Genomic DNA, 70,763 nt, shown 5'->3' with positions numbered 1-70,763 from the left:
TATGCCTCAACAGACGATACACTGTTCAGTGTGGCACTTTTGGCACTATGATGTAAGAAGAAGCACCTATTTCTCTCTTTTTTTTTTTTTTTTTTAAATGGTGAATATTTAGAAATAATCCTGTTGGGTTGTGGGTGACTCAGGTTGAGGTGGGAAAGGATACAACAGTGACAGGTCTTGGTGTGGTCTCGGAAGTATTGTCCCAATGGAATCAGACATAAATGTAATGAGCTGCTTTCCTGTGTGTAACTAGCAGGGAGAGGAGATAGAAGCATGCGAGGAGCTAGCTCTAGCTCTGACAAGAGGTCTGCAGCTGGACACCCAGAGAAGCAGCAGAGATTCCTTGCAGTGCTCCAGTGGCTACAGCACTCAGACTACCACACCATGCTGTTCGGAGGACACTATCCCGTCACAAGGTATACAGATCTAAGCTGCTGCATTTCTTGACCATTCCTGACGAAGGCCATCACAGCCCCTAACTTCTCGCTACTAATGGATTTGAAGTCAGGAAATGTTGCTCTCTTCTGGTTAGTGATAGGAGAAGAGCGAAGCGAACATTACCATGCTGATGGCTTGTTCAGGCTTAAGTGTGAGCAGTATATTAACAGATTTCATTTTGTAAGCTTCTGAGCCTGTTCTCCCTTAAACAGCAAATAAGGGCAAAATTCACTCTGGTGGAGTGGTGTCTGCACTAACTAAAGACTTATCGGAGGTTAGAGGAACTGTGTAGGGGAGAATTTCATCTTAAGCATCGTACCATTTTTATAGTAAAGCTGATCTTTTATGAGTTTTATTTAATAATGTTCTGCATGATTTGTCTCACTAACTATGTAGCCTTTTGGGTGGTCCTGTATTGTCCAATGGCAAATCCATGAACTTTGCTCAGTAGCTGTCTAGTTCCTGTTTCTTCGTTCTGTGAGCTTTTTTTGAACATAGGTGGGAATTGTAGTAACTTTAACTGAAAAATAGATTTGCTGAAAGTTTATTTGGGAATACCTGACAAATTGCATTCAGGATTTATTTTTAATTCAGCTTCAGAAGAGGCAACCCAGCTAAATGGGTGTGAGCCGGATTCTATTTTTTGTGCACCCCTAAAATTGTTTACTAATTTTGAATCCGTTACACCTGTGTAAGTCCATTAAAGGTAATAAGGGTTGGGAAGTTATAACCGAAGATCTAATTTGGCATAACCTCTGACTTCTAGTGTGTGAGGAGGCGGCTTAACACTCAGAGCTCAGGCTGAGTTTGAAGGGCTGGCCATTAGAAAATATTTTTACCTGTTAAGTTGAGCATATCTGATGCAGAAATCATTGAGACACAGCAGATGTGCACCTCTACAATGCAATTTTTAGAACTGCCTTTTAGACCAGGGCTGCACTTCCATCACTGATGAATTCAAAATATTGAGACATGGCTAACAGGACAGAGTAGTCAGTGGTTTTAAAAGTTGGGTTCTTTACTGTTGGCACCCAAATTTCTTAGACACCTGAGTAAGTGATCTGAGCACCCATAATTCTCATTAACTTCAATGAGAGATGTAAATGCTTATTACCTCTAAAATCAGGCTACTTAGGTGCTTAACTTTAGACACCTAGCTTTGAAAATTGTGGCCGTGGTCTCTTAGGCTTGTTCATCTTTTGGGTGCATGCACATGCTGTTAAAGTGTGTCTTTTGCAAATATTAATAGATACTGACTTCAAACTTAGTACTGTTATACACTTATTTTAGACTCACTAACCTGATACAGCTGTTTGCTCCAGCTTGTTTCTAACAGTATCCTTTGGCGTCAGTTTCAGATTGTGATTATTTCTCTGTGAGTGCTGATCAGGAGACAGAACAGCAAGAATTTGACAAATCCTCAACCATTCCAAGAAACAGTGACATCAGCCAGTCCTACCGCAGAATGTTTCAGGCCAAGCGTCCTGCTTCTACTGCAGGCCTGCCAACGACGCTTGGACCTGTAATAGTTACACCCGGTGTAGCAACCATCAGACGGACTCCTTCCACCAAACCTTCGGTCAGACGAGGTACCATAGGGGGGGGCCCTATTCCAATCAAAACTCCAGTAATTCCTGTCAAAACGCCAACTGTACCAGATGTACTAGGGGGACTGCCGGGCATCCTGGGTGGAGCAGAAGAATGTGCTGAGCAGAGTCCTGAGTCTGAATCAGCAGGCAATGGTGGGCAAGGAGTCACCAGTATGCCCTCTTCCTTGTGGAGTGGGCAAGCATCTGTCAACCCTCCACCACCAAGCCAGAAGCTGAATACCCCAGATGAGCAGAGACAAGCAGTCCCTGAAAGCGAGGGAGAAGAAAGCGAAAGCGATAGCTCAAGCAGCCTTGCCCCCCCAAAATGTGACCCAGGAGACCTGAGCCCTGGAGATGCCCCACAAGGCGAAGACATGCTGAACGCCATTCGCCGTGGTGTCAAACTGAAGAAAACTACCACAAATGATCGCTCGGCACCTCGTATTTTGTAGACAGGAGAGTGCTGCCAGAGTTCTAGTCACTGAGAATGAACAGTGAGGGAACTTTATTTGTCTCTATCCATTCCAATCTATAATCAAAAGCTTTTGTAGGAAACTCAGTAATAGACCATTTTGAAGGTACTATAAAGGGGAAAACAAGATAAAAGCGCATAGTAACAGACATTTTCACTAGTGTTTTAATTTGTAAATATCAATGATTTTTTTCTGCATATTTTTGATCTAAGACCCCGTTTTAATTTTTTCTGAAGGTGCCAAATCCCATTTAACTTTTGTATAACTCTTTGTAAAGTTTTAAGTACGCAAGAGGAAAAAAAAGTTAAGTAGTTAACTTTAGCAAGGAGATTTACTGCATTTGGCTTTTTTGCAGGTTTTTGTAGAGCACCTTGTAACAGTGAGGTTTAAAAGAAATGATAGTTCTGTGTATAAATGAATCAGTGAGGAATAGATACTCATTTAAGTATAATGATTTTGTTTGTTTGAAAAGCAGGAATAACAATTGATGATAAAAGCAATATAATGCAAGAAAGAAACCTGCAGTTGGTAGAGTATTGGGGGATAATTGGGGGAGGGAAATGCCATCAAAATAGCAGATGCTGTTGCACAAGAGTAGTCTAGTAGGATTAAGTGCTAGTAGCTTCACAGTAAGTGCATCCGAATAAGCCATATTGGATTGCGGTGTTTGTTTCTGTAGCGTGTTTAAAGACTTTAGTTTCCCCCCCTCCACATTTCTTCTAGACTGCACAGCAAGAACGTTCAGTCATATGCATGCCACTGGAACTGTGTAGGCTTCAGTGTCCTCCATTACTTTCCATTCCGCTCATCCTTTCATCGAATACAAACAAGTTCAAGAGGCTTAAGGCAATTACAAATGTGAAAACGTTTTAAAAATGATAGCAGGGAGTTCTTAGATATATCAAAATGCCTTTTAGTGACGGAGCCCAGCAGGCTGGGCACCCTGAAAAGCCCAAATATTTTGAGGAAACACTTAGTGATTTGACCGCAGTCACCAGCTTAAGATCTAGTAAATTGCAAATATATTTCATTTCCAGTTCAGGGGCTTGTTTTTCTTACCATCTTTTAAATGACAGTTGATTGGCTTTTACTAAATCCTGAAAAATAGGGGGATGGGTGAAAGATTTGTATTTAATGTCACTTCTCCGAGACTGACCACTCTGTTCCCATTTTTGTATTCTAGGTAATGTATTTTTGGAATGTTATTGATAGAATTATAGATGAGATGAAAATTTTTTCTTAAAGTAAAATTAAGTTATGACTGCAGTACCCATCTCCTGAAGCCAACAGAAATGTGCAGAACTTGGACTGCCGCAAGTGTTCTGTTCAAACAGTCCAAAAGGGCACAACTGCCTATCTTCATCAACCCCAAAAGTGAGATAGGTACCAGGCTTGTACATTTGTGACTGTTAAAATACACCAAAAAAATGTAAGGGAGTAGTTTCCACCAAACACTGCAGATTTCTGTTGGCTTTTGTCTTGCCTACATAACCTCTTATGCTTTAATACATAACTGCATTGGACGTGAGACTTCTTGTAACTGAATAGTCACTCTGTTCTATATAATATTTACACTGCTGTGGTTGCTTAACATTTTTATATTATGGCTTTAAAGCAAAAAGGCATGATTCTTAAACATATGAAACCTTCCTTTCTTTGAAAAACAAGCTCCTTATTATCGAATATAATAAACAGTAGTGCCTGTGGTGGAGCCCACCAATCTTGATAAAGTAGCTGATGCATTGTGCAAATGATGCTTTGAGATGGTTTTTGCTTAAACAAAAACTGCTAGGAAATAATCTCAGTAGTTAAAAGTGTTATTTAAACCTTTGAAATAAATGGATGTAACTGTACCGACGTACAGCTTTTCACTTGTTTAGTTTTTAAACGTAAGTATAATCTCGGTAAATGTAATATAAAATGTTGCCAAATTCAATGTAGAAAGAATGTGACAAAACACTTTGGCTAGTTCTATTGTTTGTGTTTTTGCATATTGTAAAAGCAGCGTCACAGCTAAAAAATAAAAAGTTTCTAATGGTAAATTATTGTGGTTTAGTTGCTAGTTTGTACTGAGAGTTGACCTCTCCTTGTGCAGTTTTTTGTTCTAAACTGGTATAAATAATTGCTGTAACTGTGGGTCTCCCTTCTACATTGTAATGATTGCTTCCGCTACATTATAAATAAAGAACTGATGGAAAATGCGTGTTTTTCCATTCTTAAAAAAGATTCCGTCCTTTCAGAGCTTTGAATGTAGATGTTTTCCTTTGTCTAATTCCTTTTAAAAATATATATAAAACACAGAACATGCAAATCATCCCTGAACTCCAAGCATCTGAATCATGCATGTAGGTAAACAGAAGCTTCGATAAGGATTTTATTTTTGTTCAGTTGTTTTTTCCTGGGGTGTTTGAAGAGGTGGCCTGAGGTTAGAGGAGAAAGATACATTGTACAGCACTCTAAAGATAAAATGTCCTTAATGCCAAACAATTATATTTCCCTGCCCTGGCCCGCACTATTACTTGTAGAGTTCTGTGTTTCCTGGCCGATACTGTGCTTTCAGTATATCTGTTTTCCTTGTGGACTGGTTATTCTTTTGCCTTAGGACGAAGGTTTCTGCTGTTATGCTGCTTGTGTTCTAATAAATATATTAGTCAGTATCAGGCATAACTAAGTATAAGCATATCTCTGACTGGTGTCTGCTCTCAGTTCTGCTGCCTGTCCTAAAGACAAAGGTAGGATGGGAAGGAATTGTTTTAGAACTACCATGCAGTGTCCTAATTTACTTGCTGCTGAAACAGATAAATGAAAACTTCATGAAAATTCATATCCTAAAGACATGAAAGGGAAACTCAAGGTGGTTGAGCTAAATATATGTTGTGCCTTTAAAAGCAGTATATGTGCATACCCATTGCACTGCCTACTGCCATCATCTATTTCATACATGCACAGTGCTCCTAGGCAAACCTATATAACCTCGAGGCACTTTCCTACTGGTTCTCCAGTGTGTCTGTCAGCTTTGACCCTGTGTGCAAACATTTGAAAGACGTATTCTCCTAGAGAACATCAGACATAGGGCCATCAGATCTGATGGCCACTGAAGTCAATGGAAAGATTCTCACTGGTTTCTTTAATGCTAGTTGTAAACATAGAGACTTCAGACAAGTGGAATAAAAAGGGTATTTTGATTTATTTGTCCCCAAAAGGTCACAATAAGGCAACAACTTGGATATGTTTAGTTTACACTGGAGGTAGGAGTTGAGTTGACAAACAGCACAAGAATCATGGAAGGTTTAAAAAAAAGCGGCTTGAGGCCATTTTAAAGAAAAAGAATCCCACAATTCTCTGTAGTTAGTTGCTAAAACAAAGCTGTTGGAACTTGTTTATGGAAAACATCTCAAATTATCCTGATTTTTGGGTGGCTTTTTTAGATTACAAGTTTAATTGATAAAGGCAATAGTGCTGATGTAATATATTTAAGACTTGTGAAAGACATTTGACTTGGTACCAGACGACACTGATTTAAGAAGTTGAAATAATGCAAAATCAACATGGTACAAATGGCTTAAAAACAGGTCTTAAAATGTAACTATAAATGGGGAATCATCGAGCAGGTATGATTCTAGTGGGGTTGTGCAGGTATTGGTTCCTGGACTTAAGCTATTCAACATTTTTATCAATGACCTGGAAAAGTCATCACTGATGAAGTATGTGGATGACACCTAGCTTACGGTGGTGGTAAATAATTAAGATGATGAAGTGATCTGGAATGTTTGATAAGCTGGGCACACGCAAACATATTTTTAATACCACCTAATGTAAATGTATAAGTCTAGGATCAAAGAATATAGGCCATTCTTATAGGATGGGGGGACTCTTGAAAGGACTTTGTGCTTCTGGTGGCTAATCAGGTGAACATTAGTTCCCAGTGCAAACCTAGTGGCCAAAAGGGCTAATGCCATCCTTGGATGTGTAAACCGGCATCTCAAGTAGCTTAAATAGGGAGATTACCTCTGTAGTTAGCACTAGTGGAACTGCTATTGCAGTACTGTACCCAGTTGTGGCATCCACAATTCAAAAGGGATGTTGATAAATTGGAATTCAGAGAAACCCATGAGAATGATCAAAGGATTGGAAAGCATACCATATGGTGATAGCTTCCCAGGAGTGCAATCTATGTAGTTTATCAGATTAAGGAGTGACTTAATTATTATGTAAATACTAACATGGGGAACAGAAATTTGATAATAGAAGGCTCTTCAGTTTATCAGAAAAAGGTGTAACATGATCCAATGGGTAGAAATTGAAGCTAAACATATTCAGACTAGTAACCAAGGACATTTTTTAATAAATCACTGAAAACTTACCAAGGGTCATGGTGGAGTCTCCATCACTGGCCATTTTTAAATAAGGATTGGATATTTTTTCTAAAAGATCTGTTCTAATTCGAACAGGAATAAATTTGTGCGAGTCCTATGGCCTATGTTATGCAGGAGTTGGATTAGATAATCACAATGGTCCCTTCTGACCCTAGAATGTATGATTTTGAACTGGCTAACTTCCAAAATTTTGCTGCAATTATTAGAGCTGCTGTGCTACAACAAAGCTAGCTCTGGCAGAGTGGTTTACAAATGTGAGTAAAGGAAGCTTAGATGGGAATCCTGTTATGAATAAGTCATCTCTACAACAGCCCTGTCAGTGAGAGCCACCTCCTCCCTCAGCCCAAGACACAGCAGAGAACTGCACCAGAGGCTAAAAGGGAAAGAGGAACATCTGCATCCATGCAGAACAGTTTTGTGCTAAAGATCATATGTAAGAGAGTTGTGGCTCACATTGGAGAGGAGTGCTGGAATGTGGCACAAACCACCTGCTGAAGGGAGAAGGCTTGTTCTGTCGAAGATCAGTAATCTTCAGGAGGGTGTGCCACAGAAAAGCTAAAATGTATATGAATTTCAAAGGCAGATAAGTCACTTAGTTAAGCAGTGCCACTGTATTCAAGTCTAAGGGAGGCATCATGGCCCAGTGGATAAAGCCTGGTGCTGTAGTCAGGAGACCCAGCCTCAGGAGAAAGGCATAACCCAGTCGACAGCTGGAAGTTAAAGTCATGTACATTCATATTATAAATGCCACTTTTTATCAATGAGGGTGATTAACCATTGGCACAAACTATTAAAGCAAGTGGTGGATCCTCCATCTCTTGAAATCTTCAAGCCTGGAAGCCTTTCTGGAAAATATGCTTTAGTCAAACAAGTATAGGACTCAGTAGTGGGATAACTGAAGGATATTCTGTGGCTTGTGATAGAGGAGGTTGGACAAGATGGTCCTGTCTGGCCTTAAAAATCTATGAATGTCTGACTCTGGAGATTAGAGAGACAAAGTGGGGTAATATCTTGAGGCATACAATGACTATGGAGATGACATGTCAGTTCATTGGTAAAGTACTAAATGAAGAGTTAAATTACTTGGACTATTTCCCCACGAGTTTGTTGCTCTTACACAAGCTTCATTTTTGTGAGCTTTGATAGAACTATGATGGGGTGACTAGCCTGCAATGTAAAAAAAGAATAAAGTAGCAGTTAGCTTTATTCTCCTCTCTCCAATCTTGTGCACCCTGGTTAGAACTCGCGCCCTTCACTTCTCCCCTGCAACACCAGCCTAGCTGAGAATAAGAGGGGCTATACTAGAAGCTACTGTTCTCTAAAGATGGCACTGTTGGATACTGACTTACTTCCATCTTCCTAGACCAGTTTGGTTAGACCTTCAGCACCTGATACAGAGCTGGACCAACCTTCTGTCCTTTACCACTGTTTGCTGCAATCATGGTAAAGGATGTAAGTAGTGATTCAACAATTTTGGTCTATGACCCACCCACATCCCACAATCTTTTACAGCCACAGAGCACTGGAATTATGTCCGAGGCTACTAGGGTGATGCCTTGTGTTCCTGGTGGATGTACGGACTGTGCCCTGGAAGGTGCAATGCTTTTAGAGCACACTAAAAACAGTATCTGTTTCTGCAAAAATGTCTACTTCAAACATGTCCAAATTCTCCAACCAGCTCCAGCTACAACCCACTTCCATGCAAAATACCAGTGGAGTTTTTTGATTCAATTGCATTCACTATCTAGAAGCTAAGACAACATGCACATGAAGATTTTAATTTCTCCCATTAAGTTGCCAGGAGCTAGTTTTATAGAGACACTTCTGCCTTCTGGGCACCTGATGCTCCATAATCTCTTGCAACTGGGTTTTCTTCAGAGTCCTAACACATTTTTTTAAACTCCTCTCTAGTTTCACAAATAGTGCCAGCAGGTGGAGCTATTCAGAAAATGTACAGTCTCCCTCTCTGCTTCAAGGAGCAGGATTAGGATCTGTTTCCAGGCAGGCATGTTTTCCATTGAGAGAAGTTCCATCTTCTGTGCCCTGCTGTAGAGAGAAGCTTTTTGATGACAGGAGTCTGTGTGAAACTGGTATTTAGGAGAAAGCACAGTAGCAAGTCCATGTAAAATCAAAAAGGCTTCTGCTCCCAGCTTAGCTGCACATTATGGCACCAAGACAGAGCTAAAACTGTTTGGGGAAGAAAGTCAGCTACAAGAACTGGCTTTGTAAAGTCTCCAACCCCAGTAGGCCTTGCATACTTGGTGCTCCCCACAAGGTGAAACATGGTAGCAAAGGCAGACACCAACAGCAGCAGCTTGGCAGGCAAGCCTTAAGCAGCTCAGAATGGAAATTCAGTAGTACCTGGCATTGTGCAATCAACAAGCTCAAGGGTGTGAAATATAGCATAGGTGCAGCTTCAAGATGCTGGAAAAAATCCACTGAGCAAGATTCCTTGTTTCTTTCAGACTGCTACATGAGCCAGTAATTGCTCCAGGAAGAGCTTTAGTGAGTGAGTTCTTGTTATGGTCAGTATCTTAAACCCCTCTCTCTTCCCCCTCTGCTGGGCAGTCCTGATGCCTACAGGCTCCAACACCAATGCCACATTAACTTGCTCAGCCCACACATAGTTCAGATGCCTCATATTTGATAGTAATGGGTGATAATACATAGTACTAGTAGTTACTATTCCATTAGGATAGCCTGAGAGTTCTGTCCAGTAAGCCTGTTCTCTCAATTCCTTCACCTCTGTGTTAACAGCACCTGCCTGCCATACTGCTAGCCTGCTGGTGGTGGTGAACCTTGTATTCCCCTCATACATGATGTAGGCCAGTGTCATTTTACCATACCTGTCCCTCACCCCATATTATTACTCCTTCGGGAATGCTGTACTACTGTGCACATGCAGAATTCATGTCTCCTACAGATTTTTCTTTCCTCCACTGCAGCATAGTGCATTCTAACCCATACATGGCCCAAGGGATCACTCACATTTCTGGAATACATGTAAGTGTGATAAAGCTTTTCTCTTTCATAAGTGCTAAAACAGACTTGCCTATCATTTCATCCAGCCCAGCAAAGGCTTTCATTCAAGCAACACTCCTAGCTGTTTAATTGCTCAAAGCCTCAGCATGCTGACTCTGACAATTTGAATGGCTGTGATTCTCCACAAACACAAGCACAAAATTACCTACCCAGCATTTTTCCTTCTTTGAAGTGGCCAACTGGTGTTCTGAGAACCCCACCCAGGACATCACCTAATTGGCATCAAATTCCTATTAGAGGGAACTCTTTCCTTTTTCCCTTACAAAGTATTCCTGCATAGATGAAAATTCTTAGAATTCTCACAAGGGACTCTTCCTTGCTATAAGTCTTTTCCATTTGTTATGTATGAAAGAGCAGCTAACAGCCTCCTCCATGCAGTATACTATGCTTAGAAACGAGTAATCAGAATTAATATAGTTTGTTTTCTCCACTTCAGCAGTTTTCTAGAGCTAGTAGGCAATCAATTTTCTAAACATGTCCACCTGCTGGTACTACATGGTAATGCTAGAGGGGATTAAGAGAAAAAAGGCTTTGTGTTTGGCAGACAAGGAATTGCTCAGTTGTACTACATCAAAGAGCACCATGGGCCAGCTTCAGAGAAGGAAAAGTGATACCTTGCATAAATAATGTTGGCACCGCTGCATAAACAAACTTGCATCTAGCATTTGCATTACCTTAGTTTCATTAAGGAACATTTATCTTAATGAATGCAAGAGCATCCAGATTTTGCTGCTGACTAATACATTTACAATTTAAGATAAACAAGATATTTATTCCCAGTGCTTGAAACTAGGACTTTTTCTTCCAGCAGAGGAGACTGCTGCATCAAGCCAAATACCATTAAAATGGTTTTTGCAGGTTGGTTGTTTTTAAAATCAAATCACGTTTAGTCCATTTAGCCAAATCAGTAGAAGGCTCACAAGCACTCTTAATGCGAAACAAAATAATGCAACTAGTTTACTAGAGATGCACCCATAGATGGTAGTACTACATAAAATTGCTGATATCCAAATGCATTTTTGGACAAGTGCTTACATTTTAGCTTATTCTGTCTTGCCATGTTGTAGTTGCTAAGTGCAGTGTCTTAAAGCAAAACAGCAAAGAGAAGGAAGAAGGACTTTTGACCTTTTCTTCTGCTTCACTGTATAGAGGCAGCCTGCCCATCTTTTTCTGCTTGTCTTTCACCTTTGAAATTTATATCCTGTCTAGGAGGAAAGACTAATGGAATAACTAGTGTGAGTGATAACACAAGGCATGAGTGAAAGTTCAGTTATTAAGAGGATTAGAGATTTCTCATCACTGTTGAGAACTTGGTACCTATTTAACTTCAATAAAAGCCTCATCCGGCCATCCTTATACCTCAGTCATCCTCCACTCAAACTAGGGAAGGCCAGAAATTAACATTTCAGAAGCAGAATTAACATTTTACAGGAAGAGGGATGCACAGCATTCAACTAAAATGTTGTGTACTTGGCTAAAAAAAAAAAAAAAAAGGCATCTGACCTACAGGCGCCAAATGATTTGTGAAGATACAGATACCAACACACTACAGTAGAACCTCACAGACACAAACACCAGACTTACAAACTGACTGTCAACCACACCTCATCTGGAACCAGAAGTACACGATCAGGCGAAACAGAGTGGGGGAAGCAAATAAAATATAGTACTGTTAAACTACTAAAAAATAAAGGAAAAGTAGCATATTTCTTCTGCATAGTAAAGTTTCAAAGTTGTATTAAGTCAATGTTCAGCTATAAACTTTTGAAAGAACCATAACATTTTGTTCAGAGTGAACATTTCAGCATTATGAACAACCTCCATTCCTGAGGTATTCATAACTCTGAGGTTTTACTGTACAATAGGTAGTTTTGATGCGAGAGTTAAGGTAGCACATCACCAATCCCATCTAAAGTATATTCATGTTTATTTTAGTTTTACTGTGCATTAAGTACAGTGGTGCATGTTAACTGGAATTCCTACTGGTTGTAGAGAACAAACCACTCAAGTGTAATTTGCTTGTTCATGCATGGATTCTTTTACATTGGCTGTTCTCGGGGTCTGGTTACATAATGCCACCACAGAGGTGGCAGATGCCCTTCTTTGCGAGCTGGCGGCAAGGCTTCATTCTCAGGACCACCAGGTGGAGTTTCTTCCTCTAGCTGCTTAACCTAAAACATACAAGAAAACAACTTCACCTAGTATAGTTAAGTCTTGAATCTTGATTTATTTCTTTTGGTATTTTGCTTTGGTCTCAAATATAGGCCCAGAACAGTTCCTTACGTCACAACTATAACCAAATGAAGAACCGACTTCATGAACAGGATAGAGCCAGTACAAATAAAATGCCCTCATTTAGGTTGACCGCACCATCAAGTGCTCATTTCATTACAGATCTTCTGCCCTTACAATAGTTTGTTAAAACTTATTAATGACAAAGCAATATTTTAAACAGAAGCTTGTGATTATTCTATTTGTTACAGTTAATGATTATCCTCCCTCTCCTTTGAAAGACTATCCTCCCTCTGCTTTGAAAAAACTATCAGATACTCTATTAAATATTAGCAAGCCAACACCACTGGTGTCAATAATTATCTTTTCATTGATTGTAATGGACTTCCTTTAATGTCCTTGCAAGATAAAACCTTTTTAAATATGAAATAACCTTTATATGGAGCCAAGAGCCTTAGCTCCCATTTGCTGTTATTTTGAGTTGATGGTTTTTAAGTTAAGAATGTGACAACTAGCTTCACCACCACTATGTAATTGCAGAGAGTCACAAGTCCTCTCCATTTACCTAAACATTAACATTTGGAAAAAGTTCAAGATTTCAACATAATTAGCAACTTTTTTTCTGCTGAGAACTAAATGGAAAATGGCCCACGATTGTTCTGAATTCTTTAATGCATGTTAACAAAGTGAGCTTTTCAAAAGCACATACCTATTTCTTCAGAAGATATATTACCATAATAATAATATTAAAGAGTTACTGTCCTATTTGTCCTAGTAACACTTATAACTTTTAGTGTACCTGGTGCAATACTTAACCACAACAGGATGAGACAAGGATATAATTGCAGTTTTAACTCTGAAATGATCTTTTAGGGTATGTCCAGACTACCTACCAGATCGGTGGGTAGCGATCGATCTATCGGGGATTGATCCATCGCGTCTTATCTAGACGCGATATACTGATCCCTGAAAGCGCTCCCGCCGACTCCAGAACTCCACTAGAGCGAGCAGCGGTAGCGGAGTCAAAGGGGCAGCCATGGCCATTGATCCTGCACCGTGAGGACAGGAGGTAAGTCAAAATAAGATGTGTCGACTTCAGCTACGCTATTCCCATATCTTACATCGACCCACCCCAACCCCACCGTAGACCAGGCCTTAGAGTCCTTATGAAGTTGTGTGTCTAAGATATCTGCGTACAGAAAGCTGTCAGTATTAGTGCTAACAACTCTACTGGAGTATTCTAATTAAAACTTCAGTAGGGAAATTTAAGTAACATGCCTAAATCAAGTAATCACTTTTACAGTGTTTCTTGTCACCCAGTTGGAGTCTGAGGCCAGGTCTACACTGCGACTTTAAATCGGTTTAATGGCCGATATACCGATTTAACGCTGTATCCGTTCACACGACGTCGTCATTAATATCGGTTAAACGGCTCCTTAAATGCGATTTTTGGAACTCCTCCCAAACGGAGAGGACGTTAGGCGCTTATTCGCTAGTGATAACTCGGTTAGGGTTGCAATGTGACGAATACGACGTATATGTCCTCCGCGGCATCCAGCCAGTGCAGCACTGACCCGCTCGGAACAGCAATCTGAACCGGATTCAGCGGCAGGTAATCGAGAAAACCCCTCAACTTTGAATACATTCCTGCTTGCCCAGGGTGGACTTTGATCAGCACGCGGCAATGCAGTTAATCGCGAAAAAGAGCTCCCAGCAATGACCGTACGGAGTACTAGTCGACGCGTATGGGGAGCCAATTTGTTGTATTGCAGCTCGTACAGACACCGAATGCCAAAGCTTGAATAAAAAACTCCAGAACACAGCCTGGTGTGACAAGCGTAACACGGAAGCCAGAGACTCAAATGGAACCGCTCATAGGGAGGTGGGGTACTGGGACCCAGCTATCCCACAGTCCACAGCAGTCTCTGAAATTATTTGCATTCTTGCTGATCTCCAGTGTCGTTAGTCAACACAGTGTCTGGCGTGGTTCAAGGGAACAGCTCCTCAGTTATTCCCCCACCACCACGTGAAAAAAAAGGAAAGATTGCTGTGCTTGGCGTTGCCAATGCACTCCGCGAAAAAGGCGCCAAAGGTTGCTGCTGCCTTCACAAAGGGAGGGTGAGGCTGTACCAGCACCACCCGGGGCAGTGTTTCTGCCCCATCAGGCCCTGTGCTCTCACACGGAAGTGGAACTATGGGATAGCTGAGAACAGCTACCCACAGTGCACCGCTTCCTGCATCGATGGTTCGCTTTGGACCATGGACGCAAACAATCGATTTCGGGATCCCACTGTGGACGCGCTAAACCGATTTTATTAGATCTGTTTTGTAATATCAGTTTAAGCTAATTCGAAATAATCGTGCAGTGTAGACGTACCCTGAAATACGTTAAGTTTACTTCTTTGAAAGCACAGAGTCATACACGAAAGCTTCACTCTGCATTGAAGTAGTACTGACCTCTTTTTCCCAACTTTCTAACTGCAGCCTTTTCCATTGCTCTCTTTTGGAGAAATAGTCAGGATACATTGCCTTCTCAGAAGGATGCCAGAAATCCAAGCACCACTCAGGAGCCTGTCAAAAATCCAGGCACCAGATATGAAAAACTACAGAATATACAGCAACACATCTTAGACAATCACATTAATACAACATAGGTAAGTGGCCCATAAAGCAAAGCACTACATAATACTACCTCTTTTATAGTACTTTTCAGTAGTAGATCTCAAAGTGTTTTAAAAAGAACGTCAGTATTTTTAAACTCCATTTAACAGAACAGGAAATGGAGGCACAGCGAGGTGAAGTGGCTTGCCTAAGGTCACTCTTAGGTGGCAGAAATGAAAACAGAACCTAGGCCTCCTGACTCCCAATCCAGTGTTCTGTTCACTAGGCCAATTACTTTCATTTTTGCCCGTGAAAGAATGAAAATTGCTTATATTATGAGTTAAGTTACCAAAGAGGTGTAATTTAAAAACTCATGCCCTCCTAATTTGGGGTTTAGTTGCCAGCATTTGTGGTGCAAACCAGATGAAGTGATGAAGGCAAAATATAATTATAACACCACAGTGGTCCAACTTTCACAGTTTACTTCTCCTCGTCTTCAAAGGTGTAGCTCAGCAATCACATATCCAGAAGATTATGGTACAATCTGAACTCTGAAGTGATGTCTAGTCAAGATAAGGTGGTATATCTGAATTAAAAGGTGGATGTGTCTTCTGGGCTCCAAGTAGGACGCACAGAATCTCCCCAGCAGAGAAGGTACTACACCTGTCCAAGACCTCATGAAAATTTTTATGTGGTACAAGTTCCTGTTGTAAATATTTCCCTTCTCTGTTGTAGGGCGAAAGACGCGTATCATTAAGAGGGGAAAAGGGACTACACAGAGGAAACAATGAAACTGACTAGTGCTGTCAAGTGCACAAAGTAAAAACGAAAAAGAGAAGAGAAACATCTCTAACCCCTTTTAGTTTGTCATCTTAGGTGTTACTTCCCCAAATAAGCTCTCAGACACAAGTGTCACTTCTAAATTGACGGTGTCCCCTTAAACAGCATTTTTGCTGCTATTTGTTTCAAATTAGTTACTATACAAAGTACTTTAATCTCAACAATGACAATTTAATCTTATCCCAGGAAATACACTTTAAGCAAATAGGATTTGAAACCACACAGCTACATTTACACTGTTCAACCATGGAGTCATTAGTGAACTTATTCTAGACTTAATAGTTTTTTTTGTACATGCAAGCAGACCAGGTCATCAAGTCCAGCCCCCTGCCTTCACTAGGCAGGACCAAGTACTGATTTTTGCCCTGGATCCTTAAGTGGCCCCCTCAAGGATTGAACTTACAACCCTGGGTTTAGCAGGCCAATGCTCAAACCACTGAGCTATCCCTCCCCCCTTGAAATGTTCAGCTTGAAGCCTTGCATGCTTCATCTTAAATCAAATCAGAATTTTGGGAAAAGTAGATAAGCTATTTAAATTGTGGTTCTTACAACCGAGAACACGGGAAGTGCACATTTTTGTTTAAGTCTCTAGGCACAAATAATTCAGACACTTTGTACACAGTTATCTTTAATTAAAACTAGAATATAGACCTAGCTTTACTTTGTTGGGGCCTTCAATTATTTATAAGTTCTGAATGAACAGGCACCACACGTGAACATTGTTAAAAAGTTCTCATGTTAATATTCCTACTCTGGGGTGTATCTTCCTTACAACACTGGTGCATAAACTTACATGGGATTTTCAGCTCTTGCCAAATCCCTCAACCCACAAACGCAGGACAGATCCCTGCGACAAAGCGATAGTACACCAAGGGAAGAACAATGAAAGAGATGAAGTGAGCCTGTTACTGACAATTTAAAAAACAAAAAAACCTGCACTTAATCAGAGGGTTATAAATTCCACAGCAAACTCCCACTCCCACCCAGTTCTGGCATTTTTATGAGAGAAAAAAACCAGTCCCTTCCCAGCCCAGGAACCCCCTGTGGCATCAATACTGATCTAGTAAACTCACGGCAGCAGTGCTCCACCCTGGAAACTCTGTCATCTCTTGGGAGGTGAAGACGACATAGGCATGTCTCCCCTTTCCTGGGCTCTTAGGGCAACTACTTTTTGAAGCAGCTGTATCCTTTACGGACAGTCAGTGCTGTCCATCTAGCCTCATCTCCAGCATTTATGGTTCTACTTGGGATTTACCAAACAGGAAGAGGAAGCAGAAGAGATATTTTAAAAAACAATTATGTTGAGATGAATCTTGTCCATTTTTCTTTCATCGTATACAATTCCCAATGATTTGATTCTATAACTGTTGACACCACTATCATCCTCCCTATCACTCAGACCCATGACCTAGGCATCACTGATTCCTTCTCCCTCATATCCAGGCCATGTACAAAACCTGTTGCTTCTCCCTCCATAACATTACCCAAACTGATTGTCTTCTGTGCATACTGTTAAGACTCATTCATCCCTCAACTTGATTACTGTAATCTCTCTAGCCTCCCACAACCCATGTCCCTCCCAAGTCTGTTCAAGCACAGCTAAGGTGATCTTCCTTGTCTTTTCCACTGATCACGTAAATCTAATCCCCTCTGAATCCTTCCATCACAGCAAATTCAAGCTTCTTCCTTGTTCTCGCTTTCAAGATCTTTCACAGCTCTTCCCTTTCTTATGTATTTGCTTGTTTATCAGGTTGCCATTCAATTCCCACTGCTATCAGTCTCACTTTCCATTTGTTTCTTTCTTGCTATCTTTTATGCATGGAACATCCTGCTGGATTTATCTGGAAGGTCATTAACCTCTCTGTCAAATCCTAGTTAGGGATGTAGGAAAAGCTGGATCTAATTGTACCTATGGTGACAAGACAGCAAGTGTGAAAAAAGGGGTGGGGGTTGGGAGGGTATAATAGGCTTCTATATAAGGAAAAGTCTCAAATATAAAAATCGAGACATCTGGTCACCCTAGTTGTACCATACAGAACTACAGTCTTAGTGTAATGCATATAAGAAATAGGAAGAGATCAGACTTAGAGTTCACATAAGAACTTTAACTAGGAGTTTTTCTATTTTTAATTTTTTTGTATTAACTTTACCATTCTAAGAACACTAAAGTAAGTCTCTTGGTTTTTCTTAGTGCCCATCATACTGTAGTATTCAAGTACCAAACATATAATTAAGATCCACAAAGCATCTTCTGAACATCTACAAGCCTAGTTGGTAATATTAGTGGAGTAAGGCAATGGGGGACTGAAGTAGCAGAGGTCTTTCAATAGACCAAACTGAAACTAGAGTCCTGACAGACCAGCAAAAGATCAAAACACTATAAACAGTGCTTGAAATTCCCATCTTCCACTCCCAACAGAACGAGACAAATTATTAAGAGAAGAGAGAACAACATAGGCCAAACTTTCCACTGATACTACCTACCTTGTAACATTCATATCTCTCATAAGATGTGCCTCCAGGAGAATCAGGGAAGATGTAAGGTTGAGGATGCTGGTTTGCCCAAAGTTCCTCCTCAGCAGCTCTCAGCAGTTTTGTTGCTTTCACCATATCTCTCTCATTTTTGTGTTCTTCGAACCGTTCTCTCAGCACACAAGCAAAGAATCGATACTTGTCCCTAGAGATACAAATAACGTGCAACATTTCTAGTGGTAAAAATATCAGGGCTGTGTTCTAGTATGGGAATATTAGATGTTTCCTCACCACAGACTAAAAGACTTGCCCTTGACCTTTTGAGAATTCACATCATTATCACCATTCTTCATGGAAATCAGGGATAGAAGAGCCTCTTTGGGTCATCTAGTCACTGGATGTCTACAGTAGGTTCTCCTTGTATATTGTCTAGTCTGAAATGAGTCAAACTCTTTCTCTAGTTATAAAGAAGTTAAGCCCTGCACTGGTTCCTTCTTCATTCTTGTATCAAACAGTACGTCTTGACTTTATCTTTAAGTCCTTCGCAATTTGCCCTGTTCTAGCACTTGAGACACTGCCCACAGGTAATCTTCTCCCTTAAATTTTCTGCACTCTCCCATGCTGCCCCTTATGCAGGTAACAAAACTGTGGCCATTTCAATTATTTTTAGGTTATATCCCCCTCCCAAATCCTTTGTCTGCTCCCGTATTTTTTAAGACTCATGCCTTCCTGGGCAGAGGCTGCCCCTTTATCCATGTTTGTAATGCAGATGGCACAATTGAGCCAGGATTTTGATAGGAGACTTTTGGCCTACAGGAATGCAAAAATTTGTTAGGTTGCTTATTACTACCAAAAAAAAAAAAAAAAAGTAGTAAACTCTTTTGGGCAGAGAACATCTAAGTATTTGTACATCAATCAGCACAGCAGGGCCCTGATGATCCTGACTGAGGCCACTGGACACTACTATAATACAAATAGATTAAGGCCAGAAGAGACCATTATATTAATCTAATCTGATCTTCTACATAAGAGACCATAGAGCAGTGGTGGCGAGCATGTTCCTGCATCTTGCACCGTTTCCCACAGCACCCATTGTCCGGGAACGGCAAACCGCGGCCCTGGGAGCTGTGGGCAGCTGTGACTGTGAAAGGTTAACACAAACACCGTCTCGCAGTCCACCAGCGGATTGTCCACCAATGCCATCGAGCCTCACCCAGTAATTGCTGTATCAAGCCTGTAACTTCTGTTTGAGCTATAGCGTATCTTTAAAAAGGAATATTGGGTCCTGATTTGAAGTCCACAAGTGATGGATATTCCACGATGTAGAGGACAGAGCACTGGAGTGGAATTCAGGAGGCCGAGGTTCTATTCCTGGCTCTGTTGCTATTCTGTTGGGTGACCTGGGGTAAATCCTGTCAAGTCTCTGGGTCTCAGGTTTCCCCATCAGTTAACTGGACATAATGATACTGATTGTCTTCACAAAGCTGTTTGAAGACTCTGGATGGAAACGGCTAGTTTAGAACTAGGTATTAATACAGTGGACTACTGTTTAACCGCAACAAAGAGTTCTGTGGCAACTTATAGACCAACAAATGTATCAGAGCATAAGCTTTCAAGGGTGAATACCCACTTTGTCAGACTCATCATGTGTCTGATGAAGTGGATATTCACCCATGAAAGCTTATGCTCCAATACATTTGTTGGTCTATAAGGTGCCACAGGACTCTCTGTTGCTTTTTACAGATCCATACTAACAGGGCTACCCCTCTGATACTGTGTAACTGAAAACTTTAAAGTCAAGGAAAAGTTCAAATGAGACTGAATAGAAGAGACTTTAGTACAGCACCAATGCCAGAGATCTTTCAGACAGTGGAGATGGGCTGAAGCCTAAACTGACCAGTCTCCTTTCAATGCCCTTTTCCTTCCCTTCAGGCCCCAGAGTGATCCCACCTCGCACCGACCCGCGTTCCGCCCGTTGATCACTGACGGTTACTGGCATCAGAAAATCACCGGTGGGCGCAGTCAGCGACCTCCGCGCTCACCTCCTGCCCGCCCGCCTCCGGGGAGGGGAAGGGGGCCCGAGGTTTCAGCGCTGAGGCCAAGGGGCCTGCGCTGCCCGGAGCTCGCGCTGCGGAGGAATGAGAGCCCGGGGGGTGGGTAATGGGGGATGAGAAAAGCAGCAGCCTCAGGCGCCAGTTCAAGCCCTGCCTGGCGCCCAGCCCTCCATGGCGACGGCTAAGGGGGCGCCCCACCCCGGCGCTAACAGCGCACTTCGGCGAGAGGACCGTGCGCGGCGCTGAGGGAGGGGGGGTAGCTCGTAGGGGGACCGATATCCCTCCGCGAGCCGCTCTCACCGGTGGATGCACCAGGACTCGAGTTGGCGCATCGCCCGCTTGTAGAGCCGCAGCACCTTCTCGCGGTGCGTGAGGTAACCCGCCATCTTGGGCTTCGGCCCACCCCTCACCTTCGCCAAGGGGGCGCGCGGGCCGACGGGAAGGGGGGAGGAGCCCACGAAGTCCCGGCTGGACGTTTCCTTCCTTCCGCCAGGCCGGAACTAGGAGACGGCGGAGCTGCTGCAGCCATGAGCCGCTTTAAATTCATCGGTGAGGGGGCGGGCGCGATGTCCCGGGGTCCGTCTGTGGGGAGTGCGGACCCCGGGCAAAGGGCTCCGGTGTGTGGGTCCTTCCCCTCTCCCCCGGGACTGGCCTTCGGTGTAAGCTCAGGAGCTTGTCTTGTTCACGGTCAGAAGCTGGTCCGCTGAAAGATGTTTCCTCCCCCGCCGTGTCTTTCTGCCGGTGGGTTGTCCCGGGGCACGTTGGGGGGGGAGGCCGGCCGGTTTGGAGAAGCGGCCTGCCACTCACCCAGCAGGTGCGGGAGATGCCGCATCTTCCCCTGTGTCGCTGCCCTGCCCGGGGCTGGCACTAGGGCCCACTGCTGGAGATGTGCCAATACACCGTTACATAGTGGGGTTATTCTTGAGGCGTTTGCTTTGCTGGAGGTGGAGCCGGGTTTTACACATTTTATAAGGTAGAATGAGTCTGATGCTTATTCCAGAACAGGCCAGAGTTGTCATTCTATCAAGTCTAAGAAGGATTAGTTAAACTTCAGGATTGCTGAAGAAAACACATACTTATGCTTTAAACTATCCATCTGTCTCTGTGGTATCTGGTGCCCCTCAGAACCATCATGTACACAAAGACGGATCCGTTTCTCCATGTCTTACTTTCAGCACCAACCCTGGTGATCTACATGTGAAAACGAAAGACTATAACAATTAATTCAGTCTGCATTGTTTTTCTTACTGCAGATATCGGTATTAACTTGACAGATCCTATGTTCAGAGGCATTTACAGAGGTACACGGAAACATCAAGGTAAATGTTTGTAACTTTTGACAGATTCAAAGAGTTTCTTATCTCATATTTCTTACCTGAACAGTAAATATGAAATATTCATCTTGTTTTCCTCAGCAGTTGCGTGTAGTATCTAAGCAACATTATCTATATTACGAGATTCCAGGGTTGTCATTCTGAAGCTTAGATTAAATCTCAGGAAAAACTTCCTAACTGTAAGAACAGTGAGACAATGGAACAGCTTGTCTCTGGAGGTTGTGGAAGCTCCTTCACTGGAGGTTTTCAAAAGGAGGCTGGATTGCCATCAGTCTTGGATGGCTTAGACACAATAAATCCTGCATCTTGACATAAGAACAGCCATACTGGATCAGACCAATGGTCCATCTTGCCCAGTATTGTGTATTCCGACAGTGGCCAATGCCAGGTGCTTCAGAGGGAAGCAACAGGGTTATTGGCATGGGATTAGACTGCTAGACCCTTCCAGTCCCTTCTAACCCTATGATTCTAAGCTTAGAATGTCTATTTTAAGGTCGTGTGAAATGATGGGAACAACTACAAGCATGGTTGAGAGCTCTTTTTGTTTAGTATATCACCAGGTTCAATCATCACTGGAATTTGTGGTCTATTAATGTCCAGTTTTCAAGTTCTCAGACATTTTCCACTTTTTTACACTTATTAACTTACACCCATACAACAGCAATAGGCTTTCATCTAGTTGTTGTTTATTTCTATAGTGCCCAAGGTGACGGTGCTTTAAAATAAATGCTTATACCTTCTAAGTAGTGTGTGTGTGTGTGTGTGTGTCTGTATATATATATATAATTTTGCAATGTAACTTCCATACAGATACTAATCTAAGTAGCTGAACATTTTGGTAAAGTCTTTCTGCAGTGGTTTTAAAAGATTATGCAGATAGATCTGAGTTTAGACCTCCAGCCTTTGTATTTTGTGGGCCAGATCATCAGCTGGTATACTTTGGTGTAACTCCATTGTAATCAGTGGAGCTACTCTGATTTGCACCAGCTGAGGGTCCTGTCCTATATGTTTAGACTATAGTGTGTGTCTGGTTTAGATTGTAAGTTTTATGTGACAAGGTCCATGACTTCTGTTGTGTACGTACAGAGCAGTACCCACTGTCTCTCAGTAATATTTATTAGTAATGACAGTCAAGATTTCTTTCTGTAAATCTTCAAGCTTCTTTTTCTCTTTAGTTTCCATGTGACTTATTTTGTGATACACTGTATTACAGGACATTAATTTCATATTTGTCAGAGAATTCTCTCCTACACGTTCTTTTCTTTTCCACTCTCTTCTTAGATGTGAGGTTTTATACAATGTACTGACATGAATTCAAGATTATTATTATTATTAGTTCCATGCTAACACTGAGCAAATTTTCTTCTATTTTTCTTTCCTGTGGGGTTTTCTTCCTAAACATTTTTGTTCACCTTTTTATTGGTCCGTCTTGCAGGGGAAGAGGAAGCCCCGTTCTCTCCTGCCTCCAGCCCAGCTGGGACTAGCAGTTGTTCCCGGCTTAGGGTAGGAGCCACTGGCTGGAGTGTCCCCAGCCCTGCAGTGATTTACCTCTCCACCAGCTACTCCAGGTGCCTTAAACAATGTACCTGCGCAGCGAGGGAACAGTGTGTGACTGTTTTTGCAGCTTCCCTTTGTTTCCCTGTCAGAAGGTCATTTTTCTGCAGGGAATCAAAGAAATCTGTGGGGGACATAAATTCTGCATGCACGCAGTGGTGCAGATTTTCCCCAGGCATAATTAAAGAAACCAGATGAAGTAAATTGTATTGTACAGTATAATTTTGATGTTTTTTCTTACATTCAGACAAAATAAATCTTTCAAATGGTCACTTCTTCTAAAAGGAAGACGCTTACAGCGTAGCATATTATTATCCTGCATATTAAAACTCCAGTGCCTTCCTACTATCTACTTTTTTTTTTTTTTTTTTTTTTTAAGTTTGTGGGAACTTCAGCCCTAATCCAGTCCATCTCTTCTGCTGAAGACAAGATAGCTGGCTTCACTTTGTCCTAGCTATCCAATTATTTATGTCCAAAGACTATTCATACCATATTAAGCATAATATATCAAAGTTAAACAGCAATGCATATGAAATACACACAGATTTTTAGCGTGCATTTCCTTATGCTACAGATTCACTGGAATCAACTTTGTCATATCAGCAGGAGTTGCATTTATGGCAGTATTTTAAATCTTTCATTGGCCTATTTTGTAAACCTGATAATTGTTCTTATAGTACATGGGCAAATGATAGGAGCATATTCAAAATACAAATAAGTATTAGTTTGTTTAGATTCCTGAAGATACTTTCCCTCAGTCTGTTGCTGTTTTATGAGGTGGAAGGATAAAGTAGCTAAGAAATATGGCTGTAAGAGATACACAAAGTTATAAAATAACATTGTAGTAAAAGATACAGAGTAGAGCCAGATAATTTTTTTTTATAAATGGCTTTTTGACTAAATGGAAATGTTTTTGAGAACATTTCCATTTTTCATTAAAAAATTGTAAATGAAAAAACATCTCTCTTTTTTTCAGTTTTGTTTGGTGGCGAAAATTCTACTTTCTTTCACTTTTTTTATTCTCTCCTCTCCATTTTCTAGTGGAAAACAGTGGGAGAAAGTTTAAAGAAAAAGTGAGTAGGTTTTTTCCCCCCACCAAAACAAAACTATTTTTTTAATTGAAAAATAACATTTAGTTTCTTTTGACAATGCTCATGAAAGATGCTGACCCTTTTTCCAACCAACTCGAAAGCAGAGTTCTTTAGAGAAGCTAAAGGGAAATTAGACAATTTCTCCACTTACCAAAAAACTTGTAATTCATTTTCATTCTTCTCAATTCCTTAAATAAACAGCATTTGGTTTAACTGCAGCCTTTCATTTGGATTTGATTTCAATATTGAAGAACAAGTATTGAGTGACCATGAAGGCAGCTCAGCTCTTGAGGGAGGAACAGAAAATCGTTGTAGGTTACAGTCACACCTACACATGTGAAGCAATACATTCTCTACCCATAGAGACAGCTCAGCAGATGGGGGTCCTTTTGGGCAGAGTGAGCTGTCAGACTGTTGGTGTGCTGGGACACGGTGACCCACTATAAACTACTACTTTCAGCAAACACATTTTTCAGACATAGAGCTCAAGACGGCGTTTATGTAACTAGGTCCTGATCCAAAGCCCATTGAAGTGTATGGAAAACATCCCGTTAACTTAAATAGGTTTTAGATCAGGTTCTTAGTCATTTGCATCCTCCTACTATTTGCCTTCCTAAAGATTAACTAATTGTGTGTCCAAAGATTATTCATACCATGTTAAGCATAATATTAACTATACATAAATGGCTTTATTGCAAAGTAATGTGCAAGTTAAATTATGTTTTAAGAACTGGACTTTAATTTACCAGATTTTTACTTTTGCAGATGACTTTTTGGATGTAATAGAGAGAGCAGTCAAAACTGGTGTTAAAAAGGTAACTTCTCTTATAAATCATGTATATCTGGTTTTGTTATGATGATGTTAATTTTTAAAAATGAATTTTAACAGCCAGAGTTTTTAGGAATACTTAAGCTGTAACAAAAATAATTTTTTACTGAAATTAGCAACAATAAAAATACCAGAAAGTTTCTTTAGCATGGCAGAAAATCAAAATTCTTTGTACCCAGTATTGTGCCTTCCTGTGCACAATGATTAGCTGGTCACAAAAATACGTGTAAGGGCATCCTTTTTTCAAAAATCTTGTGTATAGGACTCGTCATGACCTGTTTCACAATGTCAGGCTATGCAAGCAGGGAGGGAGGGGGAAGTTTTCTGGGTGTGTTGTATTGCAGGAGGCCAGTATTGACTTCTGTTGTCTATGTAACTCTCTCACTTTGTGATTACTTCTATCAACCAACACCAAATATTCATATGACCTTGATTCTGTAAACACTTTAGTTCAGGGGTTGGCAACCTTTCAGCAGCGGTGTGCTGAGTCTTCATGTATACACTCTAATTTAAGGCTTCAAGTGCCAGTAATACATTTGAACGTTTTTAGAAGGTCTCTCTATAAGTCTATAACCAAACTATTGTTATATGTAAAGTAAACAAAGTTTTCAAAATGTTTCAGAAGCTTTATTTAAAATTAAATTAAAATTCAGATCTTATTAGTTTAGTGTGATCCTTGCCCTTGCTTTTCCTTGCTGAGTTTTCCAATGTCTGGTGGCACCTATTTAGATACTTTTAGCTGCACACAGGCTTCTGAGTTATAAGTTGATAACCAGCTGGCAGAAGGTCAGCGGCTGGAACCCCTGATCTGCAGCTGAGGTGAGTGGAGCTGGCGGCTGATAGAGCTGAGCAGGGCCAGAAGCCTGGACCCTGTCTGGCAGGGGGCCTGCGCTGGAACTCCAACTGGAAGCAAGGTGAGTGGGGCTCAGCAGATCCTGGCTAGCAAAGGGCCAACAGCCAGAACCCCAGAGCAGCGGGGGGCTGACTCGGAGCTCTGGGGTTTCAACCACCAACTCCTTGCCAGCTGGGGTCTCAGCCTGCAGCCAGCCTGAGGTTCCACCCCCCAAGCCAGCAGCTGGGCTGAGTGGGACTGGCGACAGGACCCCGGCTGGCAGGAGCCAGCAGTGGAAACCCCAGAGCAGGGGCAAGCTGAGCAGCTCAGCCCACCGCCGCTCTGGGATTTCGACTGCTGGCTCCTTGCCAGCTGCGGTCTCGGCCCGCCGCCAGCCTATGGTTCCTTCCCCCAGGCCAGCAGCGGGTGCTCAGTGGGACCCCGACTGGCAAGGGGCCAGCAGCGGGAACCCCAAAGCGGCGGCGGGCTGAGCAGCTCAGCCTGCCCCGCATGCCGTGAAAAATCAGCTCGCATGCCACCAGTTGCCGACCCCTGCTTTAGTTCAATGGTTCTCAAACTGGGGTCTGCAAGTCATATCTGGGGCCACAGGCCCCACTGATCAACTCCTCCCCCTCCCAGTGCCTCCTGCATGCCTCAGAATAACTGTTCAGCAGCATGCAGGGGGTGCTGGGCGGGAGAGGGGGAGGAGCAGGGACGGGGAACGTTCATGGTGGGAGTCAGAAAGAGGCAGGAAAGAGGAGGGGTCAGGGTGGAGCTGGGGCAGGAAATGATGGGGACATGAGGATGGGGAGGAGTGGGGATAGGGTCGGGGTTGAGCACCCCCAAGAAAAATTAGAAGCCAGCTTTAGTTCAATCATCTTTATATGCTTTTCACTAGTATAAAGTTAAGGATGTCCATAGATGTTTGCAGGTTCAGGCCATTAGCTGACTCTCTGTTAGTAGATTTATTAACAGTAGATGTACTGTTAGTACTTATATGCATTTAAATTTACATAAGTATGTGCAAACTTGGAACTCTTTGACTAAAATAATTGTTTTCATAAATTGTCCAAAGGCTCCTTCCCAACTCCAGTGACCAGTGAATATTCAAGAAACAAATATCTAGTCCCACTCCTTTTTACTGGACCTCTGTAAAATTAAAGAAATTGCTATTACAAACAAAAATATGAATCAGCAGTTTCATGATATTATAAAGGTATTTTACTCTGTTAATAAAGCATACATCTTCGTTTGTTTTAAAAAGAAAACCCCCTATCTCTTTCACAGGAACGAGTATTTTAATTTGAAAGGAGTTAAAATTTGGAGAGCAAGGGAAAAGTTCTCAAAGTAACTAATGTAGAATCAGTAATACTTAGCCGTTATGTAAGTGCTGTACAAACATTATTGAAGCCTCACAACACTCCTGTGATGTAAACAATTAGTAATATTCCTATTTTGCACACAGAGAAACTGATAAGTGTAGATCAAGTAATTTGCCCAAGAACACATAGCAGAGCCCAGATTAGAATTCAGGAATTTCTTACTCTCAGCCATGTGCTCAGTTGTTTCCAGCTTGCATAGATGCAGAGGTCTCATCTGTCTCTGTTTCCAGTTGCCTCAGAGTCCGAGGCTTAGACACTTAAATTGTTCTTTTGAAAATATTTCTATTTGTATGAGTAGTTGTGCCTTATTGTGTGCTTAAGATATATGCTGTGAACATTTACCCCTGCATGGCTGCAGTGAGCTGGTTTTGGTTTAATTCACTCCTCTGATGCCCATTTAAGACTGACTATTGATTAGTTTTTTAAACTGTGATAGTAATGACACCACATAAATTCCCAAAGGACAGATAAGTATGTTACTTCTAGATATTTCCCCAAAACTGTTTCATCATTTATAGGAGTGAGATCTGTAGGTACATCTTAAATTGACATGCAGTGTCACAATCATTATGTTGCTGTTTCGTTGCTCTCCTGATTAGTCCTAGAGAAGCTTACATCTTTCACAGTAAGGGACTATTTCTCCTCAACAGAGCACAGTGACCAGTAACATTCATGGGAATTATGGACATATATCAAGTAGACAATAAACCCCAGTTACGTCCAGAATATGTGAGAATTGTTTTAATTGTTTAGCTATCATGAGCATTGTTGGCCCTGTTTCTGAAAAAAGTTAGGCACATACAATACGTGTGGTGTTATATACTCCTGGGGGAATTCTGTGCAAGTGCAGAATTAATGTCCCCCACTGATTTTATTCCGCCCCCCGCCCCATAGAAAAACTGATTCACACGTCCCTCCTGGGCAGCAATCAGGGTTGGAGAGGCACATCTGGTTTAGATGTCAGGAGAAGATGAGGGAGACGTAAATCGCCACCTTGGGGGGCAGGGCTGGGCGCGCTCTGTGCCTCTTGCTCCCTATTGTGGTGCACTAGTAGTTGGGGAGGGACAGGGCAGGGGATACCCCAACCGGTGGCTTTACCATGCACCATACTCCAGCTGCCAGTCTTGGCAGAGCTGGGGGGTGGGACTTCCTCTTGCCAAGGTAGGCTCCAGGGTAGGCTCCTGAGGCCAGTGTCAGGTCAGACCCACCCCCAGGAGCCTACCCTGGCTGCAGGAAGCTCCACCTCCTCCCCCCCCCCAACTTCCTGCCCTCATTGTTCCCTGGCTGCAGGGGGAGTGGTCACTGTATGAGGCACTACCCCCGAGTCTGATCAACCCTCACCCACCCAGAACCTCCCCAACCCAGCCCAGCCCCTCTGTATCTGGAACTCCATCCCTCCACCCAGAATCCCCTAACAAGCCCTTCTGCATCCAGATCCCCCCTGCACCCACACTCGCCACCAAGCCACCTGCACCCAGATTGCCCCATGCAGAACACTGACCTGGATCTCCCCACACTAAGCCACTCCATACTTGGATCCTGAGTCTGCTTGCCCCACACTTGGGTCAGGGGGACAGGGCTGGGAGTGCGGGTGTGCAAGACTCTGTCCTCCGTGCTCACTGTGGAGCCATATAGATGTACTAATATGCCTATTATATAATCTATTTGTCAAAAAACATTTTCTGAATCTTTTTTGTAGTCTATATTGTTACAGACATACTTGCTGACCGGTATTTTGAAATAAATTACCAAAATAATTGAAAATTGTGTGATTATGTTGTGTTATTTTGACAAATAAACTTTGCAGAATTTTAAAATAGTGTGTGCAGATTTTTTAAATTTTTTGGTGCACAATTTCCTCAGGAGTAATAATTGCACACCTTAACTTGTATGTGCAATTGATGTGATTGCATATCCCAATGAAGTAATTATGTAGTCAAATGGCCAAATCTTGCCGTTTGCACATACATTAACCTATTTGCACATGCTGTCACAGCTATTAACTGTTCATTTTGCAAAGTAATTTAAAATCCAGTCCTATGTTTCCAAAAACATACAGAAGAAAATGTTCTATAGCAAAAGCATTACCTGGTTTGAAGAAAAACTAATAGAGCAGAACAATCTTACATTTAAATTGCCTTTGTTTTTCCTTGGGAGAATGAGACATGGCTTTATTGCAGAGACAATAAAACACTGGATGTACATCCAACATATGAAAGGTTAAGAAGACACTTAAAACTACAGTGTTAATGTAACAAGCTCTGATGCTATGGTTAGAGCATGACACTGAGGGACAGAAACTCCTGAATTTGTAATCCTGGGTCTCTAATGCTGATTCCCTGGATGGCTTTTTAAAAATCACATAATACTTCTACTTTGATTTCCCCAACGGTAAAATAGGGATTATACTTTACTTGGTACTGCAAGGATTAATTCATTTGTAAAGTGCCTTGAAGATAAAAATCAAAAAGGTCAATATTGTTATTAATAGTGGTATTGCAGTAATTGAATAGACTATGACTGGCATTAAGGTTGGAGACTAATTTATGTACTACTGAACAAAAGCCACGATTTGGCCTATAGTACATTCACTAATATGTCTCCTGAGAGTCTTAATGAATGCATGGTTTATCAGAATACTAATATATTCATAATACAAATAGCTACTTCGCTTTTCTCTGTCTAGGTTCTTCTATGATTTCTGTCACTGGTATCTGAGTGCCTTTTGAAGCATTTCCTGGTTGTTTGCTGTTAATTCAAAGTTGAACACACATTTACTAACTATTTTTCTTTGCTTTAGTTTATGATTACAGGTGGAAATCTACAGGATAGTAAAGATGCATTGCAGCTGGCACAGACAAACGGTATCCTTACTTTAAAATACATGATATATATTTAATCTTTGGAGCTATAGATTTCCCTCTTCCCCATGGTAATTAACATTTAAAATTACTTATTCCTGGAGCAATTGGCAGAATCCACATGATTCAGAATAAAGGAAAGAAAAAATATATCCGGATCAGATGGATATATTCTACATGATTTATTTCTTGTTGTTACAGAGGGCTTGAGATATTGGTGGATATCAGTCCTTCCTATCTTCTGTTTCTGTATTTCTAGATAAAACAAATGAAGAGTGCTTTTTGGAGGAGGAGTACTTCTCTATCATAGAAGAATGTACAGAATAGCCAGCTCCCCTTATTATCTATTTCAGGGATTTTCAAAAGGCATTTGACAGTCTACAGAGGCATACATTGTAGAGTATTCTTCAGTCTTATGGAATTCCAGCTAAAGTTATCAACATCATCTCAGTGCTGTATACAGCAATGCAAAGTGTACTGTAGGAGCGAACTACCAGACAACAGCATGGTTCAGCATGGACAGTGGTGTGAAACAGGGCTGCATTGTGTATCTGATAATGAAGCAGCATATTACCAACATAAACACTGGCATAGCATGGGTAGTTGCAAAATGCCTAGAAGACCTAGACTTCTGGTGATATAGTGCTATTGAACGACACCTCCAAAAGCTACAAACGAAGACAGACACCTTGGCAAAAACAGGAAGCCAAGCAGGGCTCGAAATCAGTTATGCTAACACAAACATCCTTGAAACCTGAATGTTGAGCTGTGGCGTCCTACTGGAAGGTAAAACCATCAAGAAAGTAGAATAGAAGTTCATTTACCTGGGTAGCACCAGACTAGCCAATGGAGACCTCAGGAAAGAAATGACAACAGGGCTAGGAAAGGCATCCACAGCATTCACTAAACTTAACAACGTATGGAAATCAAAGATATAGCGTGCCCAAACAAAACTGAGAATTGTCAGCTCAAATGTAATCTCAGTGCTAATAGAGCTGGAGATCTACCAGACAATTAAGCAGAAAACCAGGTGCCTTTGAAAGATCCTGGGCCTTGGATGGAAAGATTTCATCACCAGTGAAGAGAGCCAAGAAATTACAAACCAGCAACTTGTCTCTACCAGAATCAGAAGGAAGTGCTTGATGTATTTGGGGCATATACTCTGGATGCCAACCCCCAGACTTTCACATGAACCTGTCAAGTGGAAACCAACTGGTGTGAGGAAACAAGGGTGCCCAAGAAAAATCTTAAGAAGCCGTAGTATGGAGGGCAGAACAGTTGGCCTGAACACCATAGAGCAGATGGAAGCAGCAGCTAATGACAGAAGGGGATGGAAGAGACTCACAACTCTGGTGTGAGAAGGCAGTAATAATAATTCTTCTCTGGCCCCTGCCTTTCTGGAGCTGAAATGCTAGTATAGTATTTACTGCTCAGACTTGCAGTGCCACACAGCATGGAGTTTGTGCTGGTTTGTGCTGATGGTAATGTGACTACCATGTGGAATGGGGATATCTTTCTCTTTATTGCTGTGTTTGCAGGTTCCCCTTTCTCTTTCTGTTTGAAAGCAACCTCCATCCACTGTTCACCTAGATCCCTATTTAGCAGATCATTTAAGCATCTGAAGGATCCCATCCCCATTCAGCAAAGCAGTTAAGCCTGTGCTTAAAATTCAGTATATGCTTAAAGGCTCTGTTGAATAAGGCTTGGATTATTCATGTGCTTAAGTGTTTTGTTGGGTTGTGGCATTAACTTCCTTCACAAACATACCCACAGATTCTGTTAATGTAACCTGTGGTATCAAAGTGTTCAAACTTCTCGACAAATTACCCCCTTACCTAGGTGGACTGAATCTCTCTCACTCCAACAAGGATTGCATAGGAGATTGGAGCCGGTGGGAGTAAGAAAGTCACATGTTAAATCATGAGTCTCAGAGCTGAAGGTCACCTGGTTTCCTTGAACCAGCCCAGTTTCTGCCCAGGATTAGCCCCAAGGAAAAAAGAATTCAGTATGAGTTGCTGTGAATTTGATATAAACTTACTGTATTCCTGGAAATAAAATTCTAATACTGTTATGCACTAGACATGTTTTACAGTACGGTTGGCTGTCATCCCACCCGCTGTGGAGAATTTGAGCAGAGTGACCCTGACCAATATTTAGCTGAATTGCAAAATCTAGCTGAAAAAAATAAGGGGAAGGTCAGAGCAATTGGGGAATGTGGCCTGGGTAAGTATTGTAGGATAGCTCAAGATTATTCTCTTTTGCTGTATTCTTAAAAAAAAAACAAGGAATTGATTGTTCCTTTTTTTTCTTTTGTAGATTTTGATAGATTAGAATTTTGCCCTAAAGACACCCAACTCAAGTAAGAAAGATTTGATAACTATAGAGATTGATGTATAAATCTTTACAGCGATTTAGAACATTTTTCATTTTGTATTTTAGCAACTGGCATTTTGTTGGTATGTGGACCTTATCCTGTCTGTAAAATACACTTATTCTAACTTGAAGTCTGGTAAGCTATTATTTTTTGGCCAGCAATAATGATTTTATAGGAAAGAGACCTACATTCAAGAAAAATCAGGTACTTACGGTGCAATTCACAAAGCAATTTAGGTGGTTAAATTCCAGAGTTAGATACCTAAATCCCAGTGTACAACCTCACTGCAATCCATGAAACTCCTTGGCTGCCGCCTAACCCTCTAGAGCCTAAACTCACTTAGCACCTAACTTTTTGCTGTAAAAGTTCCATAGTTGCTTAAATTGTAGACCCTGGGACATGTGCACTGATGCCGCCCTCTAGGCTTCCAGACACCTGTCTCTCACCAAAGCCCCAGAGCAATCTGAACTAGGGGACGATAGGCATTTGGCCGCCTAAATTGCATGCAGGGCCTAATGTGGTAAGCAACCTCTGAGCACACCGAACAGATTGGGTTCCATTCAGAATCTGGCTGGAGGAGGTTGTGGTGCCCACCTTACAACTTTTGTCCCTGTGTTTAGAGCACTCACCTGGGATTTGGGAGACCCAGATTCAATTTCTCCCTCTCTGCCAGAGTTGTAGAAAGGATTTGAACAGGGGTCTCTCCCACCTCTCAGGAGGGTGGTCTAACCGTGGGATATTCTGGTGCTCTAATCCATGGGATATTCTGATGTGGAGCTCCCTCAGTCTCTCCTGTTGAAACTGTTCCACTGTGGATAAATAATGAAAGAGTGATTGGAGCAAGGGAATTGGCTCCCACCTAATGTGCTGCCTTTTGCGGATTGCAGTGTTGTTCCTGTGATTTTTCTAGGCACCTAAAAGGCACTGTGATGCTCAGCGTTGCAATGCTAAGTTCCTTTATGGAGTGTTGTGTCCAGTTCAGGGTGCCACGATTCAGGAAAGAAGTGGAAGAGTTGGAGAAAGTCCAGAGAAGAGCAACAGAAATTATTAAAAGTCTAGAAATCACGACCTGTGAGGGAAGATTGAAAAAATTGGTTTTGTTTAGTATGGAGAAGAGAAGACATAAGTTTTCAAATACATAAAAGGTTGTTACAAGGAGAAGGGAGGTAAATTGTTCTCTTTAACCTTTGAGGATAGGACAAGAAGCAATGAGCTTAAATTGCAGCAAGGGTGGGTTAGGTTGGACATTAGTAAAAACTTCCTGTCAGAATAGTTAAGCACTGGAGTAAATTGCCTAGAGAGTTTGTGGGACTCTGTCATTGGAGATTTTTAAGAGCAGGTTAGACAAATATCTGTCAGGGATGGTCTAGGTCAGAGGTGGGCAAACGATGACCCGCGGGACCCTCCTGCCCAGCCCCTGAGCTCCTGTTCCGGGAGGCTAGCCCTCAGTCCCTTACCCGCCGTTCCCCCTCCCCTGCAGCCTCAGCTCACTGCGCCACTGGCACAATGCTCTGGGCGGCGGGGTGGCAAACTTTTGCCAGGCAGCGCAGCTGCAGAGCTGCGGCCTGACCCAGTACTCTGTAATGCTCAGTGGCGTGGCTGTAGCACTGCCAGCCACTGGCAGTGCGGTAAGGGGACAGAGAGCAGGTGGTGGGGTGGATAGAGGGCAGGGGAGTTCGGGTGTGGTGGTCAGGGGTGTGGATAGGGGTTGGGGTGGTCGGGGGTGGGGAGCAGGGGGTTTGAATAGGAGTAGGGGTCCCGGGAGGGGCAGTCAGGAAGGAGGGGGTGGGTTGGATGGGGCAGTGGGAGGCAGTCAGGGGCCAGGGGGTTCAGGAGCAGTCAGGGGACAGGGAGAAGGGTTGGTTGATGGGGCAGGTCCAGGACGGCAGTCAGGAATGAGAAGGGGCTGTTGATAGGTGTGGTGGGGGGAAGTCGGGGCAGGGGTCCAGGAGCAGTTCGGGATGGAATGGGGGCGTGGATGGGGCAGGGTTCTGGGGGGCCATCGGGGTGAGAAGCAGGGGGTTTGAGGGGGTGGGGGATGGGCCACTCCTGGCTGCTTGGGGAGGCACAATCTCCCCTAATCGGCCATCCGTACAATTTTGGAAACCTGACACTGCCCTCAGGCCAAAAAGTTTGCCCGCCCTTGGTCTAGATAATACTTAGTCCTGCCATGAGTGCAGGGGACTGGACTAGATGACGTCCTGATGTCCCTTCCAGTCCTATGATTCTGTTCCACTCTGAATATTGTAAAACCACTCTTATACCTGACATTAAATCGATACTTCCCTTGCTGTAAAATCAGTGAGAATTTGTGAGTTTCTGGGTAGGAGAGGCATTCACTGACTTTGCTATTCAAGAGCTGTCAGGAGCTCCAGTCCAGAGGGAAGTCTACTGTAGGCTAAAACAACAAGGAGTCCAGTAGCACCTTAAAGACTAACAGATTTATTTGGGCATAAGCTTTTCTGGGTAAAAAACCTCACTTCTTCAGATGCATGCATGGTTTTACTCCATGCATCTGAAGAAGTGAGGTTTTTTACCCAGGAAAGCTTATGTCCAAATAAATGTTAGTCCTTAAGGTGTCACTGGACTCGTTTTTGTGGATACAGACTAACACAACTACCGCCTGATACTTCACACCATACAATAAGCAGTGGCACAGAAGCTGAGCTGTGGGGAAGGAAGGCCTGTGGAAGGGAGTGGAACTGTCAGAGAGGATGAAGCCTGCAGCGGATAAGGGGGCAAGATATTGGCAAGATTTGGAGCAGGGCAATCTAGGAAAGCTGGTGAGGAGCGAGCTGGTTTGTCAAAGGACGAAGCATGCATTAAGGAGTAGGAAGGGACTGAATTGTTCTGATGGAGGCATGCTGGTACTGCACCCAGAATTGGGTTGTGGTGTTGGGGAGGAAACCCTGCAGAAATGAGTAGGGCTGTCTAGGGAAGCAATTGAGAAATACATTTTTGACAGCAGATGATACATTTCAACCAAATGACCTTTGGACTTGTGGATGATGCTTGCACGTTGGTGTCCGAGAAGGGAGAGAACTAATGTCGTTCACAGAAGCGGAGAGGTTACTTAGGACTTTGCACCTGCAGTATGAAGGTGTATCTTTTGCTACAGAAGGTATAGTGGCTTGTAAATAGGCTAAAAGCTACATTATTACCATGCTACTGCTCTCGCCTCTTGTAGTAAGAGGATCAGCCAAGTGGCCAGCATATTTTTTTCTTGTTCTTATTATTAGTTTCCAGTAGCAACCAAAATGTGCTGACTTCAACGAAGAACAGCCTGGTGAAGACTTGTTCAACCATTGCTGTGAAATGAAACACTGGCGTAGTGAGCAGGAGTAGATGATGTCACTTTGAAGATTCTTCTGTTTCCCTAAACAGAGCTACTGAAATAAATCTTTAGAGTCTAATTGTTACTTTCCACTGTACAAGCTAACAGACAGCTCTCTGAATCAGCATGGTCAGTGATGCAAGTGCTTGACTTATAGTTTTAGTAGGCTAGAGGAAAACCTCTAATCAACCATACTTAAATTGGAGTGGGAGGGTAGAAGAGGGAAAATAGAACAGGGAGATCATCTGTGAGTTGCAGAGGCAGAAAGTCTCTACCATTGGATTGTGTGAAATAAATTGGTTTTGTCAGTTCAGTTCCTGTTGGCTCCACTTAGCATCCTTGCTGGAAATCACCACAGAGAAAAGATAGATGGGGGGGGGGAGGGGAGAGAAATGAGGGCAGGCAACAAAGAAATGTAAAATGGGGAAAGACACATGCCACTTTTAGATTGGTAACTTTAATTTTATTATTTTCCTAGATATTTTTGCATTTTGCTGCCAGCTGTCCTACATATGTCTGGGAAAATTACTGTTAAGAGAGTTTTAAAATTGCATGCCATAGTGTTAGGGAAAGTTTTACAATAAATTTTAAAAACATCATAAGAACACGGAAAGAAAAAAACAAAAGGGTGGAATGAGTGTAGCCAATTTTCCAGTTGTTGTCTTAGAGGGAGTCAAACTGTTATACTAGTTATTAAGATTGCTAGCAGTCAGCCAGATGTTATCCTGTAAGAAAAGAAAAGTGACACCGTTTCCCAGTTATGCCTGAGTATGACTTCCAAGTTCCATTTCATGCTTAAACATTATTTTCTGTTGTAGTGTAACTTTGTTTCCTTGGGGACAATTTTCTAGCCATTCATGATGAAAGTCTTTTGGTAAAGCTGCCCGAAGAGTAGTTTCTATCAAGTTTTCCTTCTTCCTCTTTCTCACCTGTTGCGGTGTAGAAATCATAAAAATTGGCCAGGAGATTCAGGGATATGTATTAAAGTTATTCATGTTACATTCAAGTTGATGGAATTCCTTTAGTGTGTTGTCTGGATACTGTGGTTATATTAATTTGGATTCTTTGGTTAAATAATATTTGGTTGCTAGCTATTATAGCTTTTGTGGTTAAATAATTGAGGTGGTTTGACAGCTGGCTTTTTTTTTTTAAATAGCTATTGAGTTTTTTTTTCTCCCCTCTCCCTTGGGAAGACTAGGCTTTGTGTGACTGTCCCTTGATTGATGCTAGTTCTCTAGTGCTACCACTCACTCTTTTTTGCATTTGTCATGTTTTTCTTTTCCCTTGTTCTGTATGTATGGTTATCATATTATGTATTTATTAATATATGCCAGTCCACGCTCGTGCTGTGCATCATACATACCTGCATGTGGACTGGATCTTCCCTTTAAAGGGTTTTTTAGGTGTGAGGATAGAAATACTCTGTGCTTATTAGTTTAAGCAACAAAATATAAAGAAACTTGACAAATGCAGTAAGTATCATTTTGTTGGGCAGGCAGCAATGTCCTCTTGCCTTGTCCAATTAATGTTATCCTCCAAAGTGTTTACTCACTGTGAGTCTGCTATTCATTCTTGACCATATGATATGCATAAGTGTCCCCTCACATTTCCTGATCAGTTGTAATTTGCCAGTCTGGCGACAGCGTGGCAGCCAACTAACCAGAAATGATCAATGTAGCAATCTAGAGACAGAACTAGCTACAAATGGAAATTGACATGGTCATGGAAATACTAATTGGTTTTCTTTGGAAAGTGTGTTGGGAAAACTAGCAACCTAGTTGGTTTTCCTCTGCCTACCCTTCCATATGTCTTTATAGAGCTCCTACATGACTACTACTGACCCTTCATCCATCAAAGAAGAGAATAGCAGGGGGTAGAAAAGGCAGGGAGAGGGAGAAAGATAAGAGAATAGTCAAACCAAATGCAGAAGAAAGGAAGGAGGAGAGGAGATAAATAACAGAAGACCTGAAGAGGGTTAAGATAGGAGAAATGGAGCAGAAATAATAGTAGTGATCCTAATGTTGGTACCTCAATCTTCCATTGAGAAATGACAAACCAAAATTTAAAGTCGTTCTTGGTAGCCTACCATACAAGTAAAATAACTGGCAGCCTGCTACCTAATTATAGCAGTCTGAGGATATAAAGGCCAGGGGAATGCTCCCATGTTTTCTCCAACCCACAAATATACAATTTGATTGGACTTTGTGCTGTTGATATCCAGATGACATTAACCCCCTCCTGTTTCCTAAATGTTTTGGGAGAAGTACTGCAATTGTGCAAAATTTAAACCTAAAGTTCCTCAATTTTTAAAGCTTCCTGGAGATAATTTTTAAAAAAAAAGAGGGGAAAGGGGAAGGTCACACTTCTGATTCAGTGTCTGCTCAGCATAAACCCCTTTACATTCCCCCAGTGTTGCCATTCCTGACCTCTTATTAACTGATTTCCAAAACGTATCACTTAATATAGTAATGTGCCCAGAGGAAGACTTCCCTTTAAAGATCTATCCTTTAGTCATTTCACAGGCAAAAACTCCCATTCAGTGGAACCATTAGTGCGGTGATACTCGGACTTCAGTGGTTCAGGAGCCAAATTAGCCATCAGCATTATCTAAAAAAGCCACGATAGTGCGAATTCATTGGTCCATTTACTATCCATACCAGTGGTTCTCAAAATTTTTTTTTTCCACAGACTACTTGAAAATTGCTGAGGGTCTCAGCGGACCACTTAACGGCCTTTCCAAATGTTGTTTGTACCATTAGCTAACTATTGAAAAGTGCTTTGGATAAAAACATTATATTAAAAAACCCTTAATAATAAACATTTTTTTTGTTCTACAAATAAAGCGCACAACTCATATTTTAATATCCGTAGTCTTCACTTTCGAATGTGATGGATGTGCCCTTTCTCCCCTGCCCTGGCAGCCTCTGAGCTGGGGCTGGGAAGAAGGGGGTTCTGTCCCCTCCCACAGCAGCCACAGAGCTGCCATCTCTCCCCGGCAGCTGCAGCCTTGGAGCTGGGGGAAATCACCTCTTTCTCTGGCCGCCGCAGGCCTGCACATCCCAAATTCCCCCCACCCCTTCTTCTCACCCATCCCTTATTGCCCCCCTAAGGCCATCACTTCACCTTACATGTGCGTCTTCTCCAGGGTCCAGGCTCGCAATTAATGGAGCCATGCCTGAATGGCTCCACTAATTAGATGGGTGGCCCTTCATTCTCTCATGTGCAACCGCTGAGGCGTGCACCTGAGAGGAAACTATCCACAGACCGCCCGAATGGAGCTCGCGGACCGCAGCTTGAGAACCTCTGATTTATACTATTTATGTATTTTTTTAATATAATAATTTATTTTATATATATATCACACCAAATGACTGACCAAGTATTCTACAATTGGCTAATAACATTGTAAAAGCATCCTAATTGGTTAATAATTAAATCATAGTGTTTTAATATCACGTGCTGCAAAGAGCCACAGGAGGCCCATTAAAGAGCCTCCTGTGGCTCCTGAGCCTCAGTCTGAATATCACTGCTTTAATGTCTTAATTCTTGTGGACAAAAATGCACATGGGTTTTGTTGTTGTTTTTTTTTAAAAAAAAGCCCATTTTGCCTTTACACTATTTTTATTCAATCTTGCACTGAATTTCTATCTAAAAACATTTTTTTTTCTTACAGATACTTTGAAAAGCAATTTGACCTGTCAGAGCAAACAAAATTGCCAATGTTTCTCCATTGTAGAAATGCACACACTGAATTTTTAGGTGGGTTTTATTCAAGACTGAATGTGACAAAAGTTTTTAATAGTTTGCTTTTGCCCTTTAGCAAACAGTTAGTTAGTTTTGCTTATATTGTTCTTTCTTTTAATTGGCAGAGATAATGAGAAGGAATAGAGATAGATGTATGGGAGGAGTGGTATGTATGAACCACCTTATAATAAATTGTATTCAATCTAGCGCTTATTTCATTGTTTTGAGTACTATCCTTTTGTTTGTAATATAATCTCAGTAGATTTCCGGTTAAACCATTTAAACCACTCCAAATCCATAATAGCTTTACAATCTCTTTCACTACTTTTATCCTTCCCATTGTTGCTTTTCCAACAGTTTCTTGCCAGGTATGAGGATTGGTCAAGGAGAGAGAGACTTTGCAGCTAACATCAGCAGTTTTTATTGGCTTGCCAGAAGTGCAATTTTACGCACTTTTTACTTGAACTGCCCCCTTCCTAATTCTGAAGCATCTACAGTTGCAGTTAGTTGTAAGGAGTACTAATCCTGTCTAGAAATTGAAACCCAATATCAAATGGTGGGTTTTGTACATGGAAATAGGCAAGGTTCAGTTTAGATATTGATTGGTAGGATACTGTATCACCAAGAGTAAAAAAATAGGTCATACTTTTAACATAAGGGTCATGCTTACATCACTCCAAACGAATCTGTTTTAGTGATAAAGTCCTCACCATCATTGGTCCTACTACCACTAATGTCTAGGATGCCTTTTCTGTGATTGACAAACTGCACTTTTTCTGGTGCAACTAACTTTGTACCACTGCATTTTTAATTACTTGTCGCATGCTCCAGCATGAACTGTAACCACAAACATTCGCTTTTTTATATCAAAACACTTTGTCAAAACCATGTCCAGATGTAACTTTCAACCAGTATATATCTGCAGAAATTAAGGTTTTATATTTTGATGTTAAAAATATAACTGCAAACAAAGGACAATTTTTAAAAAAACTCTTGCAGGTTACTTTAAGATATAATCATCATCCCTGGCTAAGAGAGAAGGGCAGGCCATCCTTCCAAAATGCTTTCAAAGCCAACGCTACTTGTCAAGGGGCTGCATTTTTTCGTCAATGTTCGGTTGCAGAATTCAGCCTGTTACCCTCTTGCCCAAAAGCAAAAGTGCTATCAGATGAGCCTTACTGAATCTGTAATTCACTGAATTCTATATAAATATATCTTGCATATTACCTCTGGTTTTTACTTTACAATTAAGAACTATAAATATTTACACAAATATTAATTTTGGGCTACACGTTATATACTTTATTATGTAATAACATCTTTTCTAGGTACATTCATTTGATGGTACAAAGGAAGAAGCAGCTGCTATAATTGATTTGGATCTCTATATAGGAATAAATGGTTGGTAAGTTCTTTTCAACAAATGATATTTTAAAATAGTTTCATAACTTGAAATGTAATTACTTCTTAAAATGAGGTTGTCTTCAAAGCTCATTAGACTAAGTGATAATTTGCAGACAGATTTAGATTTGCATTTATTAATCTGTTAACTGCAAAAAGTTCTTAATGCACAGGTCAAATACATTCCCCTCACTGAGATAATCTAGTCTTGGGCCCTTTCTGAGACTCTTCGTGCCAATTCTTGTTTATAAATAAATGAGGTGATGGAGTGTAGAGGCAGCTATATTTTTGGACAGCCTATAAAAAATGTAAACTACATTGTCTAGTCCAAAAGTAACCAAGAATTAATGTGACCAGCCTGATCTACCAATGGACTGGGCTGAAATTACACTATTAATTATCCTGAGATGTAACTGTTTGATTTACATGAACTCAGACTGCTGCACCCTTTGGCAGGAGCCTTTAAATTATCCAGGTGAACATAGAAACCCAGCAGAAACTTCCACAGGTTTTACCAGGTCAGTGTGGCTGTAGAAGCTGATTTGTGGAATGAACTAGGACTAACATAAGAATGGCCATACTGTATCAGACCAAAGATCCATCTAGCCCAGTATCCTGTCAACTGACAGTGGCCAATACCAGGTGCCTTAGAGTGAGTGAACCTAACAGGTAATGATCAAGTGATCTCTCTCCTGCCATCCATCTCCACCCTCTGACAAACAGAGGCTAGAGACACCATTCCTTACCCATCCTGGCTAATAGCCATTAATGGACTTAACCTCCATGAATTTATCTAGATCTCTTTTAAACCTTGTTATAGTCCTAGCCTTCACAACCTCCTCAGGCAAGGAGTTCCACAGGTTGACTGTGCGCTGTGTCAAGAACTTCCTTTTATTTGTTTTAAATCTGCTGCCCATTAATTTCATTTGGTGGCCTCTAGTTCTTGTGTTAGGAGAAGGAGTAAATAACACTTCCTTATTTACTTTCTCCATACCACTCATGATTTTATATACCTCTATCATATACCCCCCCGTCTTCTTTTTTCCAAGCTGAAAAGTCCTAGCCTTTTTAATCTCTCCTCATGTGGGACCTGTTCCAAACCCCTAGTCATTTTAGTTCCCCTTTTCTGAACTTTTTCTAATGCCAGTATATCTTTTTTGAGATGAGGAGGCCATATCTGTACACAGTATTCAAGATGCGGGTGTACCATGGATTTATATAAGGGCAATAAAATATTCTCCATCGTATTCTCTATCCCTTTTTTAATGATTCCTAACATCTTGTTTGCTTTTTTGACTGCCACCGCACACTGCGTGGATGTCTTTAGAGAACTATCCATGACGACTCCAAGATCTCTTTCCTGGGCCACCTCCCAAGGTTGTCATTTTTAGCTGTGGCTTGGAATCGCAGCTGGGAACTTCTTTTAATATAAGTTGAGGCAAATACTTAAGCATTATTTAGAAATTAACTCTTTAAGAAACCACTTTTGCTAAGAAACCATTTTGTAAGCAAGATAATTAAATAGCAGCCAGTTATGAGCTTCATAAGGCTCTGAGTAGATGATTCCAATCACATATGGCTTAAATATAGTTTGAACACAAAGCCACAGACCTTTAACAAAACATCAGCTTAAGTCCAAATTCACTCCCTATTTTTATGATTTCTAGCTCACTGAAGACAGAAGCCAACTTAGAAACACTGAAGTCAATTCCTAGTGAAAGATTAATGATAGAAACTGGTAAGTTGTTGTTCTGATGGACCATTCTGCATTTTTTTAATGTTTTTGAAAACTTTATTAGAAGTGGAGTTATGCTTGTATGACAATGAATATAAAGGGCAATCTACAGACACAAACTCAGCATCACATTAACAGGGGTCAGAAATAGGGATAGGATTACCATGTTCTCTATAGGTATGTCTACACTGCAGTGTAAGCCTAGGGTTGGAATTCAGGCTCAAGCCTAGCCCCACCTTCCTTCTAACACACAGATCTCTCTAACCCACATCTCAGACCCAGTACCCTAAAGGGGTGGAGGGCCTGAGCCTGAATCAAGCCAGGACCCACAGTTCAAGCCCTGTTGCTCTGCAGCATAGACATAGCCCCACTGGACTTATGGTCTGGGAGACTGCCAAAAGTATTGCACAGTTCCACAGGCCAACTTTTTGTCCTCTAGATAGTCACATTTGAGGGACAGTCAAGTTTTTCCACACTGCTCCATAATCAAAGAGTGAGAGCAGCCACATTTTGGGAGGATGTTAAGAAATCTGGGATATGGGTGGTTGGATTCAGCCCCACATAATGTAGTGTAGATGCTGGAGCCCCAGGTTGGGATCTAGGGTTCAGCAATTCCTAACACAGGATTACAAATGAATGTAGATGCTCAAGCCTAGGTTATAATAAACCCAGTGTCTGCTAAATTGAGTTCTGTTAACCCTGGGCTTACACTGAAGTGTAGACATACCCTAAAAAACCTTCTCCCAGACTCAATAAGCAGAGTTCACAGGCTCCGGCAGTAATATATTCAGCCCTCTTCTGCTAGAAAAGAACACAATGACCTTGACAGAGACTGAGGGCATGAATGAATAAACGAGGAGACACTAAGCAGAGTGTAGATATGCCAAACACTATGGTAAAGAACATGATAAAGGCCATCCCATTATCAGCAGTAATGGGACTTGGGTGCATACCAGGAAATTCCAATTCATGAAGCAAAACAATATGAAAGAGGGCCTGAAAATACCTCCTAGAATAATTAGTTATGACTGAACTGATCCATTCGTGGATATCGGTTCTACTCACATTTATTTCAGACATCAGTAGAAGGACAGTTAAAAATAGATTAGGAGATTTAGTCAACAGTTATGTAATTTGGAATATCTGAAAAAGGCTGTTTTTAAAAACTCTGGTTAAATCCCTGCATTTCATTTGTGTCTTAAACAGAGGCACATCAGGGTGTATATCAGTGATACTCAGACTTCAGTAAAAACAAGGAGTCCGGTGGCACCTTAAAGACTAACAGATTTATTTGGGCATAAGTGTTTATGGGTAAAAAACCTCACTTCTTCAGATGCTTCAGATTCTTTGAGGTGCCACCGGACTCCTTGTTGTTTTTGTGAATACAGACTAACACAGCTACACTGATATCAGATGTCATTGGTTCAGGAGCCAAACTGGCAATCAGTATTACCCAAAAGAGCCATAGTACTGTGAATTCATTATTGTATTTACTATAGTACTATATATTCATATTTAAACAGTATGACCGGGAAATATTAGTTCATATATATTATTCTCACAGCAAAATGACTGACCAAGTATTATTGTTTTATCAACTACAATTAGTTAATATAGTAAAATCATCCTGATTGGTTAATAACTTAGATTGGTTAATAGTTAAATCAGTGTTTTAATATGTGCTGAAAAGAGCTGCGGGAGATGCATTAAAAAGCCACTTGTGACTCATGAGCCTCAGTCTGAGTATCACTGGTGTATATAAACTTTCTGTGGGTTACACAGTGATTCGCTGGCTAGCAGCCCTTGTCATGGTACCATTTCTCTCCTTGCTTCTTTTATTGTACTGCATTATTGCTGAATAAAGTGGCTAATTTTATAATATGTAAAAATCTTACAGAATTTAATATAATGGAATAGTAATTTGAAGTTATTTATTCATCATTATGGATGTTAAATTAACTAATCTCCTAATCATTCCTTTATCATTTGGGAGAGAAAGTGTGCTGAAGAGGAGTGATTTCTAAAATGAGTTTTGGTCTATGGAAAGTTGGGAGGACATAAATTGACAGAAGAGCAAACAATTATATGAAATTACTAAACAATTGTATACATTTAACTTGTTTGAATCATGCTAGATGCTCCCTGGTGTGGTGTGAAAAATACTCATGCTGGGTCAAAGTGTGTAAAAACAACATTTCCCACAAAAAAGAAATGGGAAGTAGAGCACTGCTTGAAGGACAGAAATGAACCTTGCCATATAATGTAAGTATGTAATTTTCATATTTTAAACAAAGGTTTGGAAACATACACAAGTACATACAAAATTTAGTAGGCTTAAACCAATGACAGAGTTATTGAATCAGGAGCAAGGTGTTGTACCCTAAGATATGTTTTACAAAATACATATATGTTTTGTGGCTAACTTTTCAGTGGTTCTTGCATCTCTATTGATTTCAGCAGGAATTTTGGAAGCTCAGCAAATCTTAAAATCAACTCCTTAGTGATGTCTTTTCATTTGATATCGAATGTATTCCTTCCCTCTATTTTGTAGTTCCCTTGTGTGACAAGAGGTTAATTCTTCCCTTAGCACTACCAAACTAGAATCTAGATACCTAGATTCTAATTAATGTCACCGTGTTGCTCCTCCAGATGTAGCTGTTAGAGTACAAGCAACATCAGAAGAGCCAACTGTGTGATCTTTTAAAGTGGAAGGGGGGGTAGGGGGACATAGAGACAAATTACCACTGGTTTAAGAGTACTTCCAGCAGATGAGGAGGCTGGTGTTGGTGTAGCTGTAACCTGAGGATCAGTAGCAAAATGAAACTGATTAAGATCACATCAGTTTTGTTCTGCTCTACAGCCAGTAAAAACACCAGTTTGAGGTTTGGAGATAAACAAGAATGCCCCAAAAGGGAGTTTGGAGAGGGAAACTCTTCAGGTGCCTATGGACCCCATTGCTCTAGAATCTAAATGTCTAGAAAAAAACAAACAGAAGAGGGTAAAAGGACTGCTTTTGATTTAAATTTTATTAACTAGAATCACTAAATGAGATTGGTGGCTGAAATACTCAAATCTTATCAAATGCTGATCCTTTATTGTTTCAGCCTGGTTTTGGGGTTAGATCTGCTTTCTCTCATTTCTACCCACCACCACAAAACACTAAGTGAAATGCCCTCATTATGTTATAAGTAGGCTTAAAAGAGTTTGATTTTTATTATTTTATAATGTCAGAGAATTATTTTTTTCTCGTTTTTATCAATTTACATTTCACAGTTGTGGGAAATTATGGGGGAGGTGAGGCAATTATTTAATGACAGTGGATGTTGAGAGTCAAAAAGTAAAAACTGTATAATTGTGAAAACAGAAACGGTCAATATCATGTCTAAATATCCTTTAATCAAACTCTAATAAGTTCTTAAGCAGCATTTTTCTCTATCTGTAAATTTCAATTATCAATGGAAAAAAATTTCATCAGTTTGTATATGGTGAAATTGACATTTACCTAAAAATCGAATTCTCCCAAGCCTAGTTGTGACTTTAATTCGCTTTTGGCCCAGTAACAGTTTGCAAGAGTGTCTGTCAGCAAGAATGTAAATACATTTGTAGTAATCAAAATCTGAAACTAATTTACTTATCATAGAAATGTTCAGTCATTTTGAGCACAAAAAAAAGTTATATAAGTTAGTTTTGTTAGTGTCTAAAAAAAGTTAGTGTCTAAAAAAAGTCTTTGGATACAGCTACTAAAGAGTCCAAATAAATTTGGCAAGTAATCCACAAGATAGTTTGATCTTACTTTGATATGTCATCATCTGTTATAAAAGTGTTCAGAAGCTCTTTGTGTGTAACAATTTGTAGGAGCCTTTGAATAATATGTGTACTTTCCATACTTTTCAATACATTATCAGACCTTATAGAGACATAGTTTGATTTAACAATATTTTGACAAACTAGTATTTGTCCCCAACTTGTAAAGTTGATCTACTCACTGCTACTGCTTTTAGATAGGTTATCTGGATGGACCTCAAATTATGTTAAGAGTCTACTCCTCCCCTTGTCAGCTGCTTCTGTTTCAATTTAGCTGGTAACAGTCAACACCTTGTTACAGATAGTGGGGGAGAGAACATGCAGGGGAGCTTCCCCCTCCCAGCAGTACATGAGATATGAAGTGCAACTATGGATAAAATTTTATTTAGTAATTATCTTACTGGGGGTGAGGGAAGGATTTTCTAATTTCAGTGACAGTCAGTGACCTGTAACATTAGGTATAAAATTTTTAGGTCAAAATGTGACTAAAGTCAGTCACCCTTTAAAATGATCACAAATAGCATGCAGCCAACTTCAACCCTGAATATCAACTGTCAAATGTAAATTGGACAGAACAAAATCTTTAATTGATTACTTTAAAAAATGACTTTAGTCTCAGCTAAAATTAAGTGTGATAAGTGACATTGGAGGCTGTCTTAAGCTAGATCCACAGAGATTTTGGTACTTAATTGCCACTTTATATGCCTACATTCAACTCTTGCTCTGCTGCTGCCTAAATTCCTGCTGGTGGGCACATGCAAAGCTGACCATGTTCAGATGCTCAGCACCTATTTCATGCCTAAGCCCCAGTGGGATTCATAAACTAGACTTTCATCTATCTTGCCTGCAGGTTCCAATTTGGTAGGCATTCTCAGGGGTCACTTAAGAGAGCATGTCTACTGGAATGGACCCTAGAAAAACACCAGCTGAAAGGGAGGTGGAATACTTTGTCACTGGAGCAGAGACCTGAGTCTCCCAGGATAGTATGCTAACCCCTAGGCTATAGTATTGTTCTCTCTAGGTTGATGATTAAGTAAGTGACAAAGTAAAACAGCTTCAGCAGGAGAGATTGAGGTGCTCATCCCAGAATACCCTGTTAGCCTAACGGTTCAGGTACTGACCTGAGAGGTAGACAACCTGTGTTCAAGTCCCTGTTCTTAATCAGGCAAAGTGGACATCTGAACCTCTCTCTCCCCCACATTCTGGCAGAGTACGCTAACTACTTGGCTACTGAGGTTAAGGGCAGTACCCTTCTCCACAGTTTTACTTGAAAAAGGGCTGAGCTGATTTAGGGGTCTAATTAGGAAATGATTCATAGTGGTGGAAACAGGCACCTAATTCCCTTTGAGGGGGTGAGGCTTAGGCAAAACCTCTCTTTGGCATTATCTACTGGTTATTTTAGGCAGCTTCCTGCTCAGCCTATGGTGGCTTCTGTGAATCCCTTTTTTAGGCACCTAACCATCATGCATGGTGCAGAGAGCATGGGAGCCTGACTTGGGGCTAAGGTGTCCTTTGGGTGTCAGAGCACCTAAATGTAGACATTACAAGGCTGACCCTACATCCTTTATGGATCAAGCCCTTCATCTTTAAGAACAAAAAGATGTGGCTATTAAAGGAGGAGGGTAAGGTGGAAAGTACTATCAAAATAAACTACATCAGGTCTTTGTCATAGGCCATCTGGTAATGGTCTGTTCTCTGTGAGGGGAAAATTCCCTCGTCGTTGTCAGAACTAGAGATTCTCACCTAGTGTTAGCTGGGGTAGCTACTTAAGCTTCTGTAGAGCTATGCCAATTTACACTAACTAAATGTCTGACTTTATGGACTTCAGGTTGAGATTTTTTATTCAGGAACCTAAATAGGTGGCTGGTTATTCAGAAGTGCTGCACAGCTTCTACTGAAGTTAAGAGGAGCTGCTGGGTGCACAGAACTTTAGGAAAAACAGGCCACTTATTTATTGGCCTAAATATGGACTTCAGCTTAAAATTTCCTAGTGAGACCTCCTGAGGCCAATTCTCAGCTGGGGTAAATTGGTGTAGCTCTACTGAAGCAAATGTATCTACAACCAGCTGAGAATGTCCCTTAATTATCACTTTCCACTTACTGTTAATGTCTTGTGCCTACAACAAACAACCTGTGCAGAAAATTTTCTTGTGAACTGAAGCTTTAGTGGAAATAAAGATCTTAGCTGAGTTTTTGAGATGTTAAGCAGAATTGCATCTACTAATTCAGCTGCCTCTAAAGAAGTGCAATATTGCATTAATAGTCAGAAGGTAGTCCTACGGGCCACCAAGGATCACAGTAGTGGAAGGAATAACTATTCCATTCTTGTCTCTCAGCTACTAATTGAAAACCTGAATTTTCTAAATACAAGTAAGTGGCAGTGTATTGCTCCACCTGTCAAGGCTTTCAGGGTAACAGTTTTTTAAAAGTGCAACTATTAAACTAGTCTTATCCTGTGGCTTCTTCCCCATCCCTTTTAACAACCACATTTGTTAGAATACCATATTCTTGAAGTGTTTGTTTAACAAGCTATTGTTAAACACCTAAGAATTTGTTCAGTAGAAATAAAAAGTGTGGATAGGAAGCAAGGGTATAGGGTACTTAATTGACTACATGCTTAATGAATGTCACCCTTTGAACTTCTGATGGCCTAGGTGAGAGATTTATTCTGCACTTTATCCAAAACAGCAGAAATTTCATCCCTACAGCAGAATCACTTTCATTGAAATTTAAGGTTGTTTAACTACCTGTGTAGGCCAAGCAAAAATTGTCAAAGGATCAAAAATTAGGAGACTACCAGTGAGTGGTTGATGTTTTAAATGGCAGAAGCTAGTTACTGTGTGCAAATGAAACTAAAGTATACTTGCAGCAGTAAGTCCCAACCACCTTGGTCCCCTCACAGCTAGTAGTGTACAAATGAACTAAACTGACATTAGTATATTTACCATTACACATAACTGAGTAAAATTAACTTTTTTCTTTTTAGTCAGGTACTGGAGATAATGACGACAGTAAGAGAGGAAGATCCACTTGAACTGGCCAACACTCTTTACAACAATACTATTAAAGTCTTCTTTTCAGATATGTAATGCTATGTTTCTTACCTTTATTTTGTATGCAAAGCCTGTTAACCTTACTATAAAACTTAAAATATAATAGTACTTTTGTTGTTGCAGAAGTGGGTTTTTGGTTTGTTTTTTTGAGGTATGACAAGATTAAAGCCGTCTTTGTAAACCTCAAATACTGAACATCTAAAGCAAGGATTCTTGCAACAAATTTTTGGTGGCCTGAGAGTGTAGCTACCTGATCATTTTTCTTAAAATATTTAACTTTAGGAAAAACAAAGACATATCCATATCCAAATCACTGTAATTTATTTATGTAGGGTTTTTTGCAAACTCAATAAAAAAATACAATTGTCTCTCTTCTTTATTGGACCTAAACAGAATAGAAACAAAGTACTTTGCGTGGTTGGTTGGGGTTTTTTTGGGGGGGAGGAGAGGGTGCACTGTTTGGGGATTTTTTTTAAAAGATTTGCTAGCTTGTTTCTGTGAAAAGTGATATTTGAATGTTTTTCACTTTTCACAGCAGCAGGCTTGTTAGCTAGCTGGGAGACACTGAAAAGTGATATACCTCTACCCTGATATAACACTGTCCTTGGGAGCCAAAAAATCTAACCATGTTATATTGAACTTGCTTTGATCCACCAGAGAGCGCAGCTACTTCTTCCCTGCCTGCAGAGCACTGCTTTACCACATTATAGCCAAATGTGTTATATCAGGGTAGAGGTGTATTAATATATAAATATCACTTTTCACAACAGGCCATAATGGGGGCCAGGAGTGATGTGGGGGGAACCTAGGTCTGGAGCCCAAAGCCCCATTTCCAGGGCATGGAACCCACTGCTGCAAGGCTGGAGCTGCTGCCTGCCACCTAAAGCCTACTTCTCCAGTTTGTGGTACCCAAGGGGGTAGGGGCTACTGCTTTGCCCCCCATCACTGCGCAGGAGGCTTCAGCCACACAAAAAGCCCCTGGTGGCAGCATGCAGCCCCGATGGCTGCTGACCTAATGCCTCAACAAATAGGGTCTCCTTTTTGTACAGTCAGTTTTGCAGCTCTACTTCCCTCACAGCATTCTAGGATCAATTTTAAGGGTAGTCTGTAGCAGCTCGTTTATTGATTCATCTTATCAAGTACTCTGACTTTGTATCAGATTAAAATAAAAAGCAAAATTCTTATTTTGCATGGTACTGTCTCATAATATTAATGAAGTTCAGTTGTCCACCATACATCTTGGTTCTGAGAGTTTTCCAGAAAACACAGCAATTTCATTCTTATAATCCACAAATACTTAAGTTTTCTACAAACCTGAACTTTATTTTGAGATAGCTATAAAACTTTTGAGCTATAATGTTCTGCTGATGTTATTTTTAAATTTATAGGTAGACCAGTTCCTGTTCAAAACTTTTCATCTCTAATTGTCTTCTAGGCATACTGAAGGTCTCATTTCTCCAACAGGTTAACTCTCACTCAAAAATCCTTGTTCTAGAATTATTAGTATGCTTTGGCACAGCAAATGGATTACATGTGTCACTATGTCAATTAAGTGTTTATCCAACTTTGTCTTAAAAACATGTGAAAACATTTTATTCCATGTACAATAATGTACACAAGTTTAAGGTAGTCATGAAAGAGACCAGAAATAATTAGTGGTATATTTACAGTAGCACACCAGAGTAAATGACAACCATTCACAGACAACACTTAGATACCATTGTTGTGCTTAAGTATACAATGATGAAGTGAAACTTTTATTCTGCTGCTGAACTCTTTTTTAAACAAATACCTCAGCGATTTTAGTCACCCAGGGAGTCAGAATCAACATTAAGAGTCTCATTGTGGTGTTCTGCCACACAGTCATCATCATCATCACTGTCGGTACTGTCATTATCTTCATTTATTTCATGTGCAGCTTCTTCTGCAACTTCTACAGGATTTTCATTAGGTGCAACAAACCCATTGTTAGAGATATTGGCATTTTCCTTTTCTTCAATATATACTTTTTGATGGCACATTGGACAAGTGTCTTGAATATAGAGCCATTTCCGAAGGCAAAGTGCATGAAAGTAATGATTGCATGGAGTAATACGAGCAGATGCAGTAAACTCATGGTAGCAGATTGCACATACATCATCTATTTCATGTAACCGACTTCCTTTTACTTCAGGAAGTGAGTTTATTTTTTTAACAGCTGTCCTGCGATTTATAAAAGTTTTCCAGCCATTCTTTGCTTGCAAGTAGATGTTGAAATAAGCATGTAGACACATCATACAAGCCCGAATCTTACTTCCTGATTCAAATACCATAGTATAAGCTCCATTTCCAAACATGATTACACCAAATATAAACTCAATAATATTGCCTGTTGAACGAACATAGTAGACATAATCATCGAGCTTTTCCCATAGGACATTATAGTAGCCATCAATCATGAATAGTACATAAACAGTGATAGAAACAATTACTTTTAGGCAAAGTTCCACACAGAATGCTGTAACTGCAAAAAGCCATGTATTTAATGCATAGTGGTGCCAAAGGATATAACTGAGCAGAACTGGAAGAATAAAAAGGCAAGCTGAAACAAGTAGTACAGGGAAGTGTCTGCGAAATGACGACACATGGGAGGCACTGAGAGACATTAGTACAGGGTCTGTCATTCCATGGATAAAATGCAGGACTGCAGTTAACAAAAGGCACATGTTTCGACTTAGGCGAACTAGTCTCTCTTCTGGCTTTAGACCACTTAAGCCAGTCTGCAGAGCCAAAATAAAAAATAAAACAGGTGCTACAAAACCAAGCCTCTTGTCATCTTCATCAGTTGATCCAATAAAAGCCAAAATACCCAGTCCCAAATAATGGGCAATTGAAGAAATTACAGCACTCATGCCTAAGACAGTTAAAGTAGAATCACACCCACTTATTATAAGACTGCAAACTAGTTCCCAACAATTTTCCCAAGAAATCAAGTAGAACTTCTCTTCTGTATTAGTTTCTGCCATCTTGACAAAATAAGTTAACACAACTGCTTGTGCTGTAAGTCTTGTTAGCCAGAACACACGCAGTACAGCTGGAAAACGAATCCTTTTCCATGTATCTTCCATCAATAGCTGTAACCCATAAATGCGATACATATGCCTTAAAAGGAGATAAACGTATCGTGTGGAATAATAGAACCATTTAATTTTCATAACTAAATTGATTGTGGTATATAATGTCAGAATTAGGCCTGAAATAAAAACTAAAATCTGTCTGACATTTAAAGGTAATTCAATGATCAAGCCTATTACAGGAATCAGTATATCCAGTATGATCAGTTGGGAGTATATGGACTGCACGTTTAACAATGTAACATATCCAATCCCAAAGGTAAGCTGAAGGACAGAAAGTGCCATCCATAGTGAGGGTCCTTTATGAGGGAGGAACTGAATTCCAAAAGCTGCTGTGTAGTAGGCACTGTAGAAGTTTATGTGCAAAGAAGCATAATAATTCACCAACACTGAGGTTGCAGCTAGCAGAAATGCCGAGCTGATCATATAAAACTTGAAAAGTGCTCGCTGTTGCAAGACCAGAACAACACTGGATACAAAGACCCCTAAAAAACAGAACAAAATCATTTAGTTTTCAGCAGAAATTAGACACATATTTTACCTATTAACTCTCATGATACACAGTTCAGAGTTTTTAGCTTCAACGCTTTTATTTACCTTTAAACTTTTCTATAAAAAAGATTTGTGAATAGCGCTTACTGTTTAAACTTCAGTTTTTCTGTGCAAGAGGCACCAGGGTACATGACTACTTAACTTGCCTTTAATACACACAAAAAGTGAGCATACCAGACCAATTAAGCAAAAACAGTAAGACACCACCACAACTGTCCATCTTTTTTGCAATTTCAATATGAAGACTCAACTACTTTCCCCATCTCGGTAGAGTGGGATCCTTCCAGATCAGTGCTGAGGCACAATGCAGGGAGATTCATAGATCTGAAGACCTGAAGGGACATTAGTTCATGTAGTCTGACTTTCTCTATATCACACACCACTAAATTTCCACTCCACTACAGCCGTATTGAGCCAAATAACTTATTTTTGACTAAAGCACTGAATTGCCAATGCCTGAACTCTTCGAGTACTGTGAATCCATAGAGGACTTTAGTCTCTTGGACAAATTAATCCAGAGCCTTTCAGTAATTTTTTTTTTTAATTATTTTTAAAACTTAGAGAATATAAGTACAGTGTTGCTATCAGGACATATTTTGAAACCTTCAGACATTCTTAAATTGCTGTTGTTTTGAGGTGTTCACTTCAATCATCATTCTAAATGTCAAGCTATTACAACATCCTAAAATCTAGTGTCCAATTCATTTAACTTTTTAGTTTGACAATAGGAAACCAATTATTTTTGCAATATAAGAAGTGTGATATTAAGAGAGAAAACCAAGAATACAACGATGCACATTCGTTTTCATACAGGATATCATATTCCTATCCAGATCTGTAGCAAGTTGCTGAAAACCTAGGGTAAAACCTACAATTTTTTTACATATTTCTAATGGCTATATTTGACTCAAATGACAAAACAATTTGCTCCAATTTGCTTGAGGTAGCATCTTTCAACCTTTTGAGGTTGATGACCACTTATTTAAAGTCAAATTTTGCAGTCTAATGTTTTTACTCTTATAGTAAATGTATTAACAATGATAAACATATTTTTGTGTGTGTTGCGAGATTGGTAGGGAATACTTGATTTGAAGGGTAAGGGTCTGCAGGGAATAGAGGAGCAAGATTCTTTGTTTTAGACTGTGACCCCCCACCTCCCCAACCCATTTCCTTTCATGACCCTGCTGGGGGTTACAACCCACTGCCTGAGCAACACTGGTCTAGAGAAACCAAAAACATACTGACTGCCCTTACAATCTCAGAAATTAGACCTAACTGGGAAACAGAATGGATACTAATCACTGTAGGCCATTCCCCATAGCACATTTTAAAGTTTGTTTTCTCAGTTTAGATAGATTTAGTTTTCCTTCATTATGGAGGGAATTTTAGGATTCAGTTCCACAGCTTAGTAGAGTGTTAGGAAGTTTTCAGATAAAATGTTTATTAATTTCATCTTGTAACTCCTACATATACATCCTTGTACTACCCTAAATAATTTGACATAATTTGATATTTATACTATTCAGATATTTTTGAATTGTTATGCCTCATCCTGTCATTTAATCTTTTTTTTTTTATAAGTGTACAGATTTACTGATTTTCTTTGAACTCCCTCTAATTTATCTCTCTCTCGTAATAAGGTGTCCAGAACTGAACAAAGTCATACAGAGAGGAACTACCACCTCGTTTTGTAACATGATGCTTTTGTACATGCATCACAAAATTATATTGGTCTTTGCCTGCCATATCACAGTGCAAACTCATACCGAACTGGTTGTCCATCAATTTCAGGTCTCAGCATATCTGTCTGCCACCTTTTCCCCTCATCTAGAATTTGTGATTTCTTTTGCCCCAGATTTAAAAGCTTGCATTTTTTTCCATGTTTAATCTAGTGTTTTTCTTGGGCCATGTTTCTAATGTCTATAACATACTTGTATTATCTCTGTCCTTCCAATGCCTCCTTCTTTAGTATCATCTATGAATTTCATTAGTGTGTCATTTATCACTTCAACCACCACCTCCAAGTCATTAATGAAAATGTTATATACAATGGGATATCTCACTAGTCTCTGTGATACCTCACTAGTCCATGGCCCTTCTGTCCATGCGACAGTCTTCACATCCTCACCAGTTTGGATAAATTTTGACTAATATTGTGAGTTGCTAGCAACTTCATTTGGAAAATCCAAATATATCATACCTGGTTCGTGTGTTTTATATAAGGACAGAACCCAGTTGCTTTCTGAAAATAATATTTTAAATTGATTATTGCACAATGCTCTAAATCCTCTGAGAACAAAGACTTACAAATAGTAAAAAAAACAATTATCTCAACATTAGGATGACATTACTAATAGTGTCATTTGTATCTTCCCTTATACTGTTATTAATACCTCTAATTCCCTTGTTTCTATTCTCAACTGCACTCCCTGCAATTTGTCAATATCTTTCTGGTAATGTGGTACCCAGAATTCAACAGAGTATTCAAACTTCAGTAATATAAGAGCTATACTAGAAGGAACTATTACTTCTCCACATACAATTTATTTTCTAACTCTTTAAGCAGCCACTGAACTGTCTTTCCACCCCCAACTCTGTCAACCTTAAGCTCAATCTGCACTTAGAAAGCAACATCTCCAGTGAACCTGTGAAATCAGCACACTCCAAAGAGGAGATACTGCTTTCTGAAGTGACAATTTAATACATTAGACACACATGACCCCAGAAGTGATTTTAATGCTTAAAGAAAACTGGGAGCCAAAGGAGATGGTGAAAGGAGAGTGTGTAACTAGGGCCATAAAGTGAAAGGTTAAGCAAAAAGGTTAGAAAAAGATTGCAAATAGTTTTAGGACTCCATTCTGCCCTGACTTCCTATTCACCTAATTCCAGTCGAAGCCAATGTGGTTACTTACATAGGAAGTAAATCAGGGCAGAACTGAATACAAAAATTTAAATGGAAGCAACAGGATTCCATAATGTACCATAATTGTACAGCAGGGGTCGGAAACCTTTCAGAAGTGGTATGCCGAGTCTTCATTTATTCACTCTAATTAAGGTTTCGCGTGCCAGTAATACCTTCTAAGAACATTAAAACGTCTCTTTCTACAAGTCTATAATATATAACTAAACTATTGTTGTATGTAAAGTAAATACAGTTTTTAAAATGTTAAGAAGCTTCAGTTAAAATTAAATTAAAATGCAGAGCCTCCCGGACCAGTGGCCAGGACCTGGGCAGTGTGAGTGCCACTGAAAATCAGCTCACGTGCCACCTTCAGCACCCGTGCCATAGGTTGCCTACCCCTATTGTACAGTATTCCATTCATTCTTCTCAAAACAAGGTATACTATCTGAAATAGTGTTTCAAAACTATTCAACAGCACTCTCCAAAAGTATCAATGAAATTTCATTGGAACACACAACCTTTCCTGCGATCCATAGGATAAATACCCTAACTTAGCTATTTTTTAAAAAGTCAACTAGTTAAAAGTAGAATCAGTCCAGACAATCACTGCCTACATGTTGGAGTTTTACCAACAAAATTCTTCCATTATTTCAATATGGCATAATCTATGGTATTTCAGAGTCAAATAATATTTCTGTTTATGCTGATCTCAGTAACACATCTGTCAGCTGCAAAATGAACAGACTTCAAGTATTCAGAATATAGCTAGTTGACAAAATACTGTCTCAAGTATGTCTTAATAAAGCTGTTTCTGACTGCGAATGTAGACTTAACCGCTCTCTTTTCTTACCTGAGGGGTAGGGAAGAGAAAAAAATATAAGGAGAAACAATCACTTCATTACTGATCAATATGAAAGATATGAAGGACCTTAAGGAGGTTCTCCAATTAAAAGTGGTCAACATCACTTTTGGATAGGAAATGTGTTTATATCAGTGCAGGATTGTTCCTACAGTATATCAAGTGCTGCAGTCAGTTTAATTTTTAAGTGCCTCAAGCAATGAAACTTTCAAAACTTTCCATGGAGAGAAAAAAAAAACAAAAACCAAAAACAACAAAAAAAAATGATTACCCTCTCCTTCTCCAAAAATCTATCATACAGACACCATTCTGAAGACTGCCTTAATCATACCATTACACACTTAACAGAGATCATCCAATAACAAACACACCAAGTCTCATTTATGTGAGATTAATTTCAAAGCTCTTTCTAAAGCATCTGCCTCATATGATACAGGACTTTGAAAGGTGTTTCAATGAGACATTTAGAAGTATCACTTTAAAAAAAATAATTAATTTATCAGTTTGAGGTAGTACCCACACCAGCTCAGGGAACAGAGGGAGTAAGTCAGGGCCTTCCAGTCCCGCAAGACAAAGAGAGATCTTTCTAAAGAACAGGGACCATTTATCCCCCTCCCTTTCTCCCCACATACAGAAAAGCAGCAACAAGAAGGGCTCCTTCTCCAAAACCACCAACACCAGCTGCAACTGGTGGGCAAGTGGTGGTGCACAGTGGGCAAGTGAAGGCTTTCTAGCCTGCATACTACAATCCAAAGAACCCACCTAGGTACTGAGCCATGTAGCCTACCCAATTCTTCACATGAGCAGCAGCAGCCAGGATAGGGCTTTGCAGCCTCTGGACAGCATCATTTACTCAACTCTGAAAAGACTGGTATTTGTAAAAAATTTCTATTTTATCACTAAAATTTACACTCTCCCCTTTTATCTGCTGTACTGCTATTGGTTGCCTTTTATCTCTCTTCCACCCCTTTAACACCACAATTCCTCAGCTACTCAACCTCATTCTCCTTCTCATTGTATTTTGTGTTCCTTTTCCCCACTTTCTGCCTCTCTCCTGTCTTTTGGGATCGCAAACTCTATACAGGTGGGAACTGCATTTGTACCATGCTTAGGACAATAGTAGCCCAGTCCTGTTTATGAGACACAGGGACACTACTGTAATATAAATATATTATAGCGCCTAACCATCACACTGAGGAAAACAATGAAAAATTACCCAATATCAACCATGACTCCTGTAGAATTTCACTCTTAGAGGGTTACCCTCCCATCTGGGGATTCTTTTTCATGCACTTTATAAACTATAAGATTGAAAAAACTATTTAGTCTAAAGAAGAGAAGACTGAGGGGAGACATAACAGTTTTCAAGTACATAAAAGGTTGTTATAAGGATGAGGGTGAAAAATTGTTCCAGTTAACCTCTGAAGATAGGAAAAATAGTAATAGGCTTAAATTGCAGCAAGGGAGGTTTAGGTTTGACATTAGGAAAAATTTCCTGTCAGGGTGGTTAAGCCCTGGAATAAATTTCCTAGGGAAGCTGTGGAATCAATGTCAGTGAAGGTTTTTAAGAGCAGGTTAGGAACACCTGTCAGGAATAGTCTAGTTATGTAGTCCTGCCTTGAGTGCAGGGGACTGCACTAGATGACCTCTTGAGGTCCCTTCCAGTCCCACACTTCTATGATTCTATTACACTCAAAAGATTTTGCAGTATGTTTCAACAAAGCATATTACACTTCTGACTGTGTTTTTTTGGGTTTTTTTTTTTTTTTTTTTGGTGTATAGGTGTAAGGACACCAAGCAAAGGACTGTGGAAAATCTCCAGACTACACAGAACATTACACAATGTCAAATGTGGAGAAAAAGAAAAACTCAAAAGAGAAATAGACAGTAATGCAAAATGGTCACATGGCAGAAGACCCATTACCACTGTGTAATCTATTTTAGAGACACTGAAGGTATTAGCTTCAGCATCACTAGGAGGCCTTGTTAGCCAGATAAAGTTACAATCATGATTCCTAACACTTATATGGAATTTTAAAATTTTCTAAGGTTCTCAAATTATTACTGAAGGGCAAAAATCTCTCATTTGAGGGCAGGTTAGAAGCCACAGTGCAGAAAGCCAGATAATGAGGAAAGAGAAGAGCGCCCTTCAGTTTAATTCAGTTAGGAAATATGTAGCAGAAGGGATGAGCCCTCAACCTGCTGATGTTAGGAGGGAGAGATGCTGAAGCAGAAGGAAGAAAAGGGTGAGTGGAGAATAAAAAAAAGAGTGAAGCACTATGAGCTCAATGAAGTGAGACCAGCAGCAGGAGAGGAGGGAAGTGCAGACATCTCTGCTCAGTGCAGGTAAAAAGGAGCGCGTAGGGAAACAGAACAGAAACTAGAAACTGAAGAACTCAAGATCAGCTAGTAGTGAGACAGAAAGGAGAAGAAATGGGGAGGCAGGAGGCGCTCAGAGCAAGGGGCCCTAGATATACAGGGGTTAGGGGGAGACAGGAGGCAGCAGGGAAGAAGCGTGAGACACCGAGAAGAGTTATGGGGAGAGCAGCAGACACAAGGAGACAGGGGCAGGAGGGTGACTCAGCTGACCCGGGAGTGGGAAGGAAGACAGGCTCCAGCAAGGAGGGTGGCGGATAGCTGGGAAGGGAATGAAAATTGCAGGTATCTCGGGGCCCAGAGGATACCCAGCCCGCCGCGGCAATGCCTCCAGGAGCCGGGGTGGGACAGGAAAGAGGATGTAGAGAGGAAGAGGTCTCTCCCCAGCAGCACCCCCAGGAGCCCAGCGCACGGGGGGGTTCTCTCACCCAGCAGCCGCAGCAGCACGCCCAGGAGCCCGGCGCACAGGGAGCCCCCCGGCAGGGGGTACGAGTTGAAGATGGCGTCGATGAGGAAGAGGCTGGGCACCCGCAGCGCAACTTCCAGCCCGGTTCGGAGCCGCGGGCCCAGCCGCAGCCCCGGCAGCTGCGGGGGGCCAGGGGCCGCCATCCCCCGGGACCCGCCGCCTCGTACCGGTCTCTGGCCCAGGGACCTCGCTATAGTCCTGCTCCCGCCTCCCGGACGGGCCAGGCCCCCTGCAGTACAGCCGCCTCCATGTTCCTTTCGCGCTCGGGCCTCAGCCTGCAGCCGCCCGCCCCGCCCTACGGGAGGCGGGGACACGGCGCCGTCACAATGCGCGGCCCCGCCCCCGGCTTCCACAGAGGCGGGCGGGCGCTGCCGGTGTGTGCGGGAGTGTTCGCGCCAGGAGCCTTGCTTCCCCCGGGTCCCGGTCCCGGTCGCGGTCCCTGCACGGCCGTCCCTCTTCCTGCCGTAACATGAGCCCGGCCCTCACAGTGCGCTGCCGCCCGCACCCGCTTTGCTCTGCACTGTGCCCCACAGCTCCCCTCACACCCCGCTGCCGCCCGCACCCCCTTTGCTCTGCACTGTGCCCCACAGCTCCCCTCACACCCCGCTGCCGCCCGCACCCCCTTTGCTCTGCACTGTGCCCCATAGCTCCCCTCACACCCCGCTGCCGCCCGCACCCCCTTTGCTCTGCACTGTGCCCCATAGCTCCCCTCACACCCCGCTGCCGCCCGCACCCCCTTCGCTCTGCACTGTGCCCCACAGCTCCCCTCACACCCCGCTGCCGCCCGCACCCCCTTCGCTCTGCACTGTGCCCCACAGCTCCCCTCACACCCCGCTGCCGCCCGCACCCCCTTGGCTCTGCACTGTGCCCCATAGCTCCCCTCACAGCCCGCTGCCGCCCGCACCCCCTTGGCTCTGCACTGTGCCCCACAGCTCCCCTCACACCCTGCTGCCGCCCCCACTCCCTTCACTCTGCACTGTGCCCCACAGCCCCCCTCACACTCTACTGCCGCCCCCACCCCCTTCACTCTGCACTGCTGCCCCATAGCTCTCCTCACACTCAATACTGCCCCCACCCCTTCACTCTGCACTTCTGCCCCATAACCCCCCTCTCACACTCGCTGTTGCTCCACCCCCTCAGACACTGCACTGCTGCCCTATAGCCCTCCTCACACCCCACTGCCGCCCCCACCCCCTCACACTGCACTGTGTTCCATAGCCCCCCATCACACCCTGCTGCTGCCCCGCCCCTCCTCACACCCCATGCCACCCCCACCTCTTCACTCTGCCCTGCTGCCCCCATCCCTTTCACACTGCACTGCCACCCCATAGCCCCCCTACTGCTGCCCCCACCCCCTTCAGACTGCACTGCTGCCCAAAGCCCCTCCTCACACCCCACTGCCGCTCTCACCCCCTTCACTCTGCACTTCTGCCCCCATCCCTTTCACACTGCACTGCCACCCCATAGTCCCCCCTACTTCTGCCCCACCCCCTTCACATGCACTACTGCCCAAAGCTCCTCCTCACATTGCACTGCTGCCCCCACCCCCTCACGCTGCAATGTGCTCCATAGCCCCCGTCACACCCCGCTGCTGCCCCACCCCTTCACACTGCACTGCCGCCCCATAGCCCCCCTCACACACTGCACTTCTGCTCTATAGCCCCCCACACCCTACTGCTGCCTCATAGCCCCCCTCACACACCCCACTTCTGCCCCATAGCCCCATTCACACCCCACTGCTGCCCCATAGCCCCCTCACACCCCATGCTGCCCCTGCTCCATTGACACTGCACTGCCACCCCATAGCCCCTCTTCACACCCTACTGCTGCCCCACCCCTTCACACTGCACTGCTGCCCCATAGTCCCCCCTCACATCCTACTGCTGCTCGCACCCCCTCACATATTTTATTGTGCTCCATAGCCCCCTCACACACTGCACTGACGCCTCATAGTTTCCCTCACACCCTTCTACTGCCCCAACCCCATTGACACTGCACTGCTGCCATATAGCCCCCTCACATCCCACTGCCACTGCACCCCCTCATACACTGCACTGCGCTCCCTAGCCCCTCTTCACACCCTACTGCTGCCCCCACCCCCTTCACACTGCGGTGCCGCCCCATAGTCCCCCCTCACACCCTACTCACTGCTCACACACTTCACTGAGCTCCATAGCCCCCCTCACACACTGCACTGCCACCCCATAGCCCCCCTCACACCCTACTGCTGCCCCCACCCCTCACTGAACTGTGCTCCATAGAACCTCTTCACACCGTACTGCTGCCCCCATCCCCTTCACACTGCATTGCCGCCCCATAGTCCCCTCACACCCTACTGCCACCTCACCCTCCTCATACTGCACTGCTGCCCCATAGCCCCCCACACCCTACTGCCATCTCACCCCCTTTACAGTGCACTGCTGCCCCCACCCTCCTCACACACTGCACTGCCCCCCATATTGCCCCTCACACCCTACTGCCACCTCACCCCCTCACCCACTGTACTGCTGCCCCATAATTCCCCATCATACCCTACTGCTGCCCCTTTACACACAACCCACAGCACATTGCCGACCCATAGCCCATCACTGTAATCCCCCTCACACCCTACTGCTGCCCATAGCCTGTCACTGTAATCCCTCTCACACCCTGCTACCACCCATAGTCCATCACTGCAACCCTCTCACACTGCACTGTCGCCACATAGTCCCCTGCAAACCCCATTGCCAATCCATGGCCCCCTATAAGCCCCACTGCTGTCCTATAGCCACCCACATATCCTACTGCTACTCTACCTACTGCTCCTCCTCACACACTTTAAACTCCACTGCTGCCTAATTGCCCCAAAACCTGCTGCAACCCTCATAACACCGACAAACCCCACTGCTGCCCCCTCGCACCTCCTAATGCCCCTCAGACCTCTCAGATGCCACTGCTGCTCCATATCCCCCCTGCAAACCTCACTGCAACGCCCTGTCACACCTACCTACTGCACCCATCACATACCTCAAATCCCCCCTGCCGCCTCTTGCATAATCCCCACAAACCTCATTGCAACATCCCTCTCACACATCTCAAAATCCTGGTACAGCCCCTCTAAAATCTCCACAAACCCAGTTACAGTCTCCCTCACACACACACTTTAAGCCCCTTTTGCAACTCTCTCATATGCCCCCCAAACCTCACCTATACACAAACACACATGTTGAAACCCCACTGCAGTCAAACTTGTGCATCTAAGCCTTGTCTGCACTGTAGAGTTTTGTTGACAAAAGTTATGTTGACACTCAAAAAGCGCTATAATAAAAATTGGTATTGCAAGTTCATGGGCTTCTGGCTTTCTTTCACGGCATTTTTCAACGACCCTTGTTTGCTGTGCACCCTGGCATCTTTGTGCGAAGGGATGGATCCCGCACGGCTCTCCTATGCTCTGATAATTGTCGTTAACACATCACGGATGGCAGTGCAGTTAATCATGAAGTTCCTAACTGAACAAGACTCGCAGTTGCCTGACATGATGTGTGATATGGATAGGAGCAACTTTAGATTTCTTTTGGCCTTCTCAGAACAGCTGAACACAGCGGACGATCGCTTTTGGGCTTAGGAAACAAGTACTGAATAGTGGAATCATACTGCTACGCAGGGTCTGGCATGACAAGCAGTGGCTACAGAACTTTCGGATGTGGAAAGCCACCTTCCTGGAACTGTGTGTGGAGCTTGCCCCAGCACTGCGGCACAAGGACACTAGCATCAGAGCTGCCGTATTGGTAGAGAAGTGTGTGGCAATTGCAGTGTGGAAGCTTGCGACTCCACACTGCTACCGGTTCGTTGCAAATCAGTTTGGAGTAGGGAAGTCAACCATTGGGGCTGCATTAATGCAAGTGTTCAGGACACTTAATCGCATCCTGACACGAACTACCGTGACTCTGGGAAATGTGCATGAAATAGTGGACGGCTTTTGGCACCAGACGACCCTGAAACAGAGTACATCAATAGGATGAGGTATTTCTCCATGGTGTTGCAGGCGCTTCTGGATCACCACGGGCAATTCACTGACATCAATGTGGAGTGGTCCAGGAAGGTGCATGAAGGCCTGTATAGAAAGCTGCAAGCGGGGACTTTCTTTCCAGACCAGAAGATTACAGTAGGGAATGTTGAAATGCCCACAGTGATCGTGGGAAACATAGTGTACCTCTTACAACCATGGCTCATGAAACCTTACACAGGAAAATTGTATAGCAGTAAGAAGCAGTTCAACAACAGGCTGAGTAGGTGCCGGTTGACCATGGAATGTGCCTTTGCCAGATTAAAGGTGTGCTGACAATGTCTTTATGGCAGGTTAGACTTCAATGAGGGTAATATACCCATGGTCATAGTAACGTGTTGTATGTTGCATCATATTTGTGAAGCTAAGGGTGAAAGGTTTGCTCAGGGGTGGAGTGCCGAGGCAGACTGCCTGGCTGCTGATTTTGAGCAGCCAGATACGAGGGCTATCAGAGGGGCCCAGAACAGGGTAATTCAAGGAAGAAATTGTGAACTGTTGGGCCTTACGTTCAAGTAAGCAACTGATTAAACTGCCTGTGTATGTCTTGGTGGTGCCTGCTATCTCAATTTGTAAGACACAAATAAAGATTATTGTTCAAAAATGTTGCTATTATTTCAGAAAAAACAACACACACACACACAGATTTGGTGGGAAATGTGGTACCAGGGAAGAGCAGATTTTCAGAGCTGTGTGTATGTCCAGCTATCATTTTGAAAGTTGTCCGAGGGGGTGGAGTGAACAGGAAACTGAGAACTTCCAGAAAGCAGAAAGGAATGTGCAGGTAGAGTTGGGGTGGGGGTGGGGGGCATGGAAAAGAGTTCTGAATGAGCTGCAAGGGAGGGCATGCACACATCTGCTCAGTCTGCAGCATTATTAAGGACTTCAGCATCTGTGTTTGCTCCTCTATGATTTTAATCATCCACACAGTAACGTTCTTAACAAACTCCTGATTTTCTTTTCTATCCTGCCTTTTGGCTTCCCTCCACTCCCTATATTCCCGTTTCTCTGCACTGGAGAACTGCATTACCTCCCAGAGAGGGCTGGATTAAGGCAAGAGCTTTAGGGGTTGCAGCTCAGGGCTCTGCAAAAATAAATCACAGGCAATGATCTCCGGGCTGCTAAAAGGGGCTCTCAGGCAGGTTGCCTGCCTGACATAGCTCCATGTCGCTTCCGGAAGCAGGTCGCTGCTGGCACATCTCTGCAGCCCGTGACAGGGTGCGGGGGAGGTGGCACCGCATGCTGCTCCCACCCCCAGCATTGTTCCTGCAGTTTCCATTGGCTGGGAGCAGCGCTTGCGGGCGTGGGCAGTGTATGGAGACCTGCTACCCCCCTCCTCCCAAGGGGCGCGCAGAGATGTGCTAGCAGCCAGTCACTCCCAGGAGTCTTTCACAGTAGACTCTTTCACAGTAAACCTTGCTTTTAACATTATATAGCACATGTGCTTTCAGTACAAGGTCGCATTTTGCCTCTTATTGAGGATCTGCCGGTTTGGTGTAAGAGATCTTTCACACAGGGCTGGGCAACAGAATTTGGCTTCCAGACTGCCATGATAAGACACAGTCTTTTGGCTTCTTTAACCTTCATAACACGCGGGAATAGTTTCAAACAGCAGCACCCTCATTTCCCATACCAAGCAGTCATTGGGCTGGACATTTAAAATGGGTTGGCAGTTTAAGACGAGGGGCTGTGGTTTTCAGATTAACGCGCAGCACAAATCCAGCTAACCCCCTCCCTTAGTTCTCTGGGATGATCACTTCACCCCTCCCCCCACTGGGTGGCTAACAGCGGGGATGATTTCTGTTCAGCCATAGGCAAATAGCCCAGCAGGAAAGGGGACCTCTGAATGTCCCTTTAATAAAATCACCCTATTTCAACCAGGTGACCATGAATGATATCACTCTTCTGAGGATAACACAGAGAGATAAAGAACGGATGTTGTTTGAATGCCAGCAAACACCGGGACCATATGCTGTGTTGTGCAGTGATTCCAGACTACTTGCTACTGGTCTGGTGTGGTAAAGTGTACTACCATGGAGGACAAAATAAGGTTGCCTTCCCCAGAAACCTTTTGCAAAGGCTTTGGGAGTACATCTAGGAGAGCTTTATGGAGATGTCCCTGGAGGATTTCTGCTCCATCCCCAGACATGTTAACAGACTTTTCCAGTAGCTGTACTGGCCGCGAATGCCAGGGCAAATTAATCATTAAACACGCTTGGTTTTAAACCATGTATAATATTTATACAGGTACACTCACCAGAGGTCCCTTCTCCACCTGGTCGGTCCAGGAGGCAGTCTTGGGTGGGTTCAGGGGTTACTGGCTCCAGATCCAGGGTGAGAAACAGTTCCTGGCTGTCGGGGAAAATGGTTTCTCTGCTTGCTTGCTGTGAGCTATCTTCAACCTCCTCCTCCTTGTCTTCCTCGTCCCTAAAACCTGCATCCCTGTTGTGTGCTACTCCATTGATGGAGTCAAAGCACAGGGTTGGGGTAGTGGTGGCTGCACCTCCTCGAATGGCATGCAGCTTATCATAGAAGCAGCATGTCTGGGGTTCTGACCCGGAGCGGTAGTTTGCCTCTCTAGTTTTCTGGTAGGCTTGCCTCAGCTCCTTAAGTTTCACACAGCACTGCTGCGGGTCCCTGTTATAGCCTCTATCCTTCATGCCCTTGGAGATTTTTTCAAAAGTTTGGGCATTTCGTCTTTTGGAACGGAGTTCTGATATCACGGATTCATCCCCCCATACAGAGATTAGATCCAGTACCTCCTGTTCAGTCCATGCTGGAGCTCTTTTGAGATTCTAGGACTCCATCATGGTCACCTCTACTGACGAGATCTGCACTCACCTGCAGATTGCCACGCTAGCCAAACAGGAAATGAGATTCAAAAGTTCGCAGGTCTTTTCTTGTCTACCTGGCCAGTGCATCTGAGGTGAGAGCGCTGTCCAGAGCGGTCACAATGGAGCACTCTGGGATAGCTCCCAGAGGCCAATACCGTCAAATTGCGACCACACTACCCCAAATTCAACTTGGCAAGGTCAATTGCAGTGCTAATCCCCTCATCATGGGAGGAGTACAGAAATCGATTTTAAGAGCCTTTTAAGTCAAAACAACCAGCTTTGCCGTGTGGACGAGTGCAGGGTTAAATCGATGTAACACTGCTAAATTTGACCTAAACTCGTAGTGCAGACCAGGGCTAGGAGACAGGTCAGGCCCTACAGCATTTCATACAAACTTGCCTATACCTAAACTATGTCCACATTAACAGAACCAATAGAACATTGGCAGATTGCCAAAGGATTGCATTACAAATCCAATAAACATTCAGAAAGAACAATTAATAAAATGGACAAAACTTATCCTTGACAATTCACAACTAATTTCCACTAGATACTGATAGGCATATCTGCAACCCTGGAACTATTTCCATGCCAAATTAAGTTGTAGGTTTTGGTTTTTTGTTTTATAATGAGAAATGTGTACTTTTTAATTTCCTTATTCTTGAAAATGGCTGATGCCTATAATAATATTGATAATATTGTTCAATTTGAAATAAAAATAGAGAGCAATACAGGCTTGAGATGAAGTATTTGAAATAAATCAATAATAATCATTTTTGAGGAGGAAAGGAGAGCAACATGTATATATACCTGATCATTCTGATTAAGATATATTGAAAATGATTATCCGTATGGGCTATAATTTAAATTAACTCTCAGCTGCAAAGTCTTCCATGCAGAAGGACCCTTTGGCCTGCATGGGGCCCCATTAACTACAGTTGGGTTCCTCACTGATATAAGGTATACCTTTGCAGAACAGCTTGCTTGATAGGAGTTTATATTGCTATTTCATGTTGCTTTAAAGGAGTTAAGCCAATGGTCCCCAAACTGTGGCACATACCCCCTTTGGGAGGTCCATGCGGAGGAATGCTCGGTGGCGGGGCCTGGGCCAGCCCCCAAGGGGATGGGTGGGGAGGGAGCACCACCTATCCCCTCTCTGCCCCCAGCTCCACTCCAGCTCAGGCCCTGCCCCCAGCCGAGGCCCCGGCTTTGGCTCCGCTGCTGACTGCAGCTCCTGCTTTCAGCTGCAGCTCCCTGGCCTTGGCTATGCTCCCGGCCCCAGCCGCAGCTCCATCCTCAGTCCCCAGGGGGCTGGGGGCAGACAGATTACAATACGGATAAGGGAGGGAGCCAAGACATAAAAAGTCTGGGGACCACTGAGTTAAGAGTTAAACACAGTGGACTAGATTTGTAGAGATTCATCGGTTCAAGGCCAGAAGGGACCCCTGTGATCATCTAGTCTGACCTGCTGAGAAACAGAGGCCAGAGAACTTACTCCAAATAATTCTTGTTTGAAATACTTATGCATGTTTACAGACATTTACACAAACTAATTGAGGCACACAAGTACCATCAGGTGCATGTGCCTATATGTGCGTTGGGTCTTGTGTGTTAAACGACTCCAACTCATGTGTATCCATCCTGTGTAAGGTCTAAAGTGGGTCAGAGCAAATGAGTAAACAGATTTTTGTACATACACTTCTGAAAATCTGGCCCAGTGTTTAACATTGCTGCTGTTATTTTTAAAAACTTTCTAAGCTTGATTATTAGCAAGCATATAGTATGAGTAAAGATAACATCTATTGTATATTTACACTTTGTGCTCCCAAATGTGGTGATGATCATTTGGAATAATGAACCAAATTCTGCTCTGTCACTCTGGTTTGGAACCTCACTGAAGTCAATGGGGTTGTATACATGAAGTGACTGTTCCACTGTGGATAAATATTTACTAATCATTGGGTCAAAAGGAGAGTGAGCACTGCTTTCTATATTTTTCACTCCATGCATCTGATGAAGTCGGTTTTAGCCCACGAAAGCTTATGCCTAAATAAATTTGTTAGTCTCTAAGGTGCCACAAGGACTCCTTATTGTTTTTGCTGATACAGAGGAACACAGCTACCACTCTGAAACATGAGAATGACTGTAGTTCAGTGATAAAGGCACCTACCTGGCAGTAGGAGACCCTGGCACCACTCTCTCTGTTCCAATCACTTTTTCACTATTTATTCAACAGCTTGAACAGGAGAGGTTGAGGGAATCCCCATTGCTTAGTACACCCACCTAGTAGGGGAGAGATCCCTCTTCAAATCCTTTCTTCCTCTCTGGCAGGGGACGGGGAGAACTGAACCTAGGTCTCCCACATCTCAGGTGAATGTTCTAGCTATTGGGCTAAAGTTATAAGCTGGTTTCTATTTCTGGCTAGATTCTGAACTGGACCCGATCCACTAGCTGAGCATACCTATTGGATCAGACCCTGCAGAATACTTTGGCAGTTGAATACCTATCTTCCCGTGACTGATGACTAGCTCTGGCACTTACATGGGAGATAGACCTTCAGGGAGGCAGCAGTGCACATGCTCAGAGGCAGAAACACAGGCACTCGGGGAACTTTTCCCTGAAATCTTAGGTGCTAAACTGAGTTAGGTGCCTACTGTGTTCAGAAGGAGTGGGGCTAATCCTGAGATTTAGGACCAAAGACTGGACCTTAAGCACCTCAATTCCCTTGTGAATCTGAGCCTTAGTTTCTTGCTATATAAATTGGATATAATAATTACCTGACAAATTGCATTCTGAAAATTAATTAGTGTTTGAAAAGTACTTTGAGATTAAAGCCAGCTGAGGATTTTTAAAATGTTGACACAATGAATTGTGAAAAATGTTGTAAATTGTTTTACAAATTATTTTTATTGTTTTATAGCCAGCTCATCGATTGGTCAAAATTCATGAAAATTTTCAAAAATTGTTCACTACATTTTTTCAACCAGCAGTGTTTGAGCCTGTCGGTGAGAGGTGTTGTATAAATGAAAAGCATCAAGTATGGACTGCAACAGTTTGCTTGAGTTGCAGATGGCTTAACAAAATGAAAACAAATAAACTGGACATAAACATGAAACATTTGCTGGAGCTCAAAACACTCAAATCTGCATATTAAAGAATGCCCTGGTACAACCATACACTTCTCAAACCAGACCCTCTACACCTTGGCTACGTCTACACTACAGGATAAATTCGAATTAGCTTAAACCGATTTTATAAAACAGATATTATAAAGTCGATTGTGCGCTTCCACACTAGGCACATTAATTCGGTGGTGTGCCTCCATGGTCCGAGGCTAGCATCGATTGCTGGAGCAGTGCACTGTGGGTAGCTACTGTAAAATAATGAGGCCAATAATGTCGATTTAGGTCCACACTAACACTATTCCGATATAGTAATATCGATTTTAGCATTACTCCTCTCATTTTGTAGGAGTACAGAAATCGATTTAAAGAGCCCTTTAAATCGATATAAAGAGCAGTGTAGTGTGGATGGGTGCAGTGTTAAATCGATTTAACGCTGTTAAAATCGGTTTAACAGCGTAGTGTAGACCAGGCCCTTGTCACGTACTGAAGTCAAATTTGTGGGCCTTATGAAACTGCCACATCTGCATCAGCTGTTGGGGGGGAAAACAGCTGACTCATGATGACTACTTTTATTGCTCAGGTGCTATAATGGGCCCTACACCCAAAGAGCAACAGAGTTACCAAAAGGTCAGCACTCAGATTACACATTATAAAATGACAGGATTCTGCAAAATCCACATTCTTAAAGGTAAAGAAAAAGAAAAATGGGGGGAAACTTTGTGGTTGTATTCCTGTTTCTAGCTATAAATTCCTGAGAAGCATGTAAATGTATTCAGGGACCCTTTTCCCTGTGTGGCCAGATCCAAAAAACAAAAGTTATGTAAGAATTATAAACACCTGCTATTTGTTAAGAGACTCAATCAAAATATGGGTACTGAAAAAAATCAAAGTTTGTACACAGCTTGAAAATGATGAAATAATTAGATGTCTTACTGTATTTCAAAAAGAGCTTTCTTTCCCCTTCTAAAGGCTTAAATCTTTTGGAACCAATGATTTGAAAATGATTTAACACTTCTCACTGAAAAGCTCTGTGCAATAGCCCATTATTT

At 42.2% G+C, this 70,763-nt stretch overlaps 4 protein-coding genes across 22 annotated transcripts in view; 2 read left to right on the top strand and 2 right to left on the bottom strand.

Moving 5' to 3' along the window:
- MTSS1 (MTSS I-BAR domain containing 1) overlaps positions 1–4,699 on the top strand; it is a 196,265-nt gene extending 191,566 nt beyond the window's left edge. For 10 of the 12 annotated variants that reach the window (XM_075063226.1, XM_075063223.1, XM_075063224.1 and 7 more), the window contains 2 exons: positions 254–416; positions 1,791–4,699. In XM_075063226.1, coding sequence (XP_074919327.1) covers positions 254–416; positions 1,791–2,479 — 852 coding nt within the window. In that variant the 3' untranslated portion in view covers positions 2,480–4,699. The remainder of the gene's footprint in view (positions 1–253; positions 417–1,790) is intronic. The other 2 variants (XM_075063227.1, XM_075063222.1) reach the window with 1 other exon arrangement.
- A 7,129-nt stretch (positions 4,700–11,828) lies between these two features.
- On the bottom strand, positions 11,829–20,539 carry NDUFB9 (NADH:ubiquinone oxidoreductase subunit B9). The gene is made up of 4 exons (XM_032803494.2): positions 20,418–20,539; positions 18,076–18,268; positions 14,608–14,721; positions 11,829–12,089 (listed from the first exon to the last, which is right to left on the bottom strand). Exons 1-4 carry the CDS (start codon positions 20,501–20,503, stop codon positions 11,958–11,960), a joined length of 525 nt encoding a protein of 174 aa, XP_032659385.1. The 5' UTR covers positions 20,504–20,539; the 3' UTR covers positions 11,829–11,957.
- Positions 20,540–20,549: 10 nt separating this feature from the next.
- TATDN1 (TatD DNase domain containing 1) lies at positions 20,550–50,629 on the top strand. Of its 7 annotated transcripts, none has more exons than XM_032803489.2 (13): positions 21,371–21,436; positions 22,887–23,019; positions 24,862–24,911; positions 29,940–30,003; positions 30,260–31,352; positions 32,080–32,223; positions 32,317–32,359; positions 39,382–39,467; positions 39,578–39,618; positions 40,781–40,857; positions 42,521–42,591; positions 44,724–44,850; positions 49,379–50,629. In XM_032803489.2, exons 5-13 carry the CDS (start codon positions 31,331–31,333, stop codon positions 49,479–49,481), a joined length of 714 nt encoding a protein of 237 aa, XP_032659380.1. In that variant the 5' UTR covers positions 21,371–21,436; positions 22,887–23,019; positions 24,862–24,911; positions 29,940–30,003; positions 30,260–31,330; the 3' UTR covers positions 49,482–50,629. The 7 variants fall into 7 exon arrangements, with proteins under 7 accessions (XP_032659382.1, XP_074919335.1, XP_032659377.1 ...); XM_032803488.2 differs by lacking the exon at positions 30,260–31,352 and adding an exon at positions 25,665–25,744; XM_032803491.2 differs by lacking the exons at positions 22,887–23,019; positions 30,260–31,352 and adding an exon at positions 20,550–20,666.
- Positions 50,630–51,010: 381 nt separating this feature from the next.
- On the bottom strand, positions 51,011–60,019 carry RNF139 (ring finger protein 139). Of its 2 annotated transcripts, none has more exons than XM_032803485.2 (2): positions 59,676–60,019; positions 51,011–53,043 (listed from the first exon to the last, which is right to left on the bottom strand). In XM_032803485.2, exons 1-2 carry the CDS (start codon positions 59,854–59,856, stop codon positions 51,248–51,250), a joined length of 1,977 nt encoding a protein of 658 aa, XP_032659376.1. In that variant the 5' UTR covers positions 59,857–60,019; the 3' UTR covers positions 51,011–51,247. The 2 variants fall into 2 exon arrangements, with proteins under 2 accessions (XP_032659376.1, XP_074919334.1); XM_075063233.1 differs by lacking the exon at positions 59,676–60,019 and adding an exon at positions 57,634–58,028.
- Between the last annotated feature and the right edge of the window lie 10,744 nt (positions 60,020–70,763).

The sequence above is a fragment of the Chelonoidis abingdonii genome, chromosome 2 (assembly GCF_003597395.2).
Source record: "Chelonoidis abingdonii isolate Lonesome George chromosome 2, CheloAbing_2.0, whole genome shotgun sequence".
NCBI classification, from domain to species: Eukaryota; Metazoa; Chordata; order Testudines; family Testudinidae; genus Chelonoidis; species Chelonoidis abingdonii.
This window is presented reverse-complemented; position numbering and strand designations above follow the sequence as displayed.

Excerpts from the sequence above, each read along its gene's own strand:
- NDUFB9 (XM_032803494.2), bottom strand. The coding sequence starts at position 20,503 with ATGGCGGGTTACCTCACGCACCGCGAGAAGGTGCTGCGGCTCTACAAG. Across the intron at positions 18,269-20,417 it reads GAGTCCTGGTGCATCCACCG|GGACAAGTATCGATTCTTTG; the intron begins GTGAGAGCGGCT and ends TTGTATCTCTAG. Across the intron at positions 14,722-18,075 it reads AGAGATATGAATGTTACAAG|GCTCCTGAGTGGTGCTTGGA; the intron begins GTAGGTAGTATC and ends GATTTTTGACAG.
- TATDN1 (XM_032803486.2), top strand. The coding sequence starts at position 20,828 with ATGTTTCCTCCCCCGCCGTGTCTTTCTGCCG. Across the intron at positions 30,004-32,079 it reads GCAGCTGGCACAGACAAACG|ACATGTTTTACAGTACGGTT; the intron begins GTATCCTTACTT and ends GTTATGCACTAG. Across the intron at positions 39,468-39,577 it reads TGCACACACTGAATTTTTAG|AGATAATGAGAAGGAATAGA; the intron begins GTGGGTTTTATT and ends TTTAATTGGCAG.
- RNF139 (XM_032803485.2), bottom strand. The coding sequence starts at position 59,856 with ATGGCGGCCCCTGGCCCCCCGCAGCTGCCGGGGCTGCGGCTGGGCCCG. Across the intron at positions 53,044-59,675 it reads CGTGCTGCTGCGGCTGCTGG|GGGTCTTTGTATCCAGTGTT; the intron begins GTGAGAGAACCC and ends TCTGTTTTTTAG.